This window comes from Phodopus roborovskii, unplaced genomic scaffold (genome assembly GCF_943737965.1).
Source record: "Phodopus roborovskii unplaced genomic scaffold, PHOROB, whole genome shotgun sequence".
In the NCBI taxonomy this organism is placed as follows: domain Eukaryota; kingdom Metazoa; phylum Chordata; class Mammalia; order Rodentia; family Cricetidae; genus Phodopus; species Phodopus roborovskii.
Window position 1 is genome coordinate 26,209,629 of NW_026126407.1, and position 71,943 is coordinate 26,281,571.

Consider the following 71,943-nt stretch of genomic DNA (forward strand, 5'->3'; position numbering starts at 1 on the left):
CAACAGCTTCTAAACCATGGTGTGCCTCAGAAGTTCAGTGAATTAGCAGGTGACCAACCAGGTGGTATCTGGCACATAGTCAGTCTTCCAAATCTAGGCCAGTTCCCCTACCCAGAACCTATTGCTTTAAGGCAAAGCCAAGTGTCTTTCTGGAAGAACCAGTCAATGAAGCCAAGATTGTACGCAACAGAGGTTTCCTCCAGTCACTTCCCATTTGGGATCTGTGGCTTTTCATCACAGCAACTCTGCTCGGGGTGGGAATGGGAGTGGGGGTAGGGACTAGGGGGAGGACCTGCCCTCTTGAGTAGTGTGGGCCCTCTTGAGTAGGAGTAGGAAGCACTTCATGTTCTCTGATACTATTTGCATGAGAAATGCCCGGCACAGGCTCATATGCTTGAACACATTGTCCCCTGCTGGTGGTGTTTGGGGAGGTTTTGAAGACCTTGAGGAAGGAGGCATAGCTGAGGTGGGTCCCTGGGGGAGTTCCTCTGAGGTTTCTAGCCCAATCTCCCTTCTAATCTGGCTTTCTGCTTCCCCCTGCCTCACACCCTGCTAGCATTGCTTCCCCCTGCCTCACACCCTGCTAGCATTGCTTCCCCCTGCCTCACACCCTGCTAGCATTGCTTCCCCCTGCCTCACACCCTGCTAGCATTGCTTCCCCCTGCCTCACACTCCTGCTAGCATTGCTTCCCCCTGCCTCACACTCCTGCTAGCATTGCTTCCCCCTGCCTCACACTCCTGCTAGCATTGCTTCCCCCTGCCTCACACTCCTGCTAGCATTGCTTCCCCCTGCCTCACACCCCTCCCAGCATTGCTTCCCCCTGCCTCACACTCCTCCCAGCAAGGCTTCCTGCCACTGAATGAACCCCCCCCCTTCTCTTTCTCTGAATGCCCTGATTCCTGAATGAAAAAAAATCTCTCTCCTCTCTCTGTCTCACTCTGTTTCCCAAGACAGAATATCTCTGTTTAGCTCTGGCTGTCCTGGAACTTACTCTGCAGACCAGGCTGGCCTTGAACTCAGAGCTCTGCCTGCTTTTTAGTCTACTTCAGAGAGGTATTTGGCCACAGTAGCATAAAGTAACTGATAAGCTCCAACTAAACAGGATTGAGGGTCTTAAGAGAACTAGGTGATAAGTGAAGTTCTTAGACAAACAGGCACAATGAGTCCCAATAAAAAGGAAAGTTTCTAAGGTATCCTAAATATAATTGCAAAGTCTGGGGCATGGAGAGATAAGTCAGATAGCATTCCATTACTATAGCAAAACATCTGATACGGTTTACAAAGATAAAGGGTTATTTAGGCTCATAGATAGCGAGATCTAGTCCATGCTGATTGGTCTACTATTTTGGGCCTGTAGCAAAGAAGTACTTCATTCCATGGGTGTGTGGCAGAGCAAACACATTTACATGAAGCAAACAAGCAAAAGAGAAGCAGGAAGGAGTAGGGTATCCCCTTAAGATCACACCTCAGTAACCTAAGGCTCTCCTGCAAGGCTCGTCTCCTAAAAGTGTCACCATCTTTCAACAAGGCTACTCTGGGAACACATAACCTGTAGGAGATGTTTAAGAGCCAAAGTATAGCAAGGTGGGGAGAGCTTAGTGGAAATCAGTCAGGAACCATAGGCAAAGCCAATGAAAAGGCTATGGAGAGAAATGGCTCAGCTATTAAGAGCTAGACTAGTTGCTCTCAGAGAGGACCAAGGTTCAGTTCCCAGAGTCCGTGTCAGGAGACTTACACTTGAATATTACTCCAGCTTCAAGTGACCCAGTGCTACCTTCTAGTCTAACCAGGTACTCACACACTTGTGAACATATACTCAGTCGCATACACAAATCCATATAAATAAAATGAAATACGATTTTAAAGGCTGGGTAGAAATTTTGACTTAAATCCCATCCTTGGTACAAACCACCAGGGACACTTTGCCTTCTTATGTGCAATCATTCTGGGCCTGTTAGGCCTGCTTCTTCCCTAATTGTCTGCCCTGTTAGCCCCGAGTCCCCCTATGTATTACCCTCCCATTCCAGAACAATTTTTCCCCTTCACATTATCCCATTCCTCACAACCAGTGTTGGCTCCCAGCCTTAAATGAAGTCCTGAGTAAGAGATGGGGTTGAAGACTAGATAGTTATAGTTACAATTCTCCTTAGTCTTGACAGAAAGTAAATTAGGTACAAAACTTTGGATTCATCAAGATATGATAGATAAAGGAATATTTTTCTCTTAAATTGCCAAACACAAATGGACTGGACATCGTGAACGTAATTCTTACATGATAATTTTTCATATATATATATATATAGTTTCATTTGTTAAAGTTAATACCTTTCCTTTCTATTTAGACAATACCTGACAATTGTTCTTATTGTGTATAGTTTTAGTATGTTAAAGTTAAAACCTTTTCTTTTTATTTAGACAAAAAAAAAAAAAAAAAAAAAAAAAAAAGAGAAATGTTGTGGAATAATCTTTTTGTACACCATGAAGATGTGTTACTCTGATTAGTTTAGTAAAAAGCTGAATGGTCAATGGCTAGGCAGAATCTCTGGGCAGAGAGGATGCTGGGGAGAAGAAAGTGGACACCAGAAGATGCCGAGCAAGCAGGATGTACAGTGAGGATATAAGGTAATAAAGCCACAAGACAGAAAATAGAATTAATAGACATAGGCTAACTTAAGTTATAAGAGTTAGAAACAAGCCTATGCTAAGGCTGAGCCTTCATAATTAACAATAAGACTCCATGTCATTTTTGTGTGTGTGTGAACTGGTGGCCCCAAAGGACAGTCTATTTACAGTACTCTTATCTCTAGACCCAGTAAACATATTTCCAACTGCTTCCTAGCACTATTGATAATGTAGCGTATGGGTTTCCGTGACCGCCACAGTCAGTAATGTAAAGATTCATGGGAGACAAGGAGGCAGTTTGGTTCAACATAGCTAAGTAGCTGGTGTTGGCCTATGTAAGCACAGCACAATTTGGTGAAATTTTTCCTAGTGATAATTAACTCAATCTATCTGCACAATAAAGCTTAAGATATGACTACATCAAAAATTATTTGTAAAGTTCACGTGACATCTTCCATAAAGATAGGTTCTATAGATTGTCAAGTTCATGATAAGGGACTGAGGAGGATCTGGCTCAAAGGTCATCAGGCTACTAACTATGTCCACTCCAAGCCTTCTGGGCAGATAATAGGCCGAGCATCCCTCCCTTTGAAGGGACAATCCTGTGTTAACATTCCTGGTTCCCTTTGTGCTTATATGTGAGTACAATAACCTCCATACCTCCTGCAATGTGGGGGCTTTATTGTTGGAAGATATTTGATTATTCTGTGTAAAGATAAGTCCCTGTAATTGGTTTAATAAAATAAATGGCCAACAGATAGGCAGGAAGTATAGCAGACAGAGAGATCAAGAAAGAAGTAAGGTGGAGTTTCCAGTTGAACACAGGGGGAACAAGACATGCAGAAGAACGGGGAAAGCCACGAATCATGTGGCCACAGGTAGATGAATAGAAATGGGTTAACAAGTTATAAGAGCTAAGCCTAAGCTATAGGCTGAGCTTTTTTTTTTTTTTTTTTTTTTTTTTTTTTTTTTTGAGTTTGTGGCCCACTCTGTTTATACTTTATTCCAGTTCTTTCTCTGGCTAAGATCTTATGATGGAGCCGGGCATTTGCGCCACATGCCTTTAATCCCAGCACTCAGGAGGGAGGCAGAGTCAGGTGGATCTCTGTGAGTCTGAGGCCAGCCTGGTCTACAGAGATAGTTCCAGGATGGGCTCCAAAGCAATACACAGAAACCCTGTCTCAAAAACAAAACAAAACAAAACAACAACAACAACAAAAAGATCTTATGATGGTTAACTTTGTCAATTTGACATAACCTAGAATTGCTTGGAAAGAAAAGTCTCAGTAAGGGATTGTCTGCATTGGATTGGCCTGTGAACATGCCAGGAAGGGATTGTCTTAATTAGTTTATGTGGGAAGACCCACCCCAGTGTGGGCACCACTGTTCCCTAGGCAGGGTACCCTGAACTGTGTAACAGTGGGAAAATCTAGCTGAGCACAAGTGAGTATGCATGCATTCATTTCTCTGGATGCTTAACTGTCGATATGATTGGTTGTTTGAAGTTTCTGCCTTGGCATCTCCACAACGAGAACCTTTAATCTGAAACTGTGAGCTAAAATAAACCCCTTTCTCTCCTAAGTTGCTTTCTGTTGGGGTATTGTAGCACAACAACAGAAATGAAAGCAGAAAAGAGCTATCATACATTGACCAGGAAACCTCTGGGACAGATCCCTTGGTCTCAAGAATATTAGTTTGAAGGCCAAATGAACCCCAAAACTTAAATCAGAAGTGAAGCCACGTTATGTAGAATTAACAGGACATTAAAGCCATTCTTCTCAGTACCCTTTATTAATAATGCTATGGTTGACTGCCTGCTCAACAACAGAAAATCATGTTGGAATTCAGTTGCATCAGGATGATCATGGGAGGTGGAGCTTTAAGGAAACAACAGGTCACGGTGTTTTGTTTTAGTGCTCTCATGTTTCGAGCAGTTTTCCCGCCAGCCTGGTCCCACAGCTGCGTCAGCCCCAAATAACACACAGAGACACTGTATTAGATATAAAGCTGTTGACCTGTTACTAGTGTTCCTTACTGGCTAGCTCTGTCTTAAATATTAACCCATTTCTATTAATCTAAGTATTTTCACATGGTCTTATCTTACTAGAGAGAGGGCCTGGACCTGTTCCTCTTTCAAGTCTCTACATCTTGCATCTCCTACTACATCTCCCAGAATCCTCCTTGTCTCCTTGTACCACCTATCTTGCCTTCCTATTTGCCAACAGTGCTTTATTCTTTAACCAATAAGAGAAACATTTACAGAATGACATCTCCCATCACTCTCATGGTTCTAGCAGGATGCCTGACATAATAAAGAAATATTTATTTTTGACTCACAGCTTCAGAAGGGTCAGTCCATCCAGATGAGGAGATATCATGTGATTTTCCTGGGAAAATATCAAGAAATACCTGTTTACCAGATAGGGCACTGCCAACAGACCAAAGAAATGATTATATTCAAGTCCACTTTGGTGCACCATTGAGAACCAGCAACCAGGCAATGGACTATCAAAGTAGTAAAGACAGCCCAATATGTGCTGGATATCATCAGGTCCTTCTAAGTTGTATTAGCAAGCTGATCAGCAATTCATCATAGGACAGAAGTGGTAGGTTCTGGGTCACGCGAAAGCAGGTCACAGGGTATGTGCCTGTATGTCAACCATGGGTAGGTCAGACACTACCTATGCTATAGCAGCATGTCTCTCTCAGCTCAAACCTGTAGCTTTGTGAGGTAGTTAGTTTTCTGCAACCAGCTGTTGGGGGCAAAGTACACAGCCCCAACTCCCATGTCAGTGTTAGCTTACTGTGTCAATACCAACCAAAAGTCACTGCGACACATCTTAGGGGTGACCCTAAAGAATGACGAAGGGAATCCTTCTAGTATAGTAAGCTATACTCAAGTTTTGATTCATTCTGTATGGAGGGAAAACAAGCTGATTTACATACCCTTGTCAACAACTGGAAAACAGCCCAGTTGACTGACACCTGGGCAGTGTGGAGGAGTGGTGTCTCCTACTTCCTTCAGAGGACCAAACTGCATTCTCCAGTAGCAACAAGGGTGAAACGGGACGGAGGCAAGTGAAAGAGGGCGAGGCGCTTGCTGCCTGCTGCTGAAACCCATACAGGGACACTAAGAAATGCAGCAATCAAAGCAACTATTTGAGCTGGGCACAAGGCTGGAGAGGGACGATCTCTCAGGCCCAGAGGAGTTTAAGAGCTGTCTGGACATCTTAGCAAGACCTGTGTCTACTCAGTTGGTAGAGTGCTTACCCAGTACCCACAAAGCCCTAACCAATGTCTGATGCCTAGGTGCCTAGCACTGCATCAGCCAGGCATGGGGCTACACGTTAATAATGTTTTAATAATATTACTATTTTAATGTTACTCAATTAATATTTAATATTTAGCTGATTAATATTAGTTTTTAGTAATTTTAATGATAAGGATATAAAAAACACTAAAAAACTTTTTTGACACAGGGTCTTACCATAGCTCAGGTTGGCCTGGAACTCACGATCTTGCTCTAGCATAGCCAGCACTTAGGACACAGGGGTGGGCAGACCTCTGTGAGTTGAGGCCAGTTTGGTCTACATAGGGGATTCTAGGACAGCCAGGGCTACATACATAGATCCTGTCTCACAAAACAAACAAATAAAATCAAAGGCATAAAGCAGAAGTCTCCTGGCACATTAGGTGACATGGGCTTAAATAATAGGAAAGGAAACTGAGGTTCTAAGTGGTGGAAAGCCAGACTGGAGGCTACCAAAACAAACAAGAACAAGCATTAGTCCCCTTCGGTCTCTTGCAGAGGGTCTGTAGAAACAAGCCGGTTTGTGCAAAGTGGTGGGCTCCTCGGACAGTCCCAAGGATCCCAGGCCACAGGCTCCAGCCTGGGCTAGGACACAGTGTTCCAGGGGCCTAATAGGTGGATACTGAGCAGAGAGAGAAAAAGGCAGTCTTGGCCCTCCTTTGGTCACCCTGCCAGATCTGAGAGCCAAATCTCATTATTTGTCCTCTTTCTGTTCTTTACTCCCTCGGTTCCTGGACAGGGAACCGGCCTTTCTGCAAATAGCAGGCCTTTCTGTCCAAGAAGGTTTTGGCACCATGCGGCAATAAAGGGCCCCAAGTGCCTGGAGAGTGCAAAAGGGCAAACATCAGTCTAAGCTATGGTGAAAAATGTGACTCCATTGCTATGTTCCCCGCAGTGGCCCTGAGTCCTTCTGGTGTCTCCTATAGAGGCCCCAGGGAATCTTCAAGAGGACACAGAGACGACTCACAGGCCAGTGATGACCGGGCCGTTTTGGTACAGAATGAGTCACTGACTCAGCATGACCTCCCACACCCCTTGCAGGCTCCCGGGCCACAGTTGCCTCTTTTCAAGGTGAGGATCCTGCTGTTCCAAGGACGCTTCTCTGGTCCGGTTCCCCGCTGTCCGGGTCTTGCTAAGGCACATATTTGAGCTCCCACACTGGTGTGTATGTGAAGAGGTGGCATTCCTGTCACCCACAGAGGTCTCCTGAGAGCATAGACTTGATTAACTGTCACCCGCCTGAGCTCAGACTCCAGACTGGTGCTGTGGAGCAATGGACTCCTGCCCCGGGCTAGGGCTGGCAAGACGCGGACATTGAAGCCAGGGTCAACCCCTTAGAGACCTTGCTCTCCGTACATGGCTCCTCCCTGTCGCTCACCCTCCCACGTGGGTTTGAGAAGAGCTCCCGGGCTCGCCGAACATTGCACAGCGGATCCCTAGCGGGAGGCCCTGCCTGTAAAGCTGCTGGGTGCACGGAACCGAACAGGAGGCGGAGCCGACCCAGGAACACCTCCCCGATCTGTGAAGAGTGGTAGCCTCTGGGTGTCTCTCCCGCACAGGGGGTGTGGTCCCAAGGACTCGGCTTCTCCGAGCTTGGTGCCAGCCCCTAGGAGCTTTGCACCACCCACAGCGCGTTTGCACGCAGCCACCCCAGGAAGGCCCCCGCCGGGCACATCAATCATCAGATTCCCTCTTACTCCCTTGTCCAAGTTGTGAAGGAGAGGCTGGAACATGCGGGACTACGACGAGGTGACCTCCTTCCTGGGGGAGTGGGGACCCTTCCAGCGCCTCATCTTCTTCCTACTCAGCGCCAGCATCATTCCCAATGGCTTCAATGGTATGTCAGTAGTGTTCCTGGCAGGGTCACCGGAGCATCGTTGCCGTGTGCCTGACACAGTGAATCTGAGCAGCGCGTGGCGCAACCACAGCATCCCATTGGAGATGAAGGACGGACGACAGGTGCCCCAGAGCTGCAGCCGCTACCGCCTGGCCGCCATCGCCAACTTCTCTGCCCTGGGGCTGGAACCGGGAGTGGACGTGGACCTGGACCAGCTGGAGCAGGAGAGCTGCCTGGATGGCTGGGAGTACAGCAAGGACGTCTTCCTCTCTACCATAGTGACCGAGGTAGGTGGCAGCGCTTTGCTGGAGACATTAAGAATGGAGACTCCATCGCATCAGTGGCCCCAACAATCCCTGGCAGTGCCTGGGCCAATGTCCCACTGTCTCAAACCTTGCAGGCACAGAGTGGGGTTATGAGTGCATTCTCAGCACAGGCTCAGAGCTGATGAATTTTGTGTGGCATGGAGGGGATGGAAAAGAGAGTGTTGTCACCAACTGCCTTTTCCTTTCTGAGTTTCACAACAGATAGAGTTTCCCAAGAGCCTCAGTTCTTCCCTGGGCAGGCCGAGCCCCACATTGCCTTGAGATACAGTCAGAGATATTTCCTTGCCATTGAGGCGAGAAGGGATGTGGTGGTCTGTTGAGTTCACATATAGAGACACAAAGGATCTTGAAACAGAGAAGGGCTTCCCTGCTGTGGTCCTAATTTTCCCAAAAGGAGATAGTTAGATGCAAGGAGCCAAAAAGCAGAACCTGGCCTTTGGTTACTCATGGAGGGATGGATACTCCTGTGGGAAGTGTCAGCTGGTGGGCAGGGGCTCTGGCTGGGACCACCTATCTCTAAGTAGTCTGGGAAGGGGTTCCCTAAGTCACCAGAGTCTGGATGTGGACCTGCTCCCTCTCTGTATTTCCTGCTGCACATTTGCTAAGGAAACAGCATCCCCAAGAACTAAATTCCTGCTGTTGACCAGGCTGGTAGGATTTCCTACTTTCCTACCTCTAAATGCCACCTCTGTTCTATTTTTCTCCCAAGTGGGGTGTGTGTGTGTGTGTGTGTGTGTGTGTGTGTGTGTGTGTGTGTGTGTGAAAAAACTACAACAGCAGCAACAAAATGTATGCCCCTCCCAAGGGAGGGGGTGACAACTAAGAGCAGCCTCACCTACTTTATCTCTTTCCCTCAGCACCACATAGCTGTCATAAAAAAAAAAAAAAAAAAAAAAAAAAAAGTGTCTGGCCCTAGGGTGTAGACAGCTAGGGTGTGGGTCCCACTTGCAGAGCTGAGATGCCTGTGGGGGCATACCAGCTGTGTTGTTGAGAGAGTTAACTTCAACCCTACTTAGTTGGATTTCAGAAATCAGCATTCAAACCGTGGCTTGTTTTATGTGTGACCGGGTAAACAAACTCCCCTTCATGGAATAACTAGATCTGGAGATGTTGCAGGAAGGAGTTGTAGACAAAACTGGAGAAAGGAGCCAGTCCTCTTCAGCAAAGAACTGAGTATAAGAGCCCTACAGATTGGGTAGATGGAGTTCAGGGGAAATAGCAAGCCTATGACTTTATTTTCTTCTTTTGTGGCAAGGTCACAGGATAGAGGCTTGTATAGTCTGTAACTCACTGAATAACTCACAGTGATCCTCTTAGATACAGGGTATTATAGATATCTCCAACTCTCCCAGCCCTACCTGTGTTCTTAGATCTATGTCTGACTAACTACTATGGAAAGCATGATTGGGAGAAAGCTGTGGGAGTCACTCCTGCAAGAGAACACTCAGTTAAGGGTGACAGCTGTGGAGGATGCAGGGCTCATGAGAGTGGATGAGCCTGTGGCCCCCTCTGGGACCCTCCCACTAGCACACTGCCTGTCTTTGGTCCTCAATTGGCCATACCTCTCCAGTTGTGCCTGGCCCTGGGGCAGCTGAGACTGAGAGCCAGTGCATCCTTCAGTTCTAGAGTTATTCCCTGCATCTGAGTTGGAGGCTGCTGTCCTCCTCCTGGTTGGTTTTGTTTGCCTGAGGGTATGAAGGGAGGTAACTATCAGCTCCCCAGTCCCCAAGGGCTTCTGGCACATCTAGTGACTCCCTCTTCACATACTCATGTCCTGACTTGCTTTGCTCAGCATCCTCTCTCTCCCTTGCTTGCTGTTTTTGATGGTGAGAGTCAAAAGGCAAAGAGCATGGGTGGCGGGAAAGAGAAGGAAAGGAAGTGAGAAGCAGGGTGAGTAGGGTGGGGTGGGTCTCTCCAGAGGGGGTAGTAACTCACAGTCTGAGTGTGGCAACTAACCAAAATAGAAACAAAACAAGCACTGAGGACAACGTGGGGGAAGATGGAATTCCCGAGTATTACTAGTGAGATTATGTCACTCAGTCTCAGTTACTATAACAAATACCTGACACCAGCAATTTATAAAGAGACGAGGTTCTAGCCTATGATCATTTGGCCCTGTTGCTTTGGGGGGCCTCTGGTGAGGCTGCACATCCGGATGGAGAGTGTACTAGAGAGATGCAGCCTTCCTTGTGGAAGAGAGAATGAGGAAGAGGCCAAGGTCCCCAAATCTCCTTCCAAAGTCCTAGCTTCTTCCCAGTCAGCCTCACCTCTTCAAGAGCCCACCAACCCACAGCAGCTTTAAGCAGGGAGCCAAGCCTCCAGTAAATACCTTCAGAGAGACATATAGGATCCAGCCCATGACCCAGCACCCAAGCAGCTGAGACAGAAGGATTGCTATGAGTTCCAAGCCAATCTGGGATGCAGCATGAAACCCTGTCCCCAAACAAAGCAAAACCCAAACCACAGCAGAAGGTGCAATGACACAGCTGCTGTGAGAAGAGTGCTACTGTCCTTCAAAAATTAAAAATAGAACAAACGGGTGTGGTTGTGCATGCCCGTAACCCTAGCACATAGGAGGTGGAAGCAGAAGCCCAAAGTCATCCTTGATTACATGATGAGTCCCAGACCAGCCTGTGATGCATGAGACTCTGTGTCAAATAATATTCACAATAATAAAATACAATCAACCCTTTCCACTTGTAGGTAAACACTGAAAGCATTGAAACCAGGGTCTCAAAGAGTTGCTAGGCTGGGAGATGGCTCGGCTCTTGCAAAGGACCACAGTTGAGTTACCAGCATCGGGGTCAGGTGGCTTGCAACTGCCAACTCAGACACCTGCACTCTCCCAGGTGCATGTTCACAATTAATAAATATTACAAATTACCTACACATTCATGTTCATAGCGGCATTGTTCTCAATAAGCCGAAAGATGAACACACCCTGATCTCCATCAACTGCTTGAATGGATAAACAAAATCTTGTATATATGAACAATGGAGTTTGATTTATCTCTAAAGAGAAAGCAGAGTTGTGGGCACAGGCTCTATGAATGACTGGTGAAGACATCGTGCTTACTGAAACAGGCTAGTCACACAATCACATCACTTCACTTTTGAGACTTAGGTAACAGACAGACATGATAGCACATGCCTGGAATAGCACTGAGGGGGATGAGACAGGAAGATCAAGGTCAGCCTGGGGTATATAGTGGGACTCTGTATCTGTGGATGGGCTATATCATTGGTGGCATCAGCAAAATGGCATCACAGGTGAGCAGTGAATAGTGCTAAGGACAGACCCTGACCACCCTCTTGTCTGCACCTCTGTCTGGGCATTGTGGGTATTTGAGGAGCTTTCTCCCGGGCTTAGATTGTGGCAGGTAGAAAAGGTAGTGACCTTTGCTGGATGAAAGCTGAACCTCTGTCCCCACAGATGCAGTGCTAAGACCCTGAGAACAAGATGTGTGCCAGAACCCATGCTGACTTAGTAACAGTCCTTATAGGCTGAGCCCAGGGCCCCTGACAGGTCCCTACATTCTGGCTGACAAGGCTAGGACTGTCCTCAGAATGTGCCTCTGCCTTTTACTCCACACCCTGACATCCTTCACAAGAGAAACACCCATCCGACTGTCCCTGGACCCCTTCACAGGAGGACACGGTCAGCCAGGAGTCCAGAGAAATGCCTTTCATAGACGCCAGGAGACAGGAGTCTGTGGTGTCAGGACTGTTACTCCCATGTGTACACACCTTGCCCTGTGTGCTTCCACAGATAATTTCCTCCCTTTAGGGTTGTGTGTGAGGTACCAGTGTGTGTATTACTAAGAATCAAAATTCTTATCCTTACTTTGAAATAACTTCTGATTCAAAGAAAGTTATTAAAACAGTACAGAGCATTTACATATACCCTTCTGTTAGCTTCCTCTGACCGTAGCAATTTATTTGTTTTTTTCCCTACAGGGTTTCACTCTATAACCAAAGCTGGCCTGGAACTCACTGTATCATCCAGGTTGGGCTCCTCTTGACTCTGGCCCCCCAGTGCTGGGCTTGCAGACATGTGCCACCACACCCCATCTGGTGTTATCAATTTAAATTACACACAATGCATTTATCAAAACCAGGAAATTAACATTGGTCAAAGTACTACTAGTGTCCTATTTCTGTGTTCTGAGCCAGTCCATCATCCCACTGTGCTTAGCTGTCACATCTCAGTCAATTTTTCTGCTTTTCCTGATCTTTTGTGACCATAATTGTGTTTTGTATATGTTATTTTAATGAATGTCCCTCAGCTTGGGTTTGTGTAATTTTTCTCATGATCGAATTGTGCTATGTAGTTTGGGGTGAGAATGCAACAACAGGAGGATTATATTTTCCAAGCATCACAGCAGATATATAATACTGACACTGTCTTAATCACTAGTGATGTTAACATCAATCATTTGGTTAAGTTGGTGTCTGCTGAATTTTCCGCTCTTATTGTTAGTGTTTTCCCTTGTATAGTTAATAAATATTTGAAGGGAGATACTTGGAGACAATACAAAATACAAACTTTTACCCACTGAGTTTAGCACAGCTCTCCAGACCTTGACTGAGATGACTAGTACTATATATAGTCTTTGCCTAGTGGCAATCTGAGATGATTCTAGAAATAAATGCTTCCCCTCCACAGCCATTTGTTTTTGTGTATATTTATTTATGTATGCATGGACTTATGGCTATTTATTTGATTTAATCAGTTATGTCTAACACTCTCCTTGATATTCTATAGCTCCAGCTATATGACCTTGAACCAAATTATTTTTCATTTCAGGGGAAAGAATGTAAAAATACAAGGTGAGGGTTTTCTGTCTCTGGACTCTGAGCTCGAAGAGTCTGTAATCACCCTGGGAAAGGAGTACCTATCCTACTTGGTGGCTAAGTTACCCACAGAGTGGTGTCTGTACAGGAACAGGAAGAGGCAAGGTTATGTGGGACTTGGGATTGGGAGCTTCTGTTGGGGAAGGAGGGACCCTGAGCGCCCTAAACAATCTGTGTGGTGATGAGTTATTTTTCAATGAGTCCTTCCCTAGTGGTCATTCTCTATCTCCAGGGTCGTGATTTAGTCCTTCAGTGCCTAGACCTGAGTAAACTCCAATGCCTCCTGCACTGAGGCTGAAGGGGCAGGGAGGACAGGCAAGGGCAGGGCCTGGGCTCCTCTGTGTCTTCTTTCCTCACGGAACACCGTTAGGTCTGCTTGGCCTTAGTCCACAAACTAGAAACACCAAGGTAGCTTCATATGAACCTGACCCAGATTCTCCTAGACGCTGTGCTTCAGGGGCCTCCAGGGAGTCCTGTGTCCTGCGGACCAACCTGCTCAAAAGACCCTTCAGCAGCCATGGATGAGGATGCTATCCTACCCTAGCTGCCTTTGTCTTCTTCTGCAGCTGGGTATATCCCTGAAGTCTGGGAATGAGGAGACTGAGAGTGGGACCACTCCCTCAGATAGAACCTACATAAAGGGCCTGTGCCCCGGAAGGCACCAGCCTTCCTTGGATCAGGATACTGGTTTTACTCATTGCCCCAAGGTGGGCCAAGTTTCCAGAGGAACATGAGCCCCATTCCAAGTTCATAGGGAGCTTCCCAGGATGGGGAGGGAATAGGGCCACTGACTATGCCAGTTTGGGGCTGGCTACTCCAACAGACTCCATCTTCTGGCTGAACAGACTATTTCCTGTGGGGCCTAGGCAGAGCTGGACAAGGGACAGACCTGGAGTAATGGGCAGTTTGTTTCGTTACTGGAGTTGCTCAAGTCAGCCTGGGCCCTGGTGGTCCTAACAAGCTGTGCTTATCCACTCATTCCAACAAACAAGTAAACAAACAAGTACTGATACAAACAGGAAAAGGAGGTTGTTCAGTATGGACACATCAGGAAGAGAAACCAGAAGTCCTGTGACAGCTCAAAAGTCCACTGCTGGGGTACTGACATGAGGTGCAGGTTTAAATGGAGGGCATGAGGTCTGCTCAGCTAAAGAGTGTGGCTCAAGGTGTGGTCCTGCCCATCGTCACTGTCTGGACCCCAGTCTCACCTGCAAAGTGAGCTGACAGGTTGTCAGGCTGTGAGATTTATTTCCAGAAGACAAACGGGCCCTCAGACTGGCATCAGCATCCCAGCCTTTTCCTTCTCCCAGGAACTCCTGGGAAAGTTACAATTTCTTCAGTTCCATTGTTTCAGTATCCACTAGACAGAGAGGAGAGGACAGGTGTCTCTTTAGATTATCTTCATTCCTGTCAGTGCCCTAGGATACTTGCTGGTGGCCAAGGTGAGACACTTGTACCCTCCCTTGAGTCGTTAGACTGAAACAACGGGCTCCAAGATGTTGAATTGACAGCTTGGCTGTCAAGATGGCTTGAATATTAACTAAATCCCTCAGCACTCAGATTTGCCCTCGTGGTTCCAAAGACAGTGTACCAGCCAGGCCCAGGGAGATTCTATTTCAAGTTAGCATTCAGAAAGCATGGTTTTACCAGTAAACAAACAGAGGAAGACTTGGGGACTGCCCCAGGCTCTGGCTTGTGTGTGTTTCCCTGTTTATCGGCTGCTTTGGTTGCCTTGTGGCTGTGTTCCTCTGACAACTGGTTCTGGGATGTCAGAATGCACCTTTGTTCTCAGGCCGTTTCACCTGTACCTGCTGCCAAGCCTCAGGATAAACAGACTTTGTCCATCCCTCCCAGTGGGTAGCAGGACCCATAGACAGAGTCCAAGGTGGCTTGGTGACAGAAATCAGGCAGGCTGGTCAGGCGGGGCCTGGCAAGTGCCATGGGTCTCAGGTAGCACTGCGGTCCTCCCAGTTGCTGGCTATTTTCTTATGTGTAAGGGCTGTGTTGGTACCTGATGCTTGTCTGCAGAGCTCCACCACCCCTAAAAGACAAGAATCTATGTGTGACCTAGTCAGTGTAGAGGGAATTGGGGGAGGGGCTGGAGAAAGGATGGGTTATTCCTATTATAGCACAGGTTCCCAACCCACTTCACTCTTACAAGAAGTATGGGTAGCACAGGCTGGCAACTCCTGCTCCTGCAAGATAAGAGGGCGGGTAGATGCAGCAGCCCACACCTGCAAATCCCAAAACTCAGGAAGCAGAAGCTGGAGGATTCCAAATTTGAGTCCAGCGTGGACTACACAAAAGATCCTTTTTCAAAACTAAGTAACTAAATAAATCGCTGTGCCTGGGCCCAGACTTCATCCTGACACATTTGAGGGGTTTTCCTTGGGCAGCTGTGGTACAGATCCAGTCTATTTGTTCATAGCTCCTGGGTAGGGCCTGGGAGAACCATGGTAGACCCTGTCCCCAAATACAAGGGCAAATTTAAATTTAGGTCCCTTAGGGCCTCTTCTCCTCTCCACAGCTCTCTCCCAACCCCACTTTGCCTCTTGGACTTTCAGTTCACAATTGCTACCTGAGCTTCATGGCCCATGTCCCATTACCCTAACCCAGAAGTTGGAAGACCTGAATCAGTAAAAGAACGGTTTTCTTCACTTTTTTGGACCCAAAAGGGAAAAATTTTAACTTATGTACACCTTGTCTGTGGCAATATTGTAATTTACAGAAACGAGTAAACAGAAACCTGCATAGAAGGCTGGGTGCAGCTGAGGCATTACAGTGTGTCTCCTGGGTTCTGTCCCTGACATTGCATAAACTGGGTGTATTAGCCACACCAGCATTTGGCGGATAGAAGCAGGATGGTCTGGAGTTCAACAAGTTCTGCTGCACAGCTTGTTAGGGCCCAGCCTGGGATAAATAAGAGCTTGCCTCAGAGGAGAAAATAAAAGCGTGCATATGATTTATATGTCTGCACATGCAGATTTGATGATGAGATAGATAAGTTAACCAGAACTACGAAATTAATCTTCTATAAGACAGCTCCTCTTTTGGCCAGATCTTCACAGTCTGCACTTACCTCTAGCACAGAACTTCCTGGATAAAATTTAATTTCCTAGGTCTTGTTACACTGTTACGCAGCCAGTTTTTGTTTGTTTTGGTGTGGCTGGTAGAACCCCAGGCCTTTTGCACACCAGGTGAGTGCTGTCACACTGAGCTACATCTCCAGCTGAAAACTTATTTTTAGCCTTGGCCCAGCCTCAGGTGGCCACAGAACTCCTGAGTGGTACCTCTGCACCTACGGTAGTACCTATGGTGCACACCTTTAATACCAGCACTTGGGAAGCAGAGGCAGGCAGATCTTTGAATTCAAGGCCAGCCTGGTCTTCCAGGATGCACAGAGAAACTTTGTCTCCAAAAATCAAGGAAGAAGAGGAGGAGGAGGAGGTAGAGAACAGAAGGGAGGAGGAGAGGAGAGAGAGAGAGAGAAACAAAGAAGTAGAATAAGTTAATAGCCAAGAAGACATAAACAACAACAAAAATACCCTGAAGCAAAGAATTTCCAATCGCATATATCACAAAGGAGGGTGGGAGACGGCTGATTCATTAAAAGCAAATACTGTTCTAGCAAAAGACCTGAGTTTGGTTCCCAGAATCCATGTTAGGAAGCTCACAATCATCTGTAACTCCAGCTCTGGGAGATCTGGTGCCCACTTCTGGCTTCTGAGGTCATCTGTACATATGCGTGTGCGTGCGCACAAACACACACACACACACACACACACACACACCTTTTATTCTCTCTCTCTCTCACTCTCTCTCTCTTAAAAATAAACCTGTATGTAAAGACATATGTGATTAAGGACTTGTACCCAGAGTATGAAAAGGACTCTTACAATTTAATAATAAAAAGATGTGCTCGCTTTGGCAGCACACTTACTAAAATTGGACCAATACAGAGAAGATTAGTATGGGCCCTGCACAAGGATGATATGCAATTCATGATGTATTTCATATTAAAAAAAAAGACAGACCAATTTTCATAAAGGGAAAAAGTCATTTGGTCATTTTGTAGAATAGATATTTCTTCATTCCAAAGAAAATTTACAAATCAGTAAGTAAATGAAAAGATTCTCAGACTTCCCAAATGGCAGTGTGATATATACCACAGGTCTGCTTCCTGTTGGAAAAGACTTGTTACAAACTCCCCCCCCCCAAAAAAAAATAAATAAAAGCTACATTCACAACCCATCTTCTCCCTATGACAGTGTTTCATCAAGAAAGGCCACTAAGGCCTGCCCCACCTCATCCCTGCATTCCCTGAGCTCTGGGTTGCAGAGGCTAAAACCCTGGTGAACGCAGCCAAGAAGTCAGAGGCTACCATCCTTTTCTCCACCCAACCCGTCTGCAAACAGTGGCAGCTCTGTCCACCAGCCATTAGGTCCAGAACCCCAGGGCCTTGATTGCTTTTTCCCCTACTTATTTCTGGGCCACAGGTTCCATGTAGGAGAAGCAAGCCAAGCCAGAAAGCAAGCCAAGCAAGGAGAGAGAGAGAGCCAGAGAGAAGCCAAAACCACACGAAAGGCCTGCCCACGCTTAGCGATTCCTCATGAAGAAGAGATGCCACCTTGGGAGAAATGGGTCACTTTCCCTGCCTGCTGCTGTTATAGTCACCACCGAAACTGTGCACACGGTGGGAGAAGTCTAAGCCTGCTCCAGAAAACAATGGGGATTTTGTGGTAACTCAGAGGTATCTCTAATAGGGTAACTGGCTAACCCACAGGTCACCTCATCGCCAGAAAAATAAAGACGCAAAAAGCAACTGAGAGCAGGGTCATCAGAGCAAACCTCAGACCGGCTCCACCCGGTATCTGACTAGAGGTGACCCAGCTTAGTGGTAAACACTGGCAAAAACTGCATTTTATTCCATCAGGAAGTGATGCATCCCTGTAAACCTGAAGGAGAGAAATCACCCAGGCTTCTGTGTCTTCAATTTTTAGTTTTTATTCGTATTGTTGAATCCTTGATCTATTTAGTACGTGTGCATATGTATGTGTGCAATATGAGTGTGTAGAGTTCAGAAAACAACTTGCAGAGGTCAGTTTCCCCTTCCACTATGTGGCTAACAGGGATTAGTCTCGGGTTACCAGGCTTGACAAGTATCTTTACCCACTGGGCCATCTTGCCAGCCCCTGCTTCTTCAATTGTAAATGAATGAGTTGAATGGTAAACTCCAAAATATTTACCTTTTGTATAGTATTCCATTTTAAAACATTTTTATTTTATGTGCATTGGTGTTTTCCCTGCATGTATTTCTCTGTCAGGCTGTCTGATCCCCTAGAATTGGAGTTACAGACAGTTGTGAGTTGTCATGTGGGTGCTGGGAATTGAACCTGGATCCTCTAGATGAGCAGCCAGTGCCCTTAACCACGGAGCCATTATTCTATGTCCCATTTTTTTCTTTTCTTTTTTTTTCTATTAAATTTTTTTTTATCCACTTTACATACTAACCATAGTTTCCTCTCCCTCCTCTCTTCCTCACCTCCTGTCTATCCCTCCATCCACTCCTCCTTCAGAAAGGGCAGGCTTCCCATGAGGAGTCAACAAGGCAGGTCATACTACACTGAAGCAGGACCAAGCTCTTCCTGCAGCATCAAGGCTGGGTGAGGCATCCCAGCATGGGGGACAGGTTCCAAAAAGCCAGCTCATGCACCAGGAACAGATCTTGGTCCCACTGCTAGGGGCCCCACAAACAGATCAAGCTACACAATTGTCATCCACATGAAGAGGATCTAGGTCAGTCCTATGCAGGCTCTCTAGCTATCTGTCCAGACTCTGTGGGCTCCCGTTAGCTCAGGTAGGCTGTCTGTGTGGATTTCCCTGTCATGACCTTGATACCCCCCTTGCTCATATCATTCCTCCCTCTCTTGACTGGACTCCTGGAGCTTGGCCCAGTGCTTGGCTGCGGATCTCTGCATCTGCTTCCATAGTTACTGGATGAAGGCTCTCTGATGACAATTAGGGTAGTCACCAATCTAATTATAGGAAAAGGCCTTTCAGACACCCTCTCCATTATTGCTAAGAGTCTTAGCTGGTCATCCTTGTGGATTCCTGGGAGTTTCCTTGGCATCAAGTTAACCCCAAAATGGCCCCCATATCAAGATATCGCTTTCATTACTTGCCCCCTCCATCCTGACTCCAACTTGACCAACCTGATTCCTCATGTTCCCACCCCACCTCCAGTTTACCCAGGAGAACTCATCTATTTCCCCTTCCTATGGAAATCTATGTGTCTGCCTTAGGGTCCTTGTTACCTAGCTTCTCTGGAGCAGTGAATTGTAGCCTGGTTATCCTTTGCTTTATATCTAAAATCCACTTATGAGTAAGTACATACCTTGTTTGGCTCTCTGGGTATGGGTTACCTCACTCAGGATGATTTTTTTTCTCTAATTCCATCCATTTGCCTGAAAATTTCTTGATGTCACTGTTTTGTTTGTTTGTTTGTTTGTTTTCTGCTGAGTAATACTCCACTATGTAAATTACCACATTTTCTTTATCCATTCTTCAGTTGAGGGATATCTAGGTTGTTTCCAGATTCTGACTATTACAAATAATAATGGTATGAACACAGGTGAGCAAGTATCCTTGTGTTATGATTGTGCATCCTTTAGGTATATGCTCAAGATTAGTATAGCTGGGCCCTGTGATAGACTGATTCCCAATTTTCTAAGAAACCAACATACCGATTTCCAAAGTGGCTGTACAAGTGCGCACTCTCACTGGTCTAGGGAATCAGACATCCTCACACAGAAATACATGCAGTGATGGAGGAGTGTGTGCCCCTTGCTTCACATCCTCTCCAACATAGGCTGCTGTTAGCATTTGTTTTTTTTTAATGTTAGCCATTCTGACAGGTGTAAGATGGTATCTCAGAACCATTTTGATTTGCATTTCCCTGATAGCTAAGGATGATGAACAATTCTTTAAGTGTTTCGCTACCATTTGAGATTCTTCTGTTAAGAATTCTCTGTTTAATCCTGTACTCCATTTTTAATCAGATTATTTAGTATTTAGATGTCTAGTTTCTTAAGTTCTTTCTACATTTTGGAGATCAGCCCTCTGTCATATGTGGGGTTGGTGAAGATCTTTTCCCATTTGTTGGCTGCTGTTTTGTCATACTGACCATGTTCTTTGCTTTACAGAAATTTCTCCATTTCAACATGTCCCATTTATTAATTATCAATCTTAGTGTTTCACTTTCTCTTCTATGAGGTTCAGTGTGACTGGATTTATGTTGAGGTCTTTGATCCACTTGGACTTGAGTTCGTGCATATATATATATATATATATATATATATATATATATATATATGCATATATATATATATATGGATGTATTTGCATTCCTCTACATTCAAACATCCAGTTATGCTAGCACCATTTGTTGAAGATGCTTTCTTTTTTCCATTTCATAATTTTGGCTTCTTTGTAAAAAATCAGGTGTTCATAAGTATGTGGATTTACATCAAGGTCTTCAATCTGATTCCATTGATCCACCTGTCTGTTTTTATGCAAACACCATGCTGTTTTTATTACTATAGCTCTATAGTACACCTTGAAGTCAGGGATGGCAGTACCTACAGAAGTTCCTTTATTATACAGGACTGTTTTAGCTATCCTGGGTTTTTTGTTTTTCCATATGAAGTTAAGCATTGTTCTTTCGAGGTCTGTGAAGAACTGTATTGGAATTCTGACGGGGATTGCATTGAATCTGTAGATTGCTTTTGGTATGGTTGCCATTTTTACTATGTTGATCCCACCTATTCAAGAGCATGGGAGATCTTTCCATTTTCTGGTATCTTCTCTAATTTCTTTCTTTAAAGACTCCAAGTTCTTGTAATACAGGTCTTTTACTTGTTTGGTTAGAGTTAGCCCAAGATATTTTATGTTGTTTGTGGCTATTGTGAAGGGTGATGCATCTCTGATTTCTTTCTCAGACTATTTATCTGGTTACTGACTTTTGTAAGTTAGTCTTGTATCCTGTCACTTTGTTGAAGGTGTTTTTCAGCTGTAGGAGTTCCCTGATAAAAATTTTTCAGATCACTTACATAAACTATCATATCATCTGCAAATAGTGAAAGTTTTACTTCTTCCTTTCCAATATTTATTCCCTTGATATCCTTTTGTTGCCTTATTGCTCTAGCTAGAACTTCAAGTACAATATTAAAGAGATATGGAGAGAGTGGATAACCTTGTCTTGTTCCTTATTTTAGAGGAATCACATTGAGTTTCTCTCCATTTAGTTTGATATTGGCTATTGCCTTTATTATGTTTAGGTATGTTCCAGTTATCCCTGATCTCTCCAAGACCTTTATCATGAAGGGGTGTTTTCTAGCATCTAGTGAGATGATCATATCATGTGGTTTTCTTTTTCAGTTTGTTTATATGGTGGATTACACTAACAGGTTTTTTTTTTTTTTGTATATTGAACCATCCCTGCATCTCTGAAATTAAGCCTACTTGATCATGGTGTATGATTTTTCTGATGTGTTCTTGGATTCGATTTGCCAGTATTTTATTGAGTATTTTTGCATCAATATTCATGAGGGAGATTGGTCTGTACGTAGTTCTCTTTCTTAGTTGTGTCTTTGTGTGGCTTGGGTACTAAGGTAATTGTAGCCTTGTAGAAAGAGTTTGACAGTGACTGTTCCACTTCTATTGTGTGGAACACTTTGAGGAGTATTGATATCATCTCTTCTTTGAATTTCTGGTAGAATTCTGCACTGAAACCATCTGGTCCTGGGCTTTTTTTGGTTGGGAGACTTTTGATGACTGCTTCTATTTCATTAGGAGTTACAGGTCTATTTAAATTGCTTATCTGTTCTTGTTTTAATTTTGGTAAGTGATATCTCTCCAGAAAATTGTCCGTTTCCTTTAAATTTTCAAATTTTGTGGAGTACAGGTTTTCAAAGTATGACCTGATGATTCTCTGGATTTCCTTGGTGTCCATTGTTATGTTCCCATTTTCATTTCTGATTTTATTAATTTTCATTTTTTTTGTTTGTTTTGTTTTTGGTTAGTTTGGATAAAGGTTTGTCTATCTTGTTGCTTTTCTCGAAGAACCAACTCTTTGTTTCATTTATTCTTTGTATTGTTTTCTTTGTTTCTATTTTATTGCTTTCAGCCCTCAATTTAATTATTTCCTGGCATCTACTCCCCCTGGGTAAGTTTGCTTCTTTTTGTTCTAGAGCTTTCAGGTGTACTGTGAAGTCTCTAGTGTGACTATTCTCCAGTTTCTTCATGTGGGCACTTAGTGCTATGAACTTTCCTCTTAGCACTGCTTTCAATGTGTCCCATATGTTTGGGTATGTTGTGTCTTCGTTTTCATTGAATTCTAGGAAGTCTTTGATTTCTTTATTTCTTCCTTGATCCAGGAGTGATGCAATTGAGCTCAGTTCCCATGAGTTTGAAGGCTTCCTGCAATTTGTGTTGTTGTTGAATTCTAACTTTAAAGCATGGTGGTCTGATAAGACACAGGGGGTTATTCCAATTTTATTTTTATCTGTTGACATTTGTTTTATGACTGAGCATGTGGTGAATTTCAGAGAAGGTTCCATGAGGTGTTGAGAAGAAGGTATATTCTTTTGTGTTTGAATGAAATGTTCTGTAGATGTCTATTAAGTCCATTTGAGTCATAACATCTGCTAGTTACGTTGTTTCTCTGTTAAGATTCTGTCTGGCAAACCTATCTTTTGGTGAGAGTGGGGTGCTGAAGTCTCCCACTATTAATGTGTGGGGGTTTGATTGTGGTTTAAGCTTTAGTAATGTTTCTTTTACAAATGTGGATGTTCTTGTATTTGGGGCATATATATTCAGAATTGAGACTTCATCTTGATAGATTTTTCCTTCAATAAATATGAAATTTCCTTCTCCATCTCTTTTAATTTTGGTTTGAAGTCTATTTTGTTAGGTATTAGGATAGCTACACCAGCTTGTTTCTTAGGACCATTTGATTGGAAATCTCTTCCCAACCCTTTATTCCAAGATAATGTCTACCTTTGAAGTTGAGGTGTGTTTCTTGTATTCAGCGCAAGAATAGAACCTGTTTTCATATCCACTGTTAAACTGTGTCTTTTTATTGGCAAACTAAGTCCATTAATATTAAGAGTTGTTAATGACCAGTGACCCTTAATTCTTGGTTTTTGTTTTGTTTTGTTTTGTTTTGTGGTTGTGTGTGTGTGTGTGTGTGTGTGTGTGTGTGTGTGTGTGTGTGTTTTCCTTCTTTAGGATTTGCTGCTGTGGGATTATCTATTGCCTGTGTTTTCGTGGGTACAGCTAACTTCCTTGGGTTGGAATTTTCCTTTTAGTAGTAGGGCTGGCTTTGTGGATAGATATTGTTTAAATCTGGGTTCTTCATGAAATATCATGTTTTCTTGGTCTATGATGATTGAAAGTTTTGCTGATTATAGTAGTCTGGGCTGGCATCCATGGTCCCTTAGTGTCTGCAAAATGTCTGTCCAGGGTCTTCTGGCTTTTAGAGTCTCTGTTGAGAAGTCAGCTGTAATTCTGATAGGTCTGCTTTTATATGTTACTTGGCCTTTTTTCTTTGCAGCTCTTAATATTCTTTCTTTATTTTCTATATTTAGTGTTTTGATTATTATGTGGCAAGGGGACTTTTAGAGGGGGAGAGTCTAGCCTATTTGGTGTTCTGTAAGGTTCTGGTACCTTTATAAGCATGTCCTTCTTTAGGTTGAGGAAGTTGTTGAATATATGTTTTCCGTGCCTTTGAGCTGGGATTCTTCTCCTTCTTCTATTCCTATTATTCTTAGGTTTGATCTTTTCATGGTGTCCCAGATTTCCTAGATGTTTTGTGTTAGGAATTCATTGGATTTAACATTTTCTTTGACTGATGAATCTATTTCTTTTATGGAATCTTCAATGCCTACGATTCTCTCTTCCATCTCCTGTATTCTGTTGGTAATGCTTGCATCTGTAGTTGCCATTCCCTTTCCCAGATTTTCCATTTCCAAAATTCCCTCTGTTTGTGTTTTCTTTATTGTTTCTATTTTTTGTTTGTCTTTTCCTTGATTTTTTAAAGAGAATTTTTCGTTTCCTCTTTAAAAGCCTCTATTGTCTTCATAAAGTTATTTTTAAGGTCGTTTTCTTGTGTTTCAGTTGCATAGGAATGTTCAGGTCTTGCTAATGTTGTATCACTGGGTTCTAGTGGTGCCATTTTGCTCTTTCAGTTGTTGAATATATTCTTACACTGGCATTTACTCATCTGTGCTTCCAACTGGTGTAGGCTGTGCCTGATTCTATGTAGTCTGCCCTTGCAACTGGTGTGGGCTGTGCCTGAATCTATGTAGTCTGTCCTTGCAACTGGTGTGGGCTGTGCCTGTACCTATGTAGTGTGCTGGAGATTGAGAGAGGCCTGGCCATGGAGAAGATATTCAGGTGTGTGGGGTTGGGCAATCCAGTGGGTCTTGGAGGGACAGAGTCCAGTGGGTGGCAGGGGTTGTGGTGCAGCCTGGAGGCAGATCTCTTACCTGCTTGCCGGCTGGTGGGGACTGTACTAGAGCCCATTATTTCATTTTAAAATAATGTAAAAAGAAAAAAAAAAGCCGGCTGTTGGTGGGACACACCTTTAATCCCAGCACTGGGGAGGTAGAGGCAGGCAGATCTCTGTGAGTTCAAGGCGAGCCTGGTCTAAAAAGCTAGTTACAGGACAGCCTCCAAAGCAATACAGAGAAACCCTGTCTCAAAAAAAACAAAATAAAATAATGTCTTAAATACTACTTTATATTTCTCTAAATGTTTGTCTGTTTAAACAGTTGATACCTAAGCATGAGATGAAAAGCATGGGAAAATGTGACTCTGTCAGTGGGGAGAGGGAAAGGAGGCAACATGAGCTGTGTAGAAGCCTACTTGTCAGATTTAAACAAAAACTGCTATTATGTTCAAAGAACTAAGGGAAATTATGATGTGAAAAATAAAAGGAGGCATGGCGACCATTCTCATAAAATACAGAATACCGATAAAGAGAATGTGTGTGTGTGTGTGTGTGTGTGTGTGTGTGTGTGTGTGTGTGGGGAGAGAGAGAGAGAGAGAGAGAGAGAGAGAGAGAGAGAGAGAGAGAGAGAGAAAATAAACAACAGCTGAAAATAAAAATCCCAAGAAGAGATTGGTGAAGAAGAATGAGACTGGAAGAAAGAACCAACAGACTTGCAGATAGAATATTGGAAATTATACAATTCAAACAAAGGGGAGAAAGGAATAACAAATGCACAGAGCATCAGAGAAAATGTGAGATTCCACTAATTCACCAATATATGTATAATGGTAATATTAGATGAAGACAAGAAAAAGTACTCCAAGAAGAAATGGCTAAAAATCTTACATATTTGATAAAAAAAAAAAAAAAACATTGTTCTTAACATCTCAGAAGCTCAACAAAGTCTAGATAGGCTAGTACAAAGAAATCTGCATTCTGATGTTATAATAAAAATACTGAAAGATAAAGACAAAGGGGAGAATTTGAAAGCAGCAAAAATATGACTTGTCACATACAAGAGAACTCAAATACAATTAGCTTTTCCTGTCCATAAATAATAGAAGACAAAAGGTAGTGGTGGTGATGGGGATAACATTCTAATTGCTAAAAGAAAACAACTTGCACACCTTGCTGGTGTGTACCTCTTTAATTTTGACCATTTACTGCTGGTGGGGTTGTGAAGCAGGATTGCCACTTTGGAAAACCGAATGAGAACTCCCCTAAGGGCTAAACATAAACCCATATAACCCAACTATTACACTACTATGCATATACCCAAGGGAAATGAAAATATATGCCACACAACTTTTGTACATATAAATACTTATTTTGGCATTATATGCTGTTGCCAAAAACAGTGCAATGTCTATACATTTAGATAAATACACATGCTGTATCAGTACTATGAGTATTATCCATCAATAAAGAGGAATGAAGTAATGACCTAGGCTTCCACAGCTTGGTGAACTTTGAAAGCATCACCCTAAGTGAAAAAAGGTGTATAATAAAAGACAGCATAGCAAGTCAAAGATGTGGCTCATTATCAGTGTGCAGTGTGCATGCCTAGAATTGGGCAAGGCCCTCTGTTCAGTACTACAAAACAAAACAAAACAAAAATCAAACAAATAAAAGACTATATGATATTAAACATCCCCAGTAAAGAAACCCACATGGTCAGAAAATAGATGAGAGTATCATAGGCTAGGAAGAGAAGCAAACAGGGTTGCCTGCTAATGGGCTTGAGATCTAGTTCTAGAGTGGTGAAATGTTTTAAAAGTAGAAGATGTTGGACTAGAGAGATGGCTTAGTGAATAAAGTGCTTGTGGCAAAGCATGAAAACCTGAGTTTGCATACCCAGAATTCATGTCAAGCCAGATACAGTATTGTGTGTTCATGATCCCAGTGTTCCTGTGGCCAGATGGGAGTTGGAAAAAAGTGAATTCACAGAAGCTATGGGCCAGATGATCTGGCATACACAATGGCAACCAAAAAGAAACCCTACCTCAAACAAGGCGAGATGTCCCAGCCTCTCCTCTGACCTCTACACAAGGACCATAGCAATCAGGAAATAGCACTATCATACAGAAACACACAAACACACACATACATACATGCACACACATACAAGTGCACAAAGACACAAGGACCACGGCAATCATGTATTAGCACTATCACACAGAAACACAAACACACATACATACATGCACACATACACACACAAGCACTCAAGGCTAGGAGACACTGCTGCACTCAACTCTATGGCTATAGTAAGAACTGCATAACTGCACATTTTAGCAGCATGACTTCTTTTATGTAAGTTACATCTCAATAAACCTGTCATTAAACACTTTGTTTTTTTTTTTTTCTGTTTTTGTTTGCTTTGTTTTGTTTTTGCTTTTTTTGTGTTTTGGTTTTTTGTTTGTTTGTTTTTTGTTTTTTGCAGATGGTCAAGAAATTTCACAGCCAAGTTATAAAGAAGGAGCTGGGGTGGATATGTACTTTGTTGTTAACTGTTGGCTTCTTCCTTTCCTCCTGGGAGGAGGATAACCTGAGAGGACACTGTAGAAATCCATTGCCAATTCTTAAATGCTAATTCCTTACTCACAGTCATCTTCGGGGTTAATTCTGATTATAGAAGGATTCTATGCCCTATGGTAAGAGCTTCTTAACTTTCTTCATACTTGAATGGAAGAAGTTTTATTTCTAAAAATATTTCCTCAAGCCAGGTTCAAGAGTAAACACTCTGCTTGTCAGCCATGTCACTTTAAGTCATGGCTTTCCTTAGGGGAGAGGCATGGGTCATTTGAGAGAGAAGCCTTTCTTAAAGAAGTTTGCTTGTACTTAATACTTCCTGTCTCAGGAGGGACTGTGGTCTCTTTTTCAAAGATGAAGGAGAAGGGGGACTGGGGAGATGATATCATCAGTAAGCAGCCATGGATAAGGTGGCTTCCTCGAAAACCGGAGTACTGTGTTTGGATCCCCAATACCCACATAATAGCCTGACATGAGGGTATGTGCCTGTAACACCCGTGCTGGCAGGGCATGGAGACAAGCAGACTGGCTTTCTGGCCAGCAAGTCTAGACAAATGGCAAGTTCCAGGTTCAGTGAGAGACCCTGTCTCAAAATATACAGTGGAAGAAGACCTCCACATGTATACACACAGGCATGCTGACCTCTGCCATGCACACACACACACACACACACACACACACACACACACACATTCATATATATATATATATATATATATATATATATATATATATATGCATACATTTCACATACATTCATTTTTTTAAATGAGGAAGCAGGCTGTTAGAGACTGCTGTATGGACACAGTCACATATCCCAATGTTTTCAGTTTTGTGAAGGACTAGTTTTTATGGTCCCTCACAGCTTTGGTACAAGCTGAGACTGCCAGGCTTGAACTACTTGGAGAGTTAAAAACCAAAGGTGCCTTTCAAGTGTAGTGCATGGGACTCCTAGCCCCAGAACTTCTGCTACTCCTAACTGGTTAGTATTCATTCAGCAACAGTTTAGCTATGTATCAAGTGCCCAGTCCTGTATTGTTCTAGGCCATCTTAAACACAATTGTACTGATTATTCGGGTGTGGGAGCATTACCCTTCTGATGAAGGAAGGATAAGAGGGAAGGCTAAGAGGGAAGCTAGAGGGCAAGGCTGAAGTAACCCAGAATAGAACCTGCTCAAAGGATGCTGGATACAAGCAGACACACATACATGGCTATTCTGTCTTGCTTGACCTTGAGCTTTATGAAGGAAAGAACTATGCCCTGTGCCCAACACAGACCCTGGCCTGGGGCAGGTATTTTAAAGCAGCTGAACAAATGATTAATTCCATTGACTAGTCCACTAAAAATAGAATTTGAACAAGTTTCATCACTCCCATGCCTTCATTTATTCACTTATAAAACAAGAAAAAGAGAGTGCCCATCCCATAGGACAATGTTGAAAGCTTTTGAAGCAATACAGCATGCACACTAAGCATCTGTATGTAGCACATGTAGCACATGTCTGTAATCTTGGCACTTGGGAAGATCAGAAATTCGAGATTATCCACAGATACATAACAAGTTCAAGGTCAGCCTGGGCTATTTGAGACCTTGTCTCAAAAAAAAAAATACACACACACACACACACACATACACACACACTATGGTTGTTATTCTGATTTATGTTGGGAGATGAAAGAAGCCAAGAGTGACCTTTCATATCTTCTTTCTTTTCTTTTTTGTTTTCCTTCCAGCAGTGATAAGATTGAATCCAGAGCTTGTGTATGCTGGGCCAGCACTCTGCTATTGACCTACATCCCCAGTCTGTTCCTCATGACCTTTGTGACCTGGCTTTTATCTATTGAAACAGACACAGCTATGTAGATCGCATTCTGCTCTGTTGTAGGAACCTCAAGTTTTAGAGCCTCAGGATTGGGGGTGCACATCCAGTACTCCTCCCCCTGCATAGCCTGAGCCAGCTGGTTGCCACATTTCACTCTCACCAGAAAGAGGGGGAGGGGAGTCTGTTTTGAAAACATATAATGTTAATTTAAAAGGACATTCCCCAAGGCCAGCCAGGTGGTTAGTGAGCATCCACCTTTAGGCTCTGATCTTTCAACTAGAAGTGTGTTTGTGTGTTCATGTGTATACCTACATGTGGGGAGGAATTCCATCTCATCAAGAGAAACAAATCTTCCAACAGATCTACTATGGCACCGTTACCACAGGGAGTCTAGGGGTCCTGGCTAGTGTGGCTTCCAAGACACATCCCTCAAATCCCAATGAGTTAAAAACAATCAGGGTTTGGCTTCCCCAACAGCAGGCCTTTGGATGGAAGGGCTTCTCTTTGTATTATGGTTTGGTTTACTGCACTCTAGTCCCACAAGCCCCACCTAGGACTTTGTCTGCAAGCCCAAAGCTCCTCATGGCTTTCCAAAGAGACTCTTTGGTCACAAAGGTCCTCAGAAGGAAACTGGAACCCTAGACAAACCATGGACAGTGGTGCTGTCTAGCCACATTTACCAGGATACCCAAAGACATGCAGCACCCCATATGGGCCTGAGGCAAGTGGCTACTGTGTGTTTGTGGCTGGTCAGGACACCCTGTTGGACACCTTTCTCTTCAGGGAGAGAAAGAGATCTACAGTCATGGTCTCCAGCAAGAAAGTTATAGGAAGCTGATCCAATCCTACCCTTCCCAGCACCCATGCTTCTGTCCAAAGAAAACAGATTTGATTACCATCTCCAAAGGCTACCTTCATGGTGCACAACCTACATGCCACACACACTTGATCACAATGTCCTTTGGGTGTTTTGAGATTCTTTTTCTTTTTTTTTTCCCTTTCTTTTTTCAAAAAAAAAATTTTTTTTTGAGACATGACTTCAAAACTCTTGATCCTCTAGGCTTGTACCATCATACCTATCTGGAAACCCTTAATTTCAGTCAATAAAGTGTTTGCTAGTACAATGTACAATGACCTGAGTCTGATCTCCAGAGCCCATACAACAAAGCTCAGTATGGTGGAGTACATTGTTTTCCCAGCACTGTGGAAGGGAGACAGAGAGACCCCTGGGGCTTTTTACCAACCTTGTATAATTAGTTAGCCCCATGCCTCAAAAATAAGGTGGATAGCACCTGAGGTACAATAGTTGACCTCTGACATGTGACAGACACACACACAAGAAAGGAAGAAAGAGGGAGGGAGGGGAAGAGAAAACTAAAGAGAAAGAGAGAGGGAGAAGTAGAGGTCATTTATAATTGCCATTTTGGAACCAGGGATCCTGCAAGTTCGGTTTGCACTGTGGTTATTATGCTTTAAGTAGAATTCCCACCAATTGCTTTTGCTCATGCTGGGCCTGGTTCTATCTTCATCAACCTTTCTCTTTCCTTTCTGTCTCTGAGTCCATTATTTATTTATTTTTGGTGTTTCAATACAGGGTTTCTCTGTATAGCTGTGGCTGTCCCAGAACTCATTATGTAGACCAGGCTGGCTTTGAACTCAAAGACCCAACTGCCCCTATCTTCCAAGCACTGGTATTAAAGGCATGAACCACCATTCCAGGCACTAAATAGAGAGGCACTTTGCCTCTCTATTTAAAAGTCCTGACAGTGAAATAGTTTTTTTTAAACCACAAAGCCAAGAACATTCCACTTGGAAACTCTTTGCTTTCCAGACTAAGCAGAATTGTGATGGATGATGGCTGGCATGGTAATACCACTGCTGACATAAGATTTGTTACATTCTGCATAAGGTTGAATGTGGTGACAGAGGGCTTTTACCTCTCATCCTAAGCAATTATCTTCTAGTGTCACATCCCTAGAAGAAGTGTGGGAGCTCTTTGCCCTGCTCTTTGAGATGCAACGTGTCTCTGTTCATTAGGGTTAGACCTCAAGTTGCTTTCCAAGCTTTGGGCAGCTATTTTGGAGGAAGGTAGCCATTCACTCAGGTACATCTTGCCTACTACTTCTGATATGTGGGACGACAAAGCATTGAAACCCTGGGGGACAGCAATAGAGGGCTTGTTTTGTATTTTGTCTCTCAAAGCCCATTCAGGGACCTCAGATCCATTTTCATTTCTGGGTAATTTACTTTTTAACTTTATTTCATTTATTAATAATAGTCTTGATGGATGGGTGATATGTGTGTGTCAGGGGCAGGTGGGGGGTGTACCACAGTATGCATATGGAGGTTAGAGGACAAACTTGGGAAGTTGATCCTCTCCTTCCCCTTCCCATGAGCTCTGTAAGCTTAGGTGGCCAGGCTTACTCAGCAAGCACCTTAACCCTTCGGGCCATCTTGCTGGCCCCATTTCTGGGTAATTAAAAAAGGATGAAGTCTTAGGCTGACTCAGTTAGTAAGAACACTTGCTGTGTGGGTGCTCATATACCTGGATTCAAATTCCTAGGACTCATGTAAAATAGTCTGGCATGGCTGCACATGCCTATAACGCCAGTGTTAGGGGTTGGAGACAGATAGATTCTGGGAGCACACTGGCCAGCTAGCCTAGTCTAAATTAGGAGTTTTCAGTTCAACGAGAGGCCCTATTTCAAGGGAATAATGCACTGCCCTCCATATATGTGGATGTACACTCACATGTATATAACACACACACACACTCACATGTGCACACACATATATAAAACCATATACACATACCAACACACACATAGAATAAAAGCATTCAAGCTTATAAGTGGTGAGGAGTTCAAGGCCAGAAGCTGTGTCTAGTACGGACCTTCTTGCACAGGACATATTGTGGTGAGGCAGAAAACTCCATCAGATCTGTCCCCTTCAAAGCTGCTGTTCCTTTGGATTAGGCCCACCCTTATCACCTCATTTTGCATAATCACCACCCAAAGTTCCTACCTAAACGCCATCTTTGAATTAAGTATGTTTAAGTCCTTAACATCTTCCAACAGGGGTTAAATTTCACCATGAGTTTTAGTGGGAACAGTCAGACATAGCAACAGGTGAGGCAGTATCATGCTGGGTAGCCTCAGACTGAGCCTTGGGTTGCTTCTGACGGCTGAGAGCTGACTTCCTGTTTTTCTTCTGTAGAGCCATGTTTGGACAACCTACCAGCATCATGTGCCTGGAGTGACCCTTTATGGCAGGAAGACTATAGGGGAAATCCTTAGGCCTCAGGACTTAGGCAAGCTGTTGCTCTGCAGAAGGCATGATCACTGTGGGTCACGAGGCCCTTGAAAAGCTGAGCTGCTGGAGTAGCCAAAGCCATTGCCACAGGCAGACCCTTGGCCAGGACTGCAGGGACTCCTGACTTGAGTGTTTATAAGCCCCCTGACTTTGTTTGCCCTGATTGCCTTAGCCTTTCCGTTTATGCTTTTCCTTTGTTAGTGTTTCTAGAAACACCCCTCTGCACTACAGAGGGAATAATGCATATGGAATAATGCATATGTAAGAGTTGATTTAAATCAACTATACTTTGGGGATAAGAACAGAACTGCCCCACAAATGCCATGGATGTAGGATGTTAACGCAGTGGGGTAAAGGGTGGTGGGCTGGAGGGCCCTTCTCCTCTGCTGGTTCATCTTGCGACATACTCTCTCATACTACACTACCCCAAGTCCAAAATACATAAACAGAGGTCATCAAGCACACTTTGAAATCTCTGCAGCCTCTCTGGAGACGGGGCTGAACTGACTCCAGTGGAAATCTGGGAACAGAAACTCTGGTTGAAACTGGTTTTATGGATCCACCAGCAGGAACTTGTTAGTCCCACAGGGCCTGGGGACTGGGAGGGACCACACTGCTGGGAAGCCTGGGTGGGAGGGAGGGCAAAAGAGTGGAGAGAGGGAGGGAAGAGGCTTAGACAACCCTTGAAAAGGGTGGGTAGTGCTGGCACAGTGATCCCTGGAGTGGGTTAGATGCTCCGTCTAGGTTTGAAGGGACCAGGAAGTCAATACTGTCCAGAGAGGTCTGCTTAAAAAAGAAACTCACACAGCGCTGGGTCTATTTTCACTTTTCAACAAAGGAGATGACATTTTACTCCTGGACCAACTAACTATGCCATCTGCCCTACTCTTCTGCATTTTCAAATCTCTCCCTTCTGTGCTGCCTCAAACGGGAAAAGGTTCCTTTGCTTCATACTGTTTTGTGGTTGAGGGCTCACCACCCATCTTGATACATAATGTAAGCAGGCTCAAGCCATCTCCTCCCTCTGGAGGAGGACAATGTGCCTCAGTGGGAGGCAGTGGCATGCCCCAGGCTACTTGTCACATTGAGTGGCAGTGTCAAACCCAGAACTAAGAGGCCGGTGCCCTTTGCACAGAGCCAACAGGCTGGCACAAAGGAGAACAATGCACCTGGCATCCATCTGGCGCTCCTTGGAGTGGGGCACGGGTGGGTCCTGCTGGAGGACTGGGCTCACGTTGCATGCTGTCTTGTTGGCAGTGGAATCTGGTGTGTGAGGATGACTGGAAGACACCCCTCACCACCTCCCTGTTCTTCGTAGGCGTTCTCTGTGGCTCCTTCGTGTCTGGGCAGCTGTCAGACAGGTAAGGACTCTGGATGGGGAACAATGAGGTGGAGCTTCTTATATCAGTCCACAGCCTATCTTGACATAAATTCATAGGCTTTCTACACAGAGAAGGATCCTCAGGGCACCAAGTGGATAATAGGGGGAGCCTAGCACTTGGAAGGATGTTGTCTGAGGAGAGGATGAAAGGTTCCATGTCAGCCTGGACTCTATATCAAGACCCTGCCTGACTAACTAAAGAAATCTTTCCCAGATAAATCTAGTGTGCAACCCTGGCTGTAGCACCCCTCCATAACAAGACCTGGCCTATTTAACTAACTGAACAAACTGGCTAAGTAAATAAATAAGTCTTTCGCAGATGGTACTAACATGTAACTCTAGCCTCCACATCCCGCCAACGCCTGAGTCTGTCATGATCGCAGTCTTAACTCACTGGGCTTTGGCCAAAGAGATGGATGTATCAACTCCATTAGAAAGTGGGGCCCTTGCACCACAAGACCCTCCACAGAACAGATGCTGGTATCATCATTGCCCCTGCCTCTGCCCCAACTCTTGACAGGGCAGGGGGTGGGTGACATGTCATTCTGCCCAAACAGCCAACAGATAGAGTAAAGCTAAGTCACATGAGCTCTGCACTCTCTGAGCCTGGGAGCTGAGCCATGGCTGGGCCTGGAGCCACACAACTGACCCAGGCTGACTTTTGGCCATCAGAGCTTGCAGGCTTCCTAGGGACAAGACTGCAGTATCTTCAGTTATGCTCTGCCTTCCCTATATCTTCCCTTGTGGCCACAGCAGCTGGGAATGATAAACAGCAGTGTTGGACAAGGCTTCCTGGGGATCTGCCCCTCCCCAAAGTTTTAAGTACAGGGGGCATAGGGTAGGAATGCTCTACCCTGTCCATTGGTCACTACCAGAATGAAAATTAAAGCCTAAACTGACCAGTGACACAACAGACATGGTTGAAAATGGCATCTTCCCATTAAGCACTGGTTTGCAATTTTAGAGATACATAAACACACCAACTGCATAACACCCCAATACTCAAACTGCACTATAGACAACATGATTCAGGAGAAGAGGGGTGTGGGGATGAGTATGAGTATTCCTTGACGTTCCCTATGCCCTGTCCTGACAAACCCACCTAATACGACATGATAGCTCAGCTAACAGCCAAATGTAGAGGGCCAGGTGTTTCCCCTCACTGTCTTTCAAGAGTACAACTCACTGTTGCTGCTCAACATGGATAGAGAGGCTCACCGGCAGGAGAGTGGAGAAAACAGGAGTACAGGATTCAAAGCAGGAATTCTTACTAAATGCATAGCACTTCCCCACCACTGTAAAGTCACAAAGTTCTAAGTCGAACCATTCTAAGTCAGGGACTGTCATCATTTTTAAAGCTCTCTGGGTGGTTCCAAGTGCAGCTAAGGTTAAGAAGCAACAGCCCTTGAGGGAGTTTCTAAACATACAGAATTCCCAAGTGGGTGATAGGAGAAGTATCTGCAATCTGTACTTTGTGTTTTACTCACTTTTCACAGGCTCAGGATGGTCAAGGATGACCTCAAAATCACTACATAGCCAAAGATGGCCTTGAGCTTCTGATCCTTCTGCCTCAACCTCTCAAGTGCTGGAATTACAGACATGCACCATTTTGGGGATCAAAGCCAGGGCTTCATTTGGGCTAAGCAAGCGCTCATCTACTGAGCCATACCCCTAGCCCTCCTATGGCTCCTTCTAAAGATCAGATTTGTCCATGTGGTCCTCACAGAAGATGCCTGTTTCCTCCAGAAGCAAGGCTTAGCACCTCAGAAGGTAGTCCCTGGGCAAGCAGATTCTAGAGGCCTCTCTGGGAAGGAGGCTAACAGGATGTCACAGGGAAGAAAAGAATCTGAGTGCTGGGACAAGATGGACCCTACAGTGAAGCCAGGCTTGGTGTTGCAACACACCCTGAGTTACAGCATTGTGTTATCTTCTATAGGTTTGGCAGGAAGAAAGTCCTCTTTGCGACCATGGCTGTGCAGACTGGATTCAGCTTTGTGCAGATTTTCTCTACCAGCTGGGAGATGTTCACCGTGTTATTTGTCATCGTGGGCATGGGCCAGATCTCCAACTATGTGGTGGCCTTCATACTAGGTAGGAATGACTTTTGAGACTCGGGTTCTCTTCCTCCAACCTTGTAAAATGCCAGGCAGGAGGGAGCCACCAAGTGTGAGTTCAACTTTAGATACATGTGTGCTGTGGAGGGGGCTGTAGCTATGGGCACCTTGAGCCAGTTACTGCAGGACAGGGCTCAGAGGGGGCCATCTGTACTGGACCAGGATGCAGCCAAAAACAAGAGCTGGAGCTGGGAAGAAGTAGCCACACAATAGCTAAGACACATCCTCAAGAGCAAGGAAGGGGCTTGGGACAGGAGGTCCCGGAGAGGGGGGTGGTAAGGGGAGACAACAGGGAGATGAAGTCCTTGATCTGGCCTATAGAGTCATAAGGCTGGTGGCCTACAAAGGGATTTAGGGGGTTGATATGGTATATACACATATAAACATTGAGCACCTGCTCAGTGGCAAGAATTTGTCCCACCTGGGAAGATCTGCTGTGGCCTGAGTCTGAGTCCACACCCAGAGCATATGAGCTCTGCACAGCACAGCTGTGCTTCTCTGATAACAGTCCTACCGTTGGAAGGCTAGGCTGAGGGAGGGCAAGCCATCAGTTCCTAGGCCTGGGGGGGGGGGAGGCTCTGGACCCTCTCCAGCTCTCTGGGGAGGAAATGCAGTGAGCTTCTCCAAGATCATTCAGAGCTGTTCTCAAAAGTGTGATTCCCACCAATTTCTCTCTGATCCCTGCCCCCATCATGCTGAGAGGAGATGGAATGCACCCCCAGCACAGTGAACACCAAGTCCTACAATCTGTAGTACAACCATTCTAGGTGACCCGAAATTACCCCAGCTTGTCCCTATTGTCCCAGCATAATTATTGATTGGGCCTCTTTAATAGACTTCTAATGCCTTCCTTGCACCTGACCATGTGGCTCTGATTGCTCTCAGGAGCCTGTGACTCACTGGCCTTGGCAATGGTGTGTTCTGTTAGCTAAAGACATGCACACCCTCTGTCAGGTTGCCAAGGTGGAATTGTCCAAATTCCATTCCTTTAATTATTGGTGAAGGGCTTCTTGCCACAGGCCCAGCCTCATGTCTGAGAGAGAGGACACACAGGAGGACACAGAGCAAGCAGGAGCCACAGTGTCCCAGGAGGGAGCCCTCTATGGAGCAGGCCCTGCCATGAAGAAAGCAGTTCTCATCTACAGGGACAAGGAGTGGGACAGGAATTTTTCAGAGGTCATCTATGAGGCTGCACCCATGTTATCAGGAAGCAGAGACAGGAGAATGCTAAGTACCTAGCCTGAGCTACACAACAAGACCACAGCCCATAAAAGCAAAACAAACAAAACTCACCATTAAGAAAAACTACCATTCTGTGGAGGGCAGAGAAGTTTGTACAGAAAGAAAAGAGCTGCAAGCAGTGAGTGGTGTGACCCAGGGGAGACAAATCCAGAGCAGCCCAGGCCGGGATGCATTTTACTTAGAGAGAGAGAGAGAGAGAGAGAGAGAGAGAGAGAGAGAGAGAGAGAGAGAGAGAGAGTACATATGCATAAGTGTGAGCACAGGACTGTAGACTGGTGGAAGGCAGAGGAAATACCAGGTCCCAGGTGTCTTTCACAATTGCTCTCTACCTGTTTTGTTTGTTTGTTTTGTTTTATTTTTTTAATTCAATGCTTATTTTGCATATGGAAGGGGTACGAACATGCCATAGCACAGGTGTGAAGGACAGAGACCAACCTGATGTTCATTTTCTCCTTTCTCCATGTGGATCCCTGGGCTTCATTCACCTCAAGATGATCAGAATTGGCACTGAGCCAGCCAGCTAGCCACTCACCTCATCTTTTGCCATAAGATCTTACACTGAACCTGGAGCTCTCAGGCTAAACTGGCTGGCTGGTTGCCCACCCCGGGGATCCTCCTGTCTCTGCCTCCCCAGCAATGGGGTTCAAACCATGTTCCTCAGTGCCCAGCTCTTTTAGGTGGGCACTAGGGATTTGAACTCACTTTCTCATTCTTGCATGGCAAGCACTGGCCCAGCCTCCCAGGACCCCCGGCCCCAGCTGTTCAAGTGGCACAGAACACGCCCTGCTTCTCCAGAGACACGGGGACTCGAGCTCTGAGAGCCTCCTGTGTGAGAGTGGAGCAGCACCGCAACGCAACTCCGCACTACTTTCCACAGCCCTCCCTCCTCCCCACGTGGCCATGGCCTCACGTGCAGGGTAGAGGAGAAAAACAGAGAGGGCCAGGTCAAGGGTAGGCTGGAACTGAGGTGTGTCAAGTCAACAACCAATAGAGGGCTCCCTGTGTTCTTGGGTCCACACCGCTCATCCTAGCAGGCTCGACAGGAAACTGCTGACCTTAGGTCCTGGGATAACACTTGTGTTAAGACAAGCACTGAGAACTGATCTGTCCCAGAACAGGCAGAGTTCCTAGTCAGCTCCTCCAAGAGAGGACTTAGTGGAAGGACAGACATGGTAGCTGATGGTTTTCCTGCAGCACAGCAGCGCCCTCTGGCGTGTCAGGACTGAAATAGCTACATTCCAGGGGCGTCTGCTGGGGTTTTTCCTTGAAGCCAGATTTGAACCCAACAGGTTTTCATTTGAGAAATTCTGTCTGTCCCCGCACTTTTATCCTCCGTGCTATAGGGAAGAACTGGATGTTTCAGATGGTAAAAGTTCAATTTGAAAATCTACTTTGCACTGATTGCAGAAACTAAACTCTCCCTCAAAGCAGTACAGAGTTTCCTGGGCTGCTCTCAAACCTCCCAAGGCTTGCCAGCCTTAGATAAACAAAAGGCACACCAACTCATCCCCAATCAACACACAGTGTAGAGGAAGTGAGACTCAAGATCAGGGCCAATGACCCTCTCAGCCCAGCTTTCCCCAAGTCTGCATGTCATTCTCAGGCATAGCGCCCTCAACCTGCCTACAGACTTCTGGGTAAAATGGTGGCAGCAGCCTCTTTCATCCCCTGTGGCTCTGTTTTCCATAGGAAAACCTCACTATCTCCTGTCTTCACTGATTCATTAATTCTGTATTTTCCAGTACTTCTAACATCATAGCCAACCGCTATCCCTCACCCTCACCCACACCCACTCCTGCCATCCTGTGCTGTAACAATTCCTTTTTTTTTCTTCATTTGTGAGGATTTTTTTTTTTAAATCGGAGTGTATATTTTCCCCACTCTGCTTCTCTCCTCCCCTCTCCCCTTCCACCTTACCCCCACCCTTCCACACTGCCAATTTATTCAGGGTGTCTGGTCTTCTTCCCCTTCCTCGGTGGAGCCATGTATGTCACTCGTAGGATCCTCTTTGTTACTTACCCATGTTCTCTGGGGTTGTGCCTGTAGGCTGGTTATCCTTTGCTTTATGCCTAGTATCCACTTATGAGTGTGTACCTATTACATTTGTCTTTATGGGTCTGGGTTACCTCACCCAGGAGGCTTGGGCTAGTTCTGTTCACTTGCCTGCAAATTTCAAGATGCCATGTTTGTTTGTTTGTTTGTTTTTACCACTGAGTAGTACTCCACTGTGTAAATGTACCACATTTTCCTTGTCCACTCTTTGGTTGAGGGGCATCTAGGTTGTTTCCAGGTTCTGACTATTATGAATAATGCTGCTATGAACACAGCTGAGCAAGTGTTCTTGTGGTGTGAGTGTGCATCCTTTGGGTATATGCCCAAGAGTAGTATTGCTGGGTCTTGAGGTAAATTGATTCCCAATTTTCTTAGAACGGGCATACTAATTTCCAAAGTAGCTATACAAATTTGCATTCCTGCCAGCAATGGAGGAGTGTTCCCTTGACTCCACATCTTCTCCATCATTGGCTGTCATCAGAGTTTTTGATCTTGACCATTCTGACAGGTCTAAGATGGTATCTCAGAGTTGTTTTGGGTTTGTATTTCTCTGACAAGCATTTCCTTAAGTATCTTTTGAGCATTTGAGATTCATGTATTGAGAGTTCTCTGTTTAGCTCTGTATCCCATTTTTTTAAAATTGGATTATTTGATCTTTTGATGTCTAGTTTCTTGAGTTCTGTATATATTTTGGAGATCAGTCCTCTGTCAGACGAGAGGTTGGTAAAGATCTTTTCCCTTTCTGTAGGCTGCTATTTTGTCTTGTTGACAGTGTCCTTTGCTTTACAGAAACTTATGTTTCAGGAGGTCCCATTTATTCACTGTTGCTCTCAGTGTCTGTGCTACTGGTGTTTTTAGGAAGTGGTCTCCTGTGCCAATGTATTCAAGGCTACTTGCCACTTTCTCTTCTATAAGGCTCTGTATAGTTACATATTTGTGTAGTCATGTCTGGTTTTCATATGGGTCCTGGGGATTTGAACTCAGGTCCTTCTGCCTGATCAACCACTACTTTACCCTCTGAGTCCCCAGCCCATTTGTTTGTGGGTTTTTGTTGTTGTTGTTGTTTGCTTTTTTGTTTTTTGGTCTCATGTAGCTCAAGCTGGCGTTGAACTCAGAGTGTATGCAGCCAACGAACTCCTGATCATCCATCCCCCTTTCACTTCCTGAGTCTTAGGATTTTAGAGGGAGGTGCCACATCCAGTTTGCATCACTGTTACAGATAGTTAAAGACAAGACTTTCTTTAACTCCTTATGTCTCAGCTGAATATTTGCAAGACTAGAGTGAGAGATCATTTATGTAAGCAGTTAGCCTGGAATGGGGCTTAAAGAACTGCTCAGAAAAGTGATGGCTGTGAAGATGATGGTGGTGACAATGAGGGTGATGATAATGATGGTGATGGTAGTGATGATGATAGCAATAATGATACGTGATAATGATGTTGATCATGTATATCTTGGTTACTGTTCTGTGGCTGCAGGATACAACACCCTGACAAAAAGCAACTTAGAGATCAAAGTTTATTCTGCCTTACAGTTCCAGAGGGCTACAGTCTTAACAGGGTGGGGAAGGCATGGCAGCAGGCGCATGAGGCTGACCTGGCAGTCAGGAAATAGAGTGATAACGTTGCCTCCCCTCGTAAGTCCAGAGAGACAATGAAGTGGATTCAGGCTATAAAACCCCAAAGTCTACCCTTAGACATACTCCCTTCAGCAAGGCTCCACCTCCTAAAGGCTTCACCACCTTCCCCAATAGTGCCACCAGCTGAGGCTAACTGTTCAAATGCAGAAGCCTGTGGTGCACATTTCTCACTCAGATAACGGGAATGTATAAGAGAAAGACCCTAAAAGTTATAGAGCATTAGGCCTAATAAGGAGTTGTTTGTGTAGTCCACCTTGATCCACAGGCTGGCAGGTCTCTGTCCTTGCCTGGTACTTGGTACATGGCCAACTCATCCCAGGTCTGTTAGCATCTTCTCTAAGACCCTGTCCCAGTGCTACAGTTTTTCAGCTGGTCTCACTCATAAACAAGAATCTCTCTTAGTCTTCTGTGTTATTAACATGACTAGATTCTCTGCTTCTAGATTTCTGCTTAGGAAGCACACACACACACACACACACACACACACACCCCACATACCCATTCATTATCATATTATAATCTCAGCCAAAGACAGGCCATGGTAGAATGTATTCATTCATAAAGTAAGGAAAGATCTGGAAATGATATTCATGGAACTCCAAGTAATCAGACACTACTCTTGGGAAAGAGTCTGCGGGAGAGGGATGGCCCTGGGGTTACAAGTCTGGTCTGCACTGGAAATTGGGAGACACCCAGCAGAAGTTCAAAGCCAGCTTCAACTTTCTCAAGAAACTGAAACAAAGAAAAAAGAGAAGGAAACCACAGAGTGTGTGACTCACTTTCCCCCTTTTATTCAGACTAGGACCACATCCCACGTACTGGTGCTGCCCACATTTAGGAGGGGTGTTCCTAGCTCAGTTAACCCACTCCAGAAACTCACAGACATGCTCAGAGTTTTGTCTTCTGGGTGATTCTAGATCCTTCAATTTGGCAATCAGTATTACTAGTGTGGGCAGGCCCTGCATAAAAGGCAAGACTCTTGTCCTTGGTCATATCTCTGTCCTCAAGTCAGAGGGCTTAAAGTGGATAGAATTCTAGTGTGCTAGAATCCTGACCTGAGTGACAGTGCCATCTCTGAAGGCCTGGTGCTGGTGACAGCTGTGCTGCTTGCTACACAGGACAGAAACCAGCTGCCAGCACATCCTTCCCCAAACACTGCCAAGTGCACATGGCCTTGAGTCTTTATACTGGTCCCTGAGTGGGTGTTTAGTGCCTGGGCTGCCACTACAGGGACCGCAGAACAGCTCCTTCCTCTGGGAAGTCCCTGTGGAACATCAGCTCCAGTGCTGGCTGCCAGCTCTGGGAAGCTCCAGGAGCAGCTGACAGAAGGGTATCATGTATGAGGGTTCAACAACAGGGGTGTGTCCTGACAGCTGGGCACGCCACTGTTGTCTCATAGGCCAGTGTCTGTCCACATACAGACGAGAGTTGTGGACAAGTTGTGACCCCCACACAGTGTCTCAAAAGAACCACTTCCTGTCTCCCGGACAATAGTCTCTGTGTCTCCCACCAGCCTCTTACTCTGAAAACGCAGCATTCTCAGAGGCAGGTTTTTAGTTTCATTGGTAAAGTCTTTGTCAAGCATACATGGGTTCAGTCCCCAATAATGGAAAGAAATCCTATCTCAAAAGACAAATGCTGAAGAGAGTGGACATGCTAATTCTGCCCCTTGTTTTGAACAGGAACTGAAATTCTGAGCAAGTCAGTTCGCATTATCTTCTCCACGCTAGGAGTCTGCACGTTTTTTGCAATCGGCTACATGGTTCTGCCGCTATTTGCATACTTCATCCGAGATTGGCGGATGCTGCTGCTGGCACTGACACTTCCTGGAGTGCTGTGTGTCCCCCTGTGGTGGTAAGTACAACCTCCATTCCCAGTCAGCCCTCTGCTGTGGCAGACAGGCACCCCCAGAGATGAGTCCACTCCTCACCTAGCTACATCTGCATGCTCTCTGAGGCAGCCTGGTGCCACCAAGCTTCCAGCACTCCCTGCATCTCTGTGAGGGCACATGCACTGTACAGAGCCTGGTTCTCAGGCATGCTAGCCTTCTTCCAGATGTGTCCCACCCCAGTCTCATGCCCATTTTCTTGTTTTCTGTGGAGCTGGTAGTGTTGGACAATGTTTAAACTTTGTCCTTAGTTTGGGGCACTTTTTTTTTTTTTTTTAGAAAACTCTTTTCTCTATTCAACCACAGTTCAGTCCTCCGCAGCTACCCACATGTATAATGTAAAGAACAGAACTAGAAAATAGTGCCCTGAGCATGTTTAAACTGTTTTTCTTCTTATCCCCAAAACAGTACACTCCAGTCACTCGTATACTGTTTGCATTTTATTAGAGAGGCTGATGGAGGGTAGCTCAAAGGAAGAATACCCAAGGCCCATATCCAGCAAACTCCCCACAAATGTAGTGTTATACATTGTATTGGATAGTATAAGTAATCCAGAGGTGTATGTATATGATATGTGTATAGATTATATGTAAATCTTATACCTATTTTATTGAAGTTGTTTTGCTTTGTTGTGTTAGGATGGAACTTAAGACCTTGTGCATGCTAACAAGCAATCACCCACTGAGCTACACTCTAGCCCCAATTTTGTTTTAAATGGGGCCCTGTGATGTTGTATAAATTGGTCTTGAGCTCCTGGGTCCAAATGGTCTCCCACCTCAGCTTCCTGAGTAGCTGGCCTATAGACATACAGACCACTGTGCCTGGTTATGCCATTTGATGTAATAGGGTTGAACATGAGAGAATTTTGCTGTCTACCGGGGATCTTGGGACCAGTTCTACAGAGAACAGGGAACATGAAACTGCTCTTCATAGTTAGCATCTAAGGTGTACTCTCTCTCTCTCTCTCTCTCTCTCTCTCTCTCTCTCTCTCTCTCTCTCTCTCTCTCCCTCCCTCCCTCTCTCTCTCTCTCCCCCCCCCCTCTCTCTCTCTGTGTGTGTGTGTGTGTTGTCCTGAAAAAAAAAAAGGTAATTATTTTCAGCAGAGTCTCCTGTATTCTAGGCTTACCCTGGATTCCTCAATAGGAGCCAAAGGTGGCCTTGTATTTCTTATCCTTCTGCCTCTGACTCCCAAATGCTAGGATAACAGGTGTTTGCTACCACAAACAGCTTATGCAGGGTTAGACATGGAGCCCTGAACATCACATATGCTAGGCAAGCTCACCCTGAGTTACATTCCCAGCTCCCCAAATTAGCTGTGTTTGAATAGCCTTAGTGAAGGTGTTATTTCTCCTATGGACCCCCATCCATGAGAACATTCATTTTAAATGGAGATTGAACCTAGGATTCTGTGCATGCTGATCAAGGGGTGTGCCACTGAGATGATGCCCTCAAAGGCTTCCCCAACCCAGTTTGGAACAGCACTTGTGGAAATAGCCAAGACTGGAGATTCTTGCCTAAGTCTCACCATGTAGGAATAACTGGAGAATTCGGGAAGAGAACAGAACAGATTTCTTATTTGTTTTTTGATTTTTTTTGAGATAGGGTTTCTTTGTGTAGCCCTAGCTGTCTTAGAACTTGCTTTGTAGACAGGCTATCTTCTAACTCAGAGATCTGCCTGCCTCTGCCTCCTGCGTGTTATTATTAAAGCCATGTACCACCACAGCCTGACAAGAAGAGATTATTAAAAAATGGAAATAAAGTGCTAGCCATAGCCCCCTCTTCAGAATTTCCCTCCTTAACTATCAAATTTAAACAAGACAAAAGGAGACCACTTCCCAATTATTCACTTCCTCTCTCTAATTCATCTTGGTTTTATTGTGTTCTATCAAAATCCAGTCTCCTAGAAATGACCTATTTGACTAACTGCTCAATTGCCACCTGCTTACATGACTAAAGTAATAAAGGCTTCTTTGGTCACTTCATGGGATTCACAGTTTAGTCCTATTGGTTGCCCTATGACGCCTGTCTGGAAAATTGACTAGGACCTTCATTTTTTTGCAGCTGTCATGCAGCCACAGGAATTGACAAGTATCCTCCCTTGCCTTATCTGAGCGGATGGCTCAGCTCTATTTCCTTTTACCTCCAAGATGCTAAGGTTTTTCCAACAGTGACATTTTAGAGAGAGGAGTGTATGAAGGTTCAGTTGGATTTAATATCTGGAAAAAATAACCTTTCTTGCTTTCTCTTGCTGTTTATTTCACTGGAGTTTGACAGGTCATTTAATTTTTCTTAGTTTTATGCATATGGATGTTTTGTCTGCATGTGTGTCTGTGTACCATATGCATGCGGTACCCAGGACAGCCAGAAGAGAGTCTTAGATCACCGGAACTGGAGTTACAGTTGTTGGTGACCATGTGGATACTAGGAATCGAACCCAGGTCTTCTGGAGGAGTAGCCAGTGCTCTTAATCTACTAACCCTTGAAAGACAGATTTTGAAGAGCTAGATATTATGCTGATTTATCTGGAAGTTTCCTCTGGAACCCAGGCTAAGGATCAGTAAGGAAGGGCAGGCCACATGCCACACAACTCTGCCCAAGAGAAGTTCCATATCAGTTGCTTTTCTTATTGCTGTCACAAAATACCTGATGAGGAAGGAAGGGTTTGCCCTGTCTCACAGTTTAGGGGTACAGTCCATCACTGCAGGGGAGCCGTGGCAGCAAGAGCTTGAGGCTGCTAGTCACACTGTGTCCACAGACAGGAAGCAGAGAGGGCGAGTGTTGGTGCTCAGCTCACTTTCTCCGTTTATTCAGTCTAGCCACATCAGAGTGTGTCACCCCTCCTCATTTAACTCAGTCCAGAAACTTGTCAGGAGCTTGCCCAGAGGTTTGATATAGATTCATACTCTAGAAATAGTATTTATGTGCAAAAATAAAAATAAAGAGTATTTGCAACATTAAAATGACCTAGGCTTATTTTGCTATGTGTGTTTGCTAACATCAAAAGGTTGTAAAACGTTAGGAACCAGTGCAAATAAATCCTAGGTTTATTCCTGAATCTCCCCGATGGCTGATATCCCAGAGGAGATTTGAAGAGGCAGAACAGATCATCCAGAAAGCTGCAAAGATGAACAGCATCGTGGCACCGGCAGTGATATTCGATCCTTTGGAGGTGAGTGAGCACGTGGTACGGACACCTTCTTTTGAGATCAGCTTTGCAGCCTTTCTTTTATGGAATTTAATGTAACTAACTATTTGTTAAGGGGCCACAATGCACCAGGTACTGCACTGGGTATCAGGGATGTAATCATGATTACATTCTCAGATAAAATCTCCGGAGGCATGGTGCTGCATACCTGTTGTCCAGCCTTCTCAGGAGGCAGAAGCCTGAGACTTAGGCCAGGCATGTAGGGCCAGCTTGAGTAACATAGTAAGATGTCATCTCTCTTACTAAAACTACACCTAAAGGATTATTTATACATTAAAAACAATGTTAGGCATTTGTGGCATTTTGTTTTGTCTTGGTTTGATTTGGTTTTGTTTTTTTGAAACAGGGTTTCTCTGTGTGTCCCTGACTATCCTGGAACTCTCTCTGTAGACCAGGCTGGCCTTGAACTCACAGAGATCATCCTGCCTCTGCCTCCCAGGTGCTGAGATTAAAAGCATGCCCACCATTGCTTTTTTGTTTTGTTTTGTTTTTGTTTGTTTTGTTGTTGTTGCTTTTAACTCTTTCAATACACAAGCCCAGTTGCTGACTGGCAGTTTTATTCCCTTAGTACTCAATTTGTGTAATTCTTTGTGAATTATGGACCTTAGCCCTTTGTCTGCACTGTAGCTGGTAAAGAATTTCTCCCATTCTTTGAGCTATTTTCTCTGTGATCATTTGCTGTGTAGAAACTTTTAATTGCATGTTGTTCTATCTGCTGGTTTCCTGTGCTGGTGGGGCTCTGTTCAGAAAATTCTTCCTTACCCCAGTGTCTGAAAGGGCATTTCTTAAGTTTTCTTCTAGAAGTTTTAGCATTTCCAGTTTTAAATTAAGAAAGTCCTTTTATCCATTTTGAGATGATCTTTTTACAGGTGAAAGACAGTAGACTGATTTCATTCTTTGCAGGTGACAATCCAATTTGCCAGCATCATTTGTTAAATAGGCTATCTTTTTGTTTTGAAAGTTTCCAACTTTGTGTTGGCATTTGCACCTAACCATTGATGATTTTTATAACATAATGTTAATTGATTCTTTAGGAATTTCACATCATGTACCCCCAATCCCATTCATCTCCATGTTCATCCTGTACCCACATCATTCCTCCATCCACATCATTTCCTGCCTCCCTGTCACATATTCCTTTGTCATGGTGGCACTGGGAGCTGTGATGTGTCACACAGTAAACCCTTTTGCCCAAACAGCTTTACTTGCAAATGTTCACTGCAATGAGCTGTTGGTCTGATTCCAGGCCTCTGGTCTCCGGTGCACTATCAGTACTGGGCCCTCACTGGAACTTCTCTTGGATGTCCTGCTGTTGCCCTGAGTCATGGAGGTCCTGCAGCTATGGTTCTGTAGGATCATCCCTTCTCATGCTCCAGCAGCTCATAGGGCAGAGATGTAGGAGTGGGCCAACTCAAAGCCCTGGATATGGGCCAGGATGGTAGCTGAGTTGATCAGTATGGGCCTCCACAGGGATGCTTCCTCAAGAAAGGGGCAGAGCCACCTCTCTCACACCCCTGCCCTAGGGGCCAGCTCTCCTGCTGCAGCTGCCCTTGAGGGGTGGGCCCAGTCTCCTGTGTCCAGGGTACTGGGGCTAGGTCTCCCATGAGGGGTGGTGCCGGCTCTTCCCCTGGGGTGGCTGGCGAGGGTTGGGGCAGTGAGGGGCAGGGCCAGCTCAGCACAGCTCTTGGACCGCAACATGGATCCAGGTGGCAGGCAGACCCCAGAGCATCTGCATGGCTATGGCCTTTAGCCACAGCTCAGGCCTGAACAACACCATGGCCTCGGGTGGCGGTGCAGCCCACCCAGATCATTATTTCCCCAAAGGCAGCTTGACCCTCTGACATCAATACAGCCTCAGTGGTGGCCCAGACCACAGGAATCCATATGGCCCTTGGTGTTACCATGGGTCAGGGACAGCTGCAGTTGGACCACAGACCCAGACATGATCCTCAGCTGCAGCCAAGTTCAGAGGTCAACATGGCATCAGGTGGCAGCACAGGTCCCTCTAAACAATATGGTCCCAGCAGCAGCAATGCCCTGAGGCATTAACATGGTCTCAAGTGGTGGCCCAGACCGCAGGCTTCCACCTGGGCTGGCCCTCAGTGGTAACATAGGCTACAGACATCAACACAGACCCTGGTTGTGGCAGGGCCACAGACTCAGACACATCCCTCAGTGCCAGCAAGGGCCTGGATATCGCATGGCTTCAGGACTCTTTCCAGAAGCAGCTACCTAGGCCATGGCTGGATCTTCATTCCAGTGGCCATGAACCCTAGCTCTTAGAGGGCTGCCTGAACAAAACATCCTTAATCCTTTGCTGTTTTAATTCAAAAGTTCATCCCAATGCTAGTAAACTTAACTAGGTACAAAACGGACATTGGTCATAAATAATGCTTCTGCCTTTCAGGGCTATGTGTGTATTATTATTTAGCAGATAGAAAGCTTTATTCCTATCTTCAAGAAATGTACAGTGTGATCATGTGGTTATGGAGATAATATCTACACAGAGGAAAGCATCATAAAATTGACATGAACAAAAAAGAACAAAGTCCAGAAACTCAAACCCCTAATGGGACCTTTTTTCTGCCTGCTGTGATGTGCATCTATTTTGAACTGGACACTCCCACTAAGGGAAAAGGAGCCCTTGATTTCCTAGCCCTGACATCATCCCTGTTCACCACCTGCTAGGATCCTGTGTAGGAGGATCTGCAGCAGCCTGAACCAGCCAATGCAACCTATCCAGAATGCCAGTAGAGAGACTACATACAAGGCAGTCTGTCTGATGCATGTGATACTCATGTCAGGAAAGGAAAATGGAAGCACAGAGAAATGACTTAGCAGAGATCACACTGCTGCTGAGCTGTGAATTTCCTGGGTTTCTCTGGGTTCGAATGCATGTTCTAATGAATGGCAATTTTCAGTTTATGTCAGGGGTTGTTGCATTAACTTGGACAGGAAACCATGTAGAGTCACATCATCATGAAGAGTAACCTTATGCTTCCCTGGCTTTGGAAGAAGCCCCTTCAACCTACTCGTGTACCTTATCCAGAGACATTTGGGTGGTTTCCCCTAAATAGAGACAATCAGTTGTCCTGATGTTTCTGTACCTTGTTGCTAATCATGGTCACCTATGAAGCTTCAAGTAAACAGGTTCCCAGGTCTCTTGTCCCAATGAAAGATTCAGAGGAAGCTGGCCTGAGGGAACCTGGCAGTCTGCATTTCAACAGAGTCCCTACGGAAATGGAATGTGTTGATCTAACCTGGCTCTTGGGTCCTGTGATGTATGTGGAATTCCTAGAGCCCTGCTTGGATACTTCCAATTCCCATAAGTTTAGGCTTTTCTTTATGCTAGCCATTGTATTGTATGTATGTATTGTACTGTATTGTTATATATTGCTGGAGATAAGTCATCCACACATTGCACAGAGTAAAGGCACCATGATGGCTGAGGAGATGGCTCAGTGGTAAAAGTGCTTGCCATGCTAGTGTGAGAATCCAGGTTCAGATCCCCAGAACCCATGCAAGTGTCTAGAAGTCATGATGGCCCATTTATAATTCCAGCATTGGAAGGTAGACAGAGTGTTTTAGTTACTTTTCCATTGCTGTTACAAAACATCATGTCCAAGGCAACTTAAACCATTTAATCGACCTTGGGTTTCAGAGGTTGAGTCTGTGATGGCAGAGCAAAGGTATGGTGGCAGGAAAACTGAGAACCTTGATCCACAAGTAGGAGGCAGAGGGAACACACAGGAAAGAGTGTGTCTTTCAAAACCTAAAATCTGTCCCCAGTGACACACCTCCTAATCCTTTCCAAATAGTCCTACCAACTGGAGGCTAAGCATCAAACATATGACCCTATAGGGCATTCTCATTCAAACCACCATATATGGGATCCCTTGAACAATCAGGCCAGCAAGATTAGCCATGTTAGAGACTCTAGGTTTCTAACCTAGATGGGAGAGTGGCTGAAGATGATTCCCAGCATCAACCTTGAGCCTACACATGTACATGTACACAGACACACACAGACACACACAGACACACACACACACACACACACACACACACACACACACACACACACTGCCATAGTCATTTTGGAGCTTCATGGCTCTTTCAATTCAATAGGCTTTACAGATCCCAGCTCAGTATGATAAAGGCTACTCACATGTGAAGGCTGAGTGGAGGAAAGGCTGGTCAGCACTCATCAATGAGGCTAATGCCATTTATTTCGATGGTTGCTATCTAAAATGAGCTACATTAAACATTTTAAAGCACTACAAACTCAGGAAACAATATGGAAGATGGGGCAGAAAGAGCAAGAGCCAGATGATGAGGAGAAATTATGTGAAATGCCAGCTGTTGGACATGACATAGCCATTGCGCTAAGGAGCCCTACAAGACCCAGCCCTTCAACATCCCAGCATGGGAGTGGGAGATCCCATCAATCCTTGGTCCTAGCTGAGGAGCTATTGGTAGGCAATGGCTGCTGGTAGAGAAGAGGGAGTCAATTTCTTCATGGGTGTAACCTAATATGAAAGGGGGAGGAGAACGTGCTGGAAGAAGAAAGATTCCAGAGGGAGTGGGTGGAGAATATGACCAAAGATCCATTAGAGGTATGCATGAAGTTGTCAACGCCTGAATTTAGAATTATGTTTAAATAAAGAGTTAGAATGGTCCCGTATTTGGAGATGTCGTTGGTGCCTTTAATTTGTGGACTTGAAGACTCATCAAAGGTTCTATTAGAGTTGTGGGAATGGGCTAGAATGTAGTTCAGTGGGTAGAATGCTCACCTGGCACATACAAAGTTTCAGTCCCTAGCATCAAACTGGCATGCCAGTAATCCCAGCACTGTGGAGGTGGAGGAAGGAGGGTCTGAAGTTCAAGATCGTGTTCATCTATATAGTGAGTTAAAGGCCAGCCTGAGATACATGAGACACTGTCTTATAGTAACAATAATGATGATATTATTAATAATAATTTTTAAATTAAATTTTAAAAAAGGAGTTGTGTGCCCAGGATTTTCCTATAGGTACTTCCTGCCTACCTTATCTCATGTTTTATTTATGTTACTATAGCTACAGGAGCTAAATTTGTTGAAGAAGCAGAAAGTCTTTATTCTGGACCTGTTCAAGACTCGGAACATTGCCACAATAACAGTGATGTCTGTGATGCTGTGGTAAGCAATGAGTGCTCCGAGAATGGAGATGTGTGACACCCACATTCAAAGGGATGTGGCAAAGCTTAGGCTTCCCCTGAAGAAAAATGAGAATTGGGGAATTCTAAGGTCTTTAGACATATTTTGGATTGATTGATTGATTGCATACTGGGAAAGTTATAGGTAACAACAAGTCTGTAGTATTAGGACCCCACTTGGAAGATGATGGACTTGAGGCTGCAGATGCCCCTGGAGACCAAAGTTAAGTCTCTACCTGCTTTCTGAACTGAACAGTGATGTTAGTGTAACCTGCCTCCCAGTAGCAAATTAACATGTAAGTTTAAGGCACAGAAGTAATGACCTCACATTATTAACTAGATTTAATAACAAATCTTCAAAGAAATGAGGAAGAAAAAATAATAACCTATCTGACCCAGAGATAACAACACACACACAAAGCTGGGTACCAGAATTAGCAGTCTCTCTAGTTTAGAAAAAAATATCAGCCAGGTGGCAGTGATCCTAGCACTTAGGGAGGCAGAGGCAGGCCAATCTCTGAGTTCGAGGCCAGCTTGGTCTACAGTGAGTTCCAGGATAGCCAGAGATATACAGAGAAACCCTGTCTCAAAAAATAAAAAAGAGAGAGAGGAAAAAAAAAGAAGGGAAAGAGAGAGAAGAAGAAAGGAGAGAGAGAGAGAGAGAGAGAGAGAGAAACATCCTGGGCTACAGTCTCTATGAGCTGTCTTCATTCTTAGCTGTCTGCACATATCACTCATGCAATGTATCCTACTAATGGCACCAGTGAGCCAATAACCACCAAGACCTAGCCCCATCCAAGCTGTTCTTACACCACATGTGAACGTCACTGACTCTCTGCAGCAATAAAGTTAACTTTTTCATGTTGTTTTGGATTAGTCCTATGTCCCCACCTGGTCTAGTAGATAGAGACCAAGCATATTCCTGAAAGCCTTCTTCAGAGATGTATACTCTCCAGCCATGCTCAGATGTCCTCACAGGGGCATCTGCACTGTTGACTAGTGGTCTATTCAGAATGGCGTTGTTCTACAGCACCTTCTATAGAAACAGAAATACTGGGGATCTGTGTTGTCCATCATAATAGCCACCAGACTCTTGTGGCTACTAAGCATGTGAAGTGTCATTTCAACTGAGAAGCTGAACTTATAATCTCACTTTTATGTATTTCCACGTAGCCCCACATGGTTAGTGACTGCTTAGAGGACACTGGACCTAGACCAATTCATGACCACCACAAAAGTTTAGAGAGACATGAGCCATCCTTTTGTGATTGTATCATTTGCTGTCTTTCAGGATGCTAACCTCTGTGGGTTACTTTGCTCTCTCTCTCAATGTTCCTAATTTACATGGAGATATCTACCTGAACTGCTTCCTCTCTGGCCTCATTGAAGTTCCAGCTTATTTCACAGCCTGGCTGCTGCTGAGAACCCTGCCTCGGAGATACATCATAGCCGGGGTACTGTTCTGGGGAGGAGGTGTGCTTCTCTTGGTACAAGTGGTACCTGAAGGTAAGAAGTTAGCCCAGGCTAAAAGCATCCCAGAAAACCTGGACATATTAGAGTATCAGTACTGATGACCAGCCTCTCACGAGTCACCACTCCCCCATAACACAGCTCTGATGTCACCAAATATTCATCAGTCAGATAGGCAGGTGACAGCTGACTAGGATGTTTCCTATGTTCCCAAACAATTGTCCCAGTAGGGATGGTAATCCATCCCTATAATCTCAGCACTTGGGAGGTAAAGGAAGGAGGACCAGTTCATAACCAGTTTCTCTTACATAGCTAATTTGAGGCCAGCTCAGGCTGCATGAGACACTGTCAAAAAACACAAAAGCAGCAAGATAGTGCAAGCAGAATGGTTCAGTGGGTAAAGGTGCTTTTCACCAAGCCTGAGGATCTGACTTCCATCTTTGGAACCCCATGGAGAAAGGAGAAAATTGACCATAGCATCTCTCCCTCTCATCACACACATGCCCTGACACACACTTGCCAACAGAAATAAATAACTAATGAATGTGGAGATGATGCAGTAAGACTAAATAATAACAAAAAACTCCAAAGCCAAAAATAACACCAAGGAAGATATATTTCCTTTTTCTAGTGTTTAACTTTCTCCTTTTGTTAAAAAAACAGGCTGATATATTATTGATACATTGTAATATGCAAAGAACACTGTTTCTTTTTGTTGTTAACTTTTTAAACCCCATGCAGTACTAAGGTTTAAACCTATAGCAAGAACTCCACCATGGAACCATAACCCAGCCCTTTGTTTACTTTTATGTAGTAACCTAGCCTGGCTTTGAACTCATTACATAGCCTAGACTAGCCTTGAATGTGTGATCCTCCTGCTTCAGCCAATGAAGTATTAGTAGCTGGGATTATTAGAATGCACCAGGAGCTGGGAGGATAGCTGAGTGGGTAAAGTGCATGAGGACCAGAGCTCAGATTCCAGAACACAAATAAATGCTGGGCAGACATGATGATTCACCTGTAATTCTCATTTTGCATGACTACACATATGCAAAAGCATGCAAACAGCATATACACATAAACACCACACACACACCCAAAAAATGGAAAAAGATTAAAAAAAAACATGCACCACTGAGCCCAACTAGATCTAGATTTGTTAATAATAAAAATCAGGAAAGGAATGGCTGGGTCTTCTCTTTAGAGATTAAATTTAATTGGATTAACATCTAACAACTCACCAAGAAACTGTTGTAACAAATGAGATAAGTGGACAGAGGCCACAGTATGCATTAATAATCCAAAATAAGAGTAGCTCAAAGCCCAAGGCCACCCATCACCTCCATCTCCAACCATCTGGTGATGAGGATGTTTCAGGACAGAGTCTTGTCCAGGGGTACTTTATGAGGAACCATCACATTGCAGCAAAAAGGACAGTAAGGTGAGTTCAGTGTGGATCCTGGAAGCACCCTGTCTGAATTGAAGCTCTCTTCCAGATTATAACTTCGTGTCCATTGCCCTGGTGATGCTTGGGAAATTTGGGGTCACCTCTGCCTTCTCCATGCTGTATGTCTTCACTGCAGAGCTCTACCCAACCCTGGTCAGGAACATGGCTGTGGGCATCACCTCCATGGCTTCTAGGGTGGGCAGCATCATCGCTCCCTACTTTGTTTACCTGGGTGAGATGTGTCTTGTTCTGTCATTAAATTTGTGTGTGTGTGTGTGTGTGTGTGTGTGTGTGTGTGTGTAAATTTTTATGTGTATTTTGCATGTGGGTGTACATGAACTGTGAGTATGAACAAGGGCCTTCCTTGGCCAGCCCCCTCAGGAGGAGCTGGTGTGTGTCCTGTTCTGGTCACACTGTTGCCGAATCACTCTCCATACTTTGGCTGTTAAGTTTTACAGCCCCCATTACAAGGAACAGTTCATCTTAAAGCCCTCAACAGTGTTTTTTTCATGATGATTCTCAGTGACCCCTTGGATGTAGCAGTAAGACTCAGTTCTCTCTCTCTCCTCTCTCTCTCACACACACACTCACACACTCTCTCAACAAATTCTGATCAACTGTTTTACCTGAATGTAAGTGTAGCACTTTTGTACATGGTGTCCAGGGAGATCAGAGGAGAGTGTCTGATCTCCTGGAATTGGAGTTATGCAAGGTATGAGCCACTCTCCAGGCCTGAGTTCTTATGTGGATAAATACCTCGATGTGAGCAGGAAGCAGGCAAAGGGATGGAAAAGCAAAGGTTCTGACTAGTAGACATGAGTTAGGATTCCTTGTTCCTGGTGGAACCAGACTCGAGAAGGGCTATGAGAGCAGGTACAGATGACACACAGTGTAAGGATGAACAGTACTCAGAAGGGGCTGTTGAGGCCTGCCCAGAGGTTCAGTGGCTAGGCTCAAATTTTCTTTGTGGTATATATGAGTTCTTTATAGTGCTAAGAAGTTAGCCTTATGTATTCATTTTATACATACTTTATAAACATTTTCCTAGGTAATAACTTACAGTTTATGTTATTGTTTTGGTGTTTTTGTTTGTTTTGTTTTATTTTTTGAGAAAGGAGTTCTCTGAATAGATTTGGAGCCTGTACTAGATCAGGCTGGCCTCAAACTCACAGAAATCCACCTGCCTCTGCCTCCTAAGTGTTGAGATTAGAGGCATGAGCACCACCATCCTGCCTAAGACAGAAATTTTTATTTCTGTATAATCAAATATAGCAGCCTTAAGTACTATTAAAAGGGCTTTAGCAGAATATTGTTCAGTGTCCCAAGCCTAGTCTTCATTAGGCCTTTCTTATTTTTCTTGCTCACAAGTTGGTTACCTACAGGATCACACACACACACACACACACACACACACACACACACACCAGAAATGAATTCTCAGAAAAGATACACTCTAAGTCCATACATAGAAAGAAACACATTTTCCTAACTTTAACATTCCCTCCATGCACAACTGCCCTGAGCACAGCTGTGGAGAGCACAGAGTGTCATTCCTCATTACATATAATACATATATCTAATGAGAAATGACTGTATGTAGATGATCCAGTGCTGGGCCAATGGTTCACAAGAAGCAGAGCCCAAGAAAGAGACCTTAGTATAAGAAGCTATTCCTGTTAGCAATACAAGGCCACAGAGAAGCCTCAAGAGCAGTGTTTACCTTCTCAAACAAACAAATAGTACATGCATGAGTGTGTTGTTTCTCTATTCTGTGTGCAGAGGAGCAGCAAAGGTCTCTTGTCCTCCTGACTCAATAGCTCCAAAAAGAGAAGTGGAGTAAGGCTACTGTAGGCCTCAGTCAGTACAACCCTTGTCACTAAGCAAGCACAGAGCCCTGGGCTTGACCCCCAGTACCGATTAAATAATAAGATGTTCAAAAGCCATCCTTTGATATATTGCTAAGTCCTCCTACCACCCACCTTAAGTTACCTCTACCGAAGGAAGCTTTGATAGTGAAGACTTCTATCCAAGGAACATCTGTCATGCACAGTTGGACAATAGCTTAGAGCTTAACAGTATGCTAATGTGCAAACAGGGGGGTGTAAATAATTGTAGGAGTGCAGGCTGTGGCAGCTCACTGGAACAACCTATGTATTTTGCTGACTTTCCTTCTTCTGAGAATGTTTAGCTCACATCTGCTCTCACAGCCTGTCTGCACCCTGACAAAATGACTCCCAGGAACCCATGCACATCTGACTGCTGCTCTGTGTTTTACAGGTGCCTATAACAGACTCCTGCCCTACATTGTCATGGGCAGTCTGACTGTCCTGATTGGGATCATCACGCTTTTTTTCCCTGAAAGTTTTGGAGTGGCTCTACCAGAGAACTTAGATCAGATGCAGAAAGTAAGAGGGTAAGTAGCAAAAGGACTGGAATAATAAACATGGGAGAATGTCTAGCATGGTCTGAAAGAGAGGAGCACTGAGTAGATGGAAATCAGGGAGGACACTGAAGAATATTGGCATGACAGGGGTGTAGGAATAGAGACCAGTGGACCAGGATGGCGCCCAAGAAAATAAGAGTTAAAACAAACAAACCGTATAACAACTTAAAATCCTTTGGGGAAGGCAAGGCATACACCTGTAGTTCAAGTTTCAATGGAGAGTCACATGAGTACAGGAGTTCAAGACCATCCCAGATCTAATAATGAACCACTCAGTGTCCATCCATCCATATATACTTACATAAGTACATATGCAAAAATACTCAGATATTTTCAATAAAGAAAAAAATTGAACCCTTCAAAATACATCAAGACAAATTCTGGAACAAAAACAATATTTAGGAGTAAAAATACAAAATCATGAATCTATAAGAAAAAACAATTAGTATAAACCAGAACTGAGCAGAGAGGGGGAGATGAAATCAAGAGTTAAAGGTCATCCTACACAGTGAGACCCTGGCCCCAAACCAACCGATCAAACAACAACAACAAAAAAAAAAAAACAGTAACAAAATCAAAGTGGAGAGGCAAGGGGAAAGAGATGAGGCACAGATGCAGACAGAGGCTCTACCCCAAGCTCTGCAGTCTGTGGGAAGAGGTGTTTCCAGCAAGGGAGAGGAATGGACTGCTTAGAGAAGGTAAAGTTTAAGTGTGCAGCACACATGAAAATCAAGCTACTCATCATATGTATAAAGAAATAGAGGAGCCAGTGAGGTGGCTCAGGAGGTGAGGGTGCTTACACCAATACCCAGCACCTGAGTTCTGATCCTTGAACCCAGAGTGGAAGGAGAGAATTGATTCCCCAGGTTATCCTCTGTAGTAGATGCTGTTCTGTTGTTGTGATAAAATGCTATAGCCAAGAAGAACTTACAAAGAGGAAGTTTATTTTGGCTTACACTTCGTTAGCATCCATGTAAAAAACAGGCAGTAATTCCTTAATCCCATTACTGGAAAAGCAGTGGCAGGGCTAACCCTGAGACTTGCAGCCAGCCAATCTGGTCAAATCAGTGAGCTCCAGGTTCAGTGAGAGGCACTGCCTCAAAAACTGAGGTGAGGACATCCAACATGCACCTACATACACAGTTGTGCACACACAAATATACACAAATATCTGGGTGTTCCCACAACCTGGCTCAATTCTGATACTACAGTTAGCGTCAGACCCCACAGGTAGGTGTCAGGGCCCAGTCTCACACCTTTCTCAAACTGCAGGTGCCGGCCACAGGTTACTCTCACTACTGTCTCACTTGGCTATAAAAGTCTGGGGTCCTGCAGCTCCCATTTTTGTGTTCAGTCATTTGTTTAAAAGCCTCACAGAGCTTAGGGGAACACTTCCCTTGCCATCGCCACTGTCTTAAGAAGGATGCAGGCAGGTGTATGCTGGAAGACCCTGAGCTGAGCATGGGGCTCCTGTTCCTGTGGGTTGGGGGAGCACTACTTTCTTGACAGCAGAGGTGGTCAGTGAGAAGCTCCCCAAACCCCAGTGTCTGCAGATTCTCCATCCTGTGGGCTTGAGTGCCCATTAACTCTATCCTCACCCTGCTCTTCTCCGCAGAGGCTGAGAGCACAAAGCCACAAAGGTAAAGGTTTGTGCTCTTAGATGAAGGCTGCTTCTTTCTGGCCCCATGGTGGGGTCAGCTAAGAGCCCCTCATAGAACCAAAACAACACATCACCCCCATCACTCAGGAAACCACAAGACATTGAGGAGCTCTGTGCCAGGACCCAGAGGCAAAGACCAAACATCCTGTGATAGCACAGCTTGGTGGGCACAACGCTCAGTGGAAAAGTTGAGACTGAGCTGTGTCTGCCTGGCTTCAAACTTATGACATAAATTTGGGGAAATTATGTAAGTTTTCTTAACCTGTAGCCTTCCCATTTATTACATGGGAGTATTTCACGAGGCTGCCTAGGCCTTCTATGAGGTAAGTGTTAGCCATGGCTGGCCATAATAAAGCCATCTCCATCTGTGTAGATACTGGTCTGTCAAAAATTTGTACAGGTGCATGTGTTTGAGAAGAGTTCATCTAATCATTATAATTCCTCAGTATAATTCTTCAGTATTGCTATGAACTTCCTGCTACCCCTCTAGCAATTCTTCAGAAAAACTGAAGAGCTTAGGTTCCAAGCTTTGTGTTTAATCAAGAAAGTAGTTTCAAATAAAACATAAGGTCTGCACCTGTTAGGTTCTTTAATTGAGTCCACAGGTTTTCATTGGTCAAGTGGAGAAATGTTTTCCGATGTCAGTCTGGTGTTCTAAGGAGAAGAATCCTAACTGTTTAATTTTCAGCATTTGTTTTATTTTCAGGTTCAGATGTGGGAAAAAATCAACAGCCTCTACAGACAGAGAAGAAAACCCCAAGGTTCTAATCACTGCATTCTAATAAGGGTTCCTTGGCACTTAGCCAACTGGAAATCAGATGTGTCAGATGAGCTGGGGGTGATAGAACACGCCTGTAGTCCCAGCCCTCTAGAGGGGAAACCAGGGGCATCAGGAATTCAAGGTCATCCTTGGCTGCATCAGGAATGCAAGACCAGCCTGGACTACATGCAACCCTGTCTCAACAAAACAAACAAAATCAAAGCCATTCCTGCTGAAAGGGACTACTAGAAGCAATGGGCATTAAGCTGGACTTGTGGAGAAATACATGTTGTCATCTAAACTCTGGGCCACTCTCCCAGATAATCTTCTTGTTTTTAAGAACAAACATTACTAAACTGTCTGGACAACTAACTAGTCAAAGAAATAAGTTTGTAAGATTTTTATTGAAAATGTGTTAGTCGGGGATGGCAAAATCCATATGAAGATTAACACATGTTTCCAAATTGCTACCCAAATAAAACTGATTGTATTATCACAACTATTAGATGATAACAGTGCTTACATGTCTGTGTGCATTCAGGGTGTGTTTGTGTAAGGGTAGAGATGATCTAGCACATTCAAAACAAGAGTGGTTTTGTTGTTGTTGTTGTTTTAATTAGACTCATACAGGACTGTAGCCAAATGATCACTTGGACTGCAGTCCTGAATCTTTGATGTGTAGTTGCCACCCTGTGCTAAAAAGTCTGAGAGTCATATCAAATAGATGTACAGTTCATCCGCTGATGACCTGCAGACTCTGCTGACACTGTGTCTTCATGTTGTGTCACCTGATCTTAACACCAGTGCAGTGGAAGAAGTCTTCCCAGATCTGAGAACATGGCTCGGTTAGCAAACTGATGGTGGAGCATGAGGATGTGATATCAAAACCTAAGGAGGCAGAATACACAGCCTCTATAAAACACAACCATGACTATTATTTAAAGCAAACTAGCATGCATAGGCCATGGGTTAAACCCCCAAAGCAAAACAAACAAACAAACCACAAGAGAAAACAATGGAATGCATTTTCATAAAATAGGAACATCTTATGTTCAAATTGTTAGTAACAACCCAAAAAGTTTAAGGCCTTAAAATAATACCATCTAATAAGGTAGCCACTAACTAGAAATAGTTGCTAAGTATTTAAATGTGCACTTCACTAGATTCAGCTGCAATGTTCTGTAAAATATACACTGAAGCCTTATGTCTTAGTATGAGAAATAAGGATTAATGATTTTTAATAAGAATCAAATGGGTTTCAATACTTTCCATGCCAATTTTATGATGAAGTGATAACATTCCAGGAATACAGGGTTAAATATATTATTGCAATTTAATTTAAAGAAAAGTTTTTCTTCCAGTGCTGGAATCAAACTCAGAGTCTGGAACATTCCAGGCAAGCACTCTCCCACTGAGTCACACCCCAGCTCTAAAAGCTTTTAATATGCAGCATTGCCAGGTAGAACATAGGTCACCCACTCACAATACAATTTTCTATATCCCTGCAGGGGACATAATTATATAATTATTTAATATAATTAAAATTGTTTCTCCTTTGTCTAAAATTTTAGTTTAACCAGGTACATTTTTAAATTGCTAAACTTTGAAATTTATTAATATGGTTAATTATAATTGTGATGGTTAATGTTGTCAACCTTACAGCATCTAGAATCATCTTAGAGAGAAACCTCTAGGCATACCTGTGAGGAAGTTTCTACAGTAGGTTAGTTGAAATGGGTAGACTAACCTTAAAAGTGGGCAGCCTCAGGTCCATGGCCTGGGGTCCTGGACTAAATAAAAAGGAGAAGGCAAGCTGGGTACCAGCATCTATCACTCCTGGTTTCCTGGCTGAGGACAAATGGCAAGCAGCCTCATATTCCTGCCACCATGCCTTCCCAGAGTGACTGACCCTACCCCTCCAACCATGAGCCCAAACAAACCCCCCCTTCCTTAAGTTGGTTTTCTCCAGTATTTTGTCTCAGCAACATGAAATACAGGAGCTACCAAAACAAATTATAATTTACACCTACTGTGCACACCTGTTTGTCCCTGCTACTTGAGCAGATGCGACAGGTGGTCATTTAGGGTCAAATTTGCAGAAAAAACCAGAGCAAAGTATCAGGACCCATTTTATAAAATAAATATAAATAAAATTACATATGTAACTTCCTCATTTGACAATATTATTTTAGAATCACACAGTATTTTATACTTTATCTTTTTTAAAATTTTAAGATACGCTATTTACCCAAAATAATGAGTTTCATTGTGAGGTTGTGTGTTTGTTTTGAGACAAGGTTTCATTATGTAGCCCTAACTGGCCTGGAACAGAGATCCACCTGCTTCTGTCTTCCTAGTGCTGGGATTAAAGGCCTCTGCCATCAAGCCTGGCAGGTTTTTTTCTTTGTTTGATATTTTTACCAGTCAGCTCCTGATGTTAATTGTAAAAATGACTAATCTGAGGATTTAACCCTAGACTAAGATCCATAATTTTGAAGCTAAATTTTTACATTTGCTTAAATCAATCTGATGAAGGACAGAATGATTTCTTAAGAACATAAAGCACAGAACGGAGTCTGAAAATTGAAATTCATTGTTTGCAGCCTCATGACCACGTCTCAAAATCTGTCTCGATTATTTTTCATGACTATTTTAATTTTATTTTATGTGAATGGGCATTTTGCATGCATGTCTGTCTGTGCACCACGTGGGCTTTAGTTCCCCCTAGAACTGGAGTTACAGATGGTTGTAAGCCATCATTATGTGCTGGGACTCAAACTCAGATCCTCTGAAGGAGCAAACTCGCAGCGGGATACAATCCCTTCCTGAGCCCTAACAAAAAAAGTTGGTGGCCCTGGCGTTGGTGGCCCTTTAACAGAGGCAGACGGATCTCTCTGAGTTTGAGGCCAGCCTGGTCTACAGAGCTAGTTCCAGGACAGGTTTCAAAACAATACAGAGAAATCCTGTCTCAAAAACCAAAACAAAATAAAAGAAGGAAGGAAGGAAGGAAGGAAGGAAGGAAGGAAGGAAGGAAGGAAGGAAGGAAGGAAGGAAGGAAGGAAGGAAGGAAGGAAGGAAGGAAGGAAGGAAGGAAGGAAGGAAGGAAGGAAGGAAGGAAGGAAGGAAGGAAGGAAGGAAGGAAGGAAGGAAGGAAGGAAGGAGAGAAAACTTGAGAGGGTAGGCTATTTAAAACTTAAACGTTAAGCCTTCCTCCACTGAACACCCAACTTGGTCACCACTTCCCTAAAGGAGCCCTGCAGGGGGTGTGGCCTAAGGAGAACCGCCCCCTTCCCCAGAGTCCGCTACTTCTTTGGGCGGGAGGCTACGGGGGGGGGGGGGGGCCAGCCAGAGGCGCCTGCTCTCCGGGAGGCCTCACCTCCCGACCGTCCTCATGAACTGCAGGGCCTCGCTCACCAGCCACCCAGTTCCGACGGCAGGCTCCAACCCGCCTGCGCACTGCCCGGCCAGGTCTGAGTCCTGGGCCCGGTCCGCCTCATTCATCCGCGGGTGCAGCGCCCACCAAAGGCACTCGGGCTCCCATCCCTCCCCTACCACGCCGCGGGAGGAACTCACAGGCTTGTTCCTTTGTGAAGGTCTGCCTGTGCCTGTGCCTGTGCCTGTGCCGTCCACGCGCCTCCCTTGGACGGGTGACCGGTGCCCAGTGCGCATGCACGCAGGTGCCCCGTGCCCCGCCCCCTGCGCCCACGTGTCTTAGGGTTCTCTCACCAGACGCTTGGTGGGCGGCTAAGGACTACATGTCAGCCTACGACGAGGTGACCGCCTTCCTGGGCGAGTGGGGACCTTTCCAGCGCCTCATCTTCTTCCTACTCAGTGCCAGCATCATCCCCAATGGCTTCACTGGTTTGTCAGCCGTGTTCCTGACGGCAAGCCCTGAGCACCGTTGCCTGGTACCGGACACCGTGAACCTGAGCAGCGCGTGGCGCAACCACAGCATCCCGTTGGAGACGAAGGACGGACAACAGGTGCCCCAGAAGTGCCGCCGCTACCGACTGGCCACCATCGCCAACTTCTCAGCCTTGGGACTGGAACCGGGACTGGACGTGGACCTGGACCAGCTGGAGCAGGAAGACTGCCTGGATGGCTGGGAGTACAGCAAGGACGTCTTCCTCTCTACCATCGTGACCGAGGTAGGTAGCAGGTTGTCTGGTGACAACCACAGACAACAGTTGTAGTCCTTAGTCCAACGCACAGGCCCCTGATAATGAGCATCCTCCAGTCAGGACACCCAGGAACATGAATCTGTGACATCACTTCCAGCCACAGTATGTCCCTGAGAGTACAAGTGTCAGGCTGGCCATCTGCCCTTAGAGCCACATTGAAATGGAGTCCAGAAGGTCCAGTCCCAAGGAGATGCCCTGAGACCCCAAGTGATATAATCCATAGGAGCTGAGTTAGGACTTGGTTCAGAGAAGTGCCACCGGCTTATTGTCTATGTTCAGAAAGGAAATATCCTTAGAAGAACTTTTCAAGTTCAGGAAACGTGGGTCCCAAACGCTCTTCCATTTCTCTAGTTACTCTTGCCTCCTTCACCTATCCTCAACCCAAAAAAAGTCTCATCTTGCCTTTTGAGACATGCCCATGGGAAATTGTTTTGTTTCACACTGGTGGATTGTTATTTGTTAAGGACCCCAGGGTCTGAAGATCTATCTATTTAGGGTGACTTTCTATGGAGTCTTTTCCACGGTATTCTGAGACAAGATCACTGGCATGGCTCTGCATTGTCCTACAACACTCTGCTTTCCCTAAGTCTCTTGCCAGGCATTGACAGGACTCCAACTCACTGTGTTGTTCCAGACTAACTTTTCTAGTGGTCTTGTCTCTTGCCTGCATTATCTTAGAAAATGGGAATTCCTTCCCACAGTTATCCACAACTCACTGGATAAAAATTCCTAGCACCCTAGGTATTGGAGCTGGCATGACTCTAAAATATAGAGACCAGAGACACCTGGACCTGACTACCTTACTGCCTGCCTATAGTAGTCTCTTGAGAGACAGGGAGAGAGAGAGAGAGAGAGAGAGAATGAGAGAGAGAGAGAGAGAGAGAGAGAGAGAGAGAGAGATAGTGACCCTCATCTTTGCCTTTTCAACTGCATGGCAAACCAAAAGTAAACACCTGGTGAATACTATGGCATGCATAGTCATAGTAGACACAGCTGGCAGGAAGCAGTCAAACTGACCCTCTCTCTTGCTCAAAACCAACATCTTGGGACAAAGGTCTAATAGTGACACAGCCAAGGATCCACAGAACAAACAATATAATTTATTCTCAATATTGAAATGTGGGGTTCATCTGGACTTTGGGGAGCTAGGCCCAAAGCCTAAACCCAAGAGATGTCATGATGTTAAAGGTGGTTGGCCATTTTATCCATTGACTCACTCATGAATCTTATGGTTCCCAAGTCATTCTTCTATTCACAGCACTGTGGCCATGATAGAGACTTTGGTAGTGTCTTAGTGTTATCATCATTGTGATGAAACATTATGATCAAAAGCAACTTGGGGAGGGAAGGGTTTATTTTACTTATACTTCTGGGAAACAGCCCATCACTGAGGGAAGTTAGGGCAGAAACCTGGAGGCATGAGCTGATACAGAATTTATGGAGGGCTGCAGCTTACTGGCTTGCTCGATATGCCTTTCTCAGCCAGATTTCTTATAGAACCCAGGACCACTAGTCCAGGGATGGTACCACCCATGATAGGCTGAGCCCTTCCCCATCAATCACTAACTTAAAAAATGCCCTACAGTTGGATCTTATAGAGGCATTTTCTCAATTGAAGTTCTCGTCTTTCAAATGACTCTAGCTTGTATTAAGTTGACATAAAACTAGCCAGCACAGGTAGCAAATACTACTTCTTTACTACTTCTTTTCTTCCTAAGAGCTTTGAGGCAAAAATCTACTATTAAAAAAAAATTGCAGTTCTATTTTGTGAGATTAAGTCTTGGTAAGTTGCCTAGGCTAACTGTCTTAGTTAGGGTTTCTATTGCTGTGAAGAGACACCATGATCATGGCAACTCTTACAAATGAAAACATTTAATGGAGTGGCTCATTTCAATTCAGAGGTTTAGTCCATCTTGGCAGGAAGCAAGACAGTATGCAGATAGATGTGGTGCTGGAACTGAGACTCTTTACATCTTAATCCAAACACAGGAAGAAGTAGCCTGAAACACTGGGCAGTATCTTGAGCATATATAAGACCTCAAAGCCCACCTCCACAGTGCCATACCTACTCCAACTTGGCCACACCTACTCCAATTTGGCCACACCTCCTAATAGTGCCACTCCCTTTGGGGGCCATTTTCTTTCAAACCACCACACTGACCACAAGTAATCTTTCTGCCTCTAGATCCTGAGTGATGGAACTACAATGGCTAGAGCTTCTTATTGGCTAGTTCTGTCCTAAATATTAACTGATTTTTATCAATCTAAGTGTTTCCACGTGGTCTTACCAGAGAAAGGGCCCGGACCTCTTTTCTCACGTCCTACACCTTGATTCCTCTACTACATCCCCCAGAATTCTCCTTGTCTTCTAGTCCCACCCATGTTGCCTTCCTATTAGCCAACAGGACTTTATTCATTAACCAATAAGAGAAACATTACAGAATGACATCTCCCATTATATTTATTCCTCTGCTACCATCCTGGAAGACAGCCTTTGTGAGAGCAGCCCATCCACTGTCTCTGTTGAGTGCTGGGGAGGCAGCAGGCTCAATGGAAGGCAGGCAAGGCAGGAAGGTGCCAAGAGAGGGAGGTCTAGGTTGCCATGAGGGTGGCTGCACTTGTGAGGTCTACAAAGGCTCCTACCACACATGGTCTCTGACCAAGCATTATCTTTCTGGGAAACACTAAAGGCTCTGTTTGAGCTTTCTTCCATTACAGAACCATATTAGGCTAAGGCAGCTAAATACCTGTCACTGTCTTCCTATGTACCCCACTACTCCCTGCACACCTCATTTCCTGGTTGTGGTAACTGTAGATAGAACACATTTTGAGTCTAGAAACTCAAAGACAGCACACCCTGTTTCCAACCCAAGTCTCTGTTTTCTAGACAAGGAAATTAAGGCATGGTTCAATATGATGGGTGGGCAGGGGCTTATGTGAGATTGAAAAACTATTTAACACTTGAGTAGCAATTTATCTTACTCAGTGTTCTATTGCTGTGCAGACACCATGACCATGCAGCTCTTATAAAGGAAAGTATTTAATTGGGGGCTTGCTTACAGTTTCAGAGATTTAGTCCACTGTCATCATGGCAGGGAGCATGGCAGCACACAGGCAGACATCGTGTTGGAGAAGTAGCTGAGAGTTCTACATCCAGATAGGCAGACAACAGGAAGAAGACAGCCACAAGGCCTGGCTTGAGCTATTGAAAAACCGTAAAGCCAATCCCCAGTGTCATACTTCCTTTAACTAGAGCCACACCTCCTAATCTCTTCAAATAGTGCCACTCTGTGGTGACCAAACCTTCAAATCTGTTAGCTTATGGGGCCCATTCTCATTCAAACCACCACACAATTAAAATTGAGTTTTCTGACTCCTAGTCTATGGCTCCAAGGCATAACTGGGCTTAGTCCTATTGGTGTGTGGTATCCAATATTCCAGCTCAGGATATCACAGGGAATGAGGGGCTGTTGGCCCTGGTGGAAACCCAAGCAGAGCCAAAGGAGCAGGTCTAGACTCCCTAGGCCCTTTGGCTTCAATCTTCCCCTGGATGCTTTGCTTCTTAGACGCCCTCAGTTCCAGGGTTCTGAAGTGCCTGAGCAAGGATACCTTGCCTCTTTCACAGCCTTTGGCTCTGTCTGGATTCTTAGTGGTCAGCACAACAGACCTTGCTGAAGAGAGGTCAGTGTCTGGGTAGAGTGCTGCTGCTTGCTCCTCTCTCCTCCTCAGAATGAAGCAAGACATGGGAACCTGTGCTGTGAAAGACAAGATGGAGAGGGAGAGGCTCTCTCCCTGCTCTCTCTGCATTGCTGTCCAGGGGAGCCATTGCTTGTGTTAGTGAGCTCATGTTCTCAGAATATTCAGGGATATATAGTATGCCAATTCATTTATCAAGAAGCCTTAAGTTTCAGAAGAGGAGTGAATGATGCATCCCTTTGCTCCTCCTACAGTGGGACCTGGTGTGTCAGAATGACTGGAAAGGTCCATTCACCATCTCCTTCTTTTACGTTGGTGTGCTGTTGGGCTCCTTCATTTCAGGACAGCTCTCAGACAGGTGAGGTATCCAGTACTGATCAAGGAATATGTGCCTGGCCTTGATTTCAACTCATGATGTTCTTAGCTCAATGTCATTCCGTTCAGAAGCAGCAGCAGCTATGTCTAGCATAGACTTTCCATAGCAAGTAAAATGGGTCAACAGCCTCCCACACATCATTTCCTAATTGTCACTGAGTAGAGCATTAAGCAATACCATGGTATTCTGAAGATAGAGTTCTATCTGTGTGCAAGGTGATAGAAGATTGAGGAGATCTCACTAATCAGCTAGTGGTGTGAAGAGCAGAGCTCTGGTGTTCCTTAGGTAAGTAGCCCTCTAGTCATGACATTTACTCTATAACCAGGAGAATGAACATTATATAAGTTACAAGCATGGTATTTGTACAATTTCAAAGCTTTTAATATAAGGTCCATTTTTGGCTCAGAGAGTAAAAAGCAAACAAACAAAAGCAAACAAAAAAAGCCATGAAAATAAAGCAGTGGGTAATTGTGCATACCCATAATTCCAGTATTCAGGTGGCTAAGACCACAGGACTGAGAGAGTTCAAGTCCATCTTGGGCTACTCAATGAAAATTTGCCTTAGCAACCAAAAGTAACAACTCATGAAATTATATTCATAAGGTTAGAAATTATATATAAAGGTCTGTTGCTGTTGTTTGATCAAGGTCATTATCTTTTGTGAATCTCAAAAGAGTCTATTATGCTAGGTCCCTTTAAGCGGTGCTTTGGAATTTATCATAGACACCTGGGGTCAGAAAAGAGGCTTTCTGCAGATCTTTGGCCACAGTGACTCTAATAAGACCCAGTAGAGGGTGCTGTGGCATCCTCCTGGGTAGGCTCAGAAAAGTCTAGGATGACACAGAATATCATTCTTTCTACAAAGCTGCATTACTCTGTCACTCACATACCCTCAAGGTGGTATGATTATACATTTATATCTATGGATCATTATCACAGCATTACTCAAGATTTTGGTTTTGTGTATTGTTTTGTACATTTTTATTTATTATTTTGTGTATGTATAATAGAGGAGAGATGTGTATGCCAGCATGCCAAAACATGCATTTGAAGGCTGAGAAAACTGTGGAGTCCTCCACCCACACATACATACATACATATATGTATGTATGTATGTATGTATGTATATACATATATACATATAATTTTTTCTTATTTTACATATTGATCCCAGTTCCCTCTCCATCCCTCCCATGCTCCTGGACCTCCCTCATCTAATTCTCCCCCCCAACTCCACAGAGAGGGTGTTGCCTTCCAGGAGGGATTATCAAAATCTATCAAGTCATTTGGAGTAGGGTCTAGGCCCTCCCTCCTGCCTCTAGGCTATGAGAGTATCCCTCCATGGGAACGTGCTCCCAAAATCCTTTTGTGCACCAGGGATGCATCCTGGTTCCACTGTCAGAGGTCCCTTAGACTGCCCAGGCCTTCTAACTGAGACCCACGTTCAAGGGGTCTGAGTTGGACCAATGCTGGTTTCCCAGCTATCAGTTTGAGGGTCCTTTAGCTCCCCCTTGTTCAGGTCAGCTGTCTCTGTGGGTTTCTGTAGCCTGGGCTTGCCCCCATTTTCCTGTCACTCCGCCCTCTCTGCAACTGGATTCCTAGAGTTGGAATCCCACTTTTAATTCCAGAGATCAAACTTACTTAATGAGGCTTAGACAGCAAGCCCTTTACCTGCTGAGCCATCTTGCTGGCCCTTGTTTTTTTATGGGTGTCTTTTTTTGTTGGTTGCTTGTTTGTTTTGGGAGAAGGTCTTTCTTGTTCTAGCTGATCGGATACTTGCTATGTATGCCAGGTTGACATTAAAATTGTGGCAGTTTTCCTGTATCACCTTCCTGATGCTAGAAATAAAAGGATATACCACCACTCCCAGCTAAGGGAAATTTATAAGTACATATTTCATTAGATTGATTTTCAGGAATCACCTAGTAATTAAAAACAAAAGTAGTCAACTGCTATGAGGGTGCATTAAAGAGGTCAGTAGGTGTCAGTTATGGTGGCATACTCCTTTAGTACTTGGAGGCAAAGGAAAGTGGTTCTCTGAGTTTGACACCAGCCAGGTAGACACAGTAGGTTTTAGGACAGCCATTGCACAAATGAACACCATTTCAAACAAACAGGAAAAATTAAAAAATAAAGAGATCAATGACCTTACATTGCTAACCCTGGCTGAGTCTGACGTGCCTCCTTGTTGGAGAATGATATTTGTCTTAATCTAGTAACAGCATTAATTGCTTTCATTGGTTTGGAAAATATGTAGTATGTAATGTGTACCAAACACTGTTCTAAGTACAGTATACCTTAAACACCAAATAGATAACCATATCCTCACAACCCTCTGAAGCAGGAACTATTATTCCCATTTTATAAATGAGGAAAGTGAAAAGCGGGGGTAAAGTTATATGCTGGCAAGTGACTGGTTATATTGAGGCCCAGAGATCCTTGATCCTTTGGTTTTCTAGACTATGGCTAAAGACCTCTGTTCACCTGGAACTTGCCTTTTGTCAAGGCAGACAGATAGATTCATCTTACTGGGGAATTGTTTTCCTTGGCCATGGGAAATAATACCATAGAAGGACAAGGTGCTGTGGGAATGCCTGACAGGGGAGGCTTTACTGAGAAGCAAAGTATGAGTAGAAAGTTGAAAGATGAGTAGAAATTTGCAGTCGAAAGCAGTAGAGAGAGGGCCGGAGAGATGGCTTAGTGGTTAAGAGCACTGGCCCATTCTGGCTGCTCTTCCCAAGGACCCTAGTTCAGTTCACAACTGTCTTTAACTCCAGTTCCAAGGGACATGACATCCTCACATAGACATACATGCAGGCAAAACCCCAATATCCTAGGGGGAAAAAATCCTAGTATATTGGCCTGGGCAGATGGGCAAACCGGACTTAGCTCAGACCACAGTGAAGTGTTTGGGTTCTGGCACAGACCAGTGAGGAACCTTAAGAGTGGTTTGGTTTGGTTTGGTTTTTTAACTTGAGTGTGGCTATCAGACAGGCATTTTGAAAGTGAATTTGATAAGCTTGTAGAGAAGGAAGGGAAACAAGAGAGATCTTAAAAAGAACCAATTAAAAGATTTTCTAGTGATCCATGCAAAGGATGATAGGGGCTGAGCATAGGACCAAGTCTGGAGAGATAAGGCAGTGAAGTCAGGAGGCCTTGCTGACTGGTCAAATATGGGGAGTGAGGGAGAGGTCTCTGGCCTTCATAACAAAGTCAGAGATCATACACTTTTCTAAGACAGAGAATCACATTTGCAGAGGAGACATTGAATACTATTGGAAGTTATTGAATTTTAGGTGATTATGAGACCCTTAATTGGAGAGATACAGTGTGCTGCTGGATGTATAGTCACTCCAAGAGAGGGTTGCATAGGTGCAATGGCAGAGGACCAGGCTGAGAGGTCCTTCGGGTAGAAGTGAGAAATTCAAGTGTGGAATGGCCACTGAATCTCAAAGGAATTGAGCTGATATCAAAATCAAGGAGGAAGTGCCCCAGGTTGAGTGTAGAAACCACACCAGTTGTGTCCTAGTTTAAACAGATCCTTCTGAGCCATCTTAACCTGTGTACTCAGGAGGCAGAAGCAGGTGGATTTCTGTGAGTTAGAGGCCAGCCTAATCTACAGAGCAAGTTCCAGATTTCAAAAGCTACAGAGAAACCCTGCCTCAAAAACCAAATAAATAAATAAATATAAATAAATAAAAATGGTTGAAACACATACAGAGAGAGAGAGAGGCACACGCAAGCACATGCGTGCCATAGAAAATCTCCAAACTGAGATTCTTGTTGTAAAGAAGGATAAGTTAAGAGAGTAGAAGGCTTATGTCCAGAGAAGGGATTGATGCATTGTTTGATGGTACTCAGGAAAACTGCAACATTAGACAAGTGGACACCTAGAAACCCGAGAAAGCTTTATTTCAGATGTGTCAGAGGCTGCTTCCCAAAGACAGTGCAGGTGAATGTATTCTCAAAAAAAAAAAAAAAAAAAAAATGACCAAAAGAAAACAGAAGCATGCTAATCTAAGCAAAGACAGCACCCTGTGGGTAATGATGCAAGTCTCTATTTCCTCTGACTGCCTTCATGTAGTGCCCATAATCTATCCCCACAACTAACATTTTTGTATGTTGAATTTTTTTTGGCAATTGTTTTCATTTTCATTTCATGTGTGCTGGAAATTGAATCCAGGTCCTTGTGGGTATTAAGGATGCACTCTGTCACTAAATTATGCCCATCTCCTCCAGGTATTGTTAATTATAAGTATCATTTTCTGTAATTCATTATGCTATATATTTCATATTTGCATCATTTCCAATTCTAGGGCTATAGACAGTATACTGGCATTTTCATTTTGTGCATTTCATGTAAATTTGGTTCCATGAAGGTGAATTATCCCAAAATTGATTTTTGTATTTAACTGTTGTGCTGATATGTTGAAACTCACTCAATAAATGAAGAGGTATAATTTTTGTACACCTGCATTTCTGAAAGATAAAAATTTCTCCAGCTCTCAGATCCTTGGGTGAAACTTGAAGGTTTTTTTTTGTTGTTGTTGTTGTTGTTGTTGTTGTTGTTGTTGGCTTTTTGGGGTTTTTTGTTTTGTTTTGTTTTGTTTGTTTTCCCCAAGAGTTAGATTGTGAGCTGGAGAGATAGTTCAGACACAGAGAGCACTGGCTGCTTTTGAAGGACTTAGGTTCAATTTCCAGCACCTTCATAAAATCTCACAACCATCTGTAACTCTGGCTGTAGGGGGTCTAATGCTCTCTTCTCACCTCTGGGGGCACTAGGTGTCCATATAGTACCCAGACATATGTGCAGAGCAAACACTTATATACATAAAATAAAACGCCAATTTTTTAACTTAAGGGAAACAAGATTGCTTGCCTGGTGACCCTTTGCCCTCTCAAGAGGTGAATGTGCTTGCTGCCAAACATAATGACCTGAGTTCAACCCCCAGTATTCATATGATGGGTGGAGAGATCAGCTCCACGAGTTGACCTCTGATCTCCATATGGGTGCACCCTAATGAA

At 44.4% G+C, this 71,943-nt stretch overlaps 2 protein-coding genes and 1 non-coding gene across 3 annotated transcripts in view; all 3 read left to right on the top strand.

The window, feature by feature from the left end:
- Positions 1-7,527: 7,527 nt before the first annotated feature.
- Slc22a4 (solute carrier family 22 member 4) lies at positions 7,528-59,164 on the top strand. Its single transcript, XM_051180691.1, has 10 exons — positions 7,528-8,057; positions 33,426-33,529; positions 35,486-35,640; positions 42,279-42,450; positions 45,527-45,653; positions 50,768-50,868; positions 52,177-52,391; positions 53,852-54,034; positions 56,080-56,215; positions 58,612-59,164. The coding sequence occupies exons 1-10, from the start codon at positions 7,665-7,667 to the stop codon at positions 58,685-58,687; spliced, it is 1,662 nt and encodes a 553-aa protein (XP_051036648.1). The 5' UTR covers positions 7,528-7,664; the 3' UTR covers positions 58,688-59,164.
- LOC127219903 (U6 spliceosomal RNA) lies at positions 16,866-16,971 on the top strand. Its single transcript, XR_007834330.1, has one exon. It is a non-coding gene; the product is annotated as a U6 spliceosomal RNA (small nuclear RNA).
- Positions 59,165-62,410: 3,246 nt separating the features above from the next.
- Positions 62,411-71,943, top strand: part of LOC127219857 (solute carrier family 22 member 21) — a 21,327-nt gene continuing 11,794 nt past the window's right edge. The window contains exons 1-2 of the mRNA XM_051181609.1: positions 62,411-62,813; positions 66,797-66,900. Of these exons, the coding sequence (XP_051037566.1) occupies positions 62,421-62,813; positions 66,797-66,900 (497 nt within the window). The 5' untranslated portion in view covers positions 62,411-62,420. The remainder of the gene's footprint in view (positions 62,814-66,796; positions 66,901-71,943) is intronic.

Excerpts from the sequence above, each read along its gene's own strand:
- Slc22a4 (XM_051180691.1), top strand. The coding sequence starts at position 7,665 with ATGCGGGACTACGACGAGGTGACCTCCTTCCTGGGGGAGTGGGGACCC. Across the intron at positions 8,058-33,425 it reads TCTCTACCATAGTGACCGAG|TGGAATCTGGTGTGTGAGGA; the intron begins GTAGGTGGCAGC and ends TCTTGTTGGCAG. Across the intron at positions 56,216-58,611 it reads CAGATGCAGAAAGTAAGAGG|GTTCAGATGTGGGAAAAAAT; the intron begins GTAAGTAGCAAA and ends TTTTATTTTCAG.